Below are 61,922 nucleotides of genomic sequence, written 5' to 3'. Positions count from 1 at the left end.
TGCTGCTGCTGGTGCTCATGGCAACAAGATGGAAATGAGTACAGGATTCAGCCTGAGCAGGATTACATGGATCTGGACTCTCGGATCCTTCAGGTCCCTGATTATTTCACCTGAAACTAGCAGACCTTCTACACGCCTCTGGGTGGATTCTGCATTATGAACATCTCTACAATGAAAGAGCAGTTTCATAGCAGCCTCAGCTTGATTAGAAAACATCACAGAGGTGTGATCATTTCAACATTTTACCCCTCCGACATCAAGTCCAGAACCCAGAAAACATAATGTAAATAAAGCCAGATTAATCTCTCCTCCTCCAGTAATAGAAACACTTTTATCATTTGGCAAAGCTACAATATCTTAAGCAATACCAAAAGAATAGCACAAGACATAACAAGTCCTCAGTCTTATAAAGCTCTGCAGGTGATTTAAAGTGTGTCTGAAGAGCATCACGTAACTAGCTCTGCTTACCAAGCATGCAAAACTCCTCACACCTGGCCACCTGGCCAGACCGTGCTCATAGCAGGGCTGGACCCGTCTGCACGTCCAGCCGTCACACAAACGGGACCATTAGTCTGAAAGTACTGTTAGCTGCATGCACGACTGCAAATAATCGTCCAATTAACTCTGCCCCACAAAGGCAAAGTGCAGTAACTACACACTTGGTCAAAATTGAGTTAAGACTCTAATTGTTCTTTGTGACATTCGTTGTATCATCTGACAAAGTTTCCTGGTTCAACTCGGTTCTGTTTCAGAAAAAAACAGATGTCAAATTTGCAGGAACTACAAAATTCAGACAAAAACCAAACCACAGTAAGTGCTGTTACTGCGCACTGGCTTTGTACGACAGTAAGGCTACAGTGCTGTCATACAAAGCCAGAGCGCAGTGACAGCCACTTACTGCGTTTTGGCTTTGAACAGCAACAAAGTAACGTACTACTGTACAAAGCCAAACTGCAGTAAGTGCGTTAAACGCTCTCTGACTTTGTTTTCTCGGGCTTGTTTGCACATAAAGCGTCCTGCTTTGTTATTGATCAATCAATCAATCAATCAATCAACCTTTATTTGTATAGCGCCAAATCACAACAAACGTTATCTCAAGACGCTTTTACAAACAGAGCAGGTCTAGACCACTCTATGTCAAATTATGAACAGAGACCCAACACCAAGACAGGGTAAGACTCAGTCTGACCCCACCTTAATCCATCATGAGCATTGCACATCGCAGTATTTAGCTAGTTACAGTGGCGAGGACAAACTTCCTTTTAACAGGCAGAAACCTCCAGCAGGACCAGACTCATGTTAGACACACATCATGCCTCAACTGAGTTGGGTCTGGAAAGACAGATAGAGGGGAGTAAGAGAGAGAAGTGATAGTGATGAGACGAGCAGTAGAAGCTGTTGCCGCTGGTGTCCAGAACGTCCTACGGCAGCTCAGAGGAACCTACGAGACAAGGGAGCTCAGGGACTCCAGAAAGGTCTATGGTTAGTAACAGGCAGAGTTAAAGTAAGTGATCAATTAACCTGGTGAGCATGTTTTTGGACTGTGGGAGGAAGCCTGAGTACCCGGAGAGAACCCACGCATGCACGGGGAGAACATGCAAACTCCACACAGAAAGGCACCTGCCCGGCCGGGGATTCAAACTAGGGACCTTCTAGCTGTGAGGCACCAGTGCTACCCACCCGGTACCCAAACCGAGTAGAGCCAAGTCAAGTTGAGTAGGGCTGGAACTGTATAGTGGAAAAGGGCCATTAGAGGGCTCATGTTGAGTGTAAACAGCCAACCAGCTGCTGTCAGTCTGCATTTTAGTCTAGTACACAGTAGTATATATGTCTAGTATATAGGGATGCACAGATGTTTAGTACACAGTAGTATATATGTCTAGTATAAAGGGATGCAACAGATGTTTTGCCAGTTTGTTCTCAGCCGGTCCTCGCCCTTCTCAGTCTCTTTTGTCAGGGTTGAATGTGTCCCTCTGACAACACCCTTGGCCCCAGCCTGGCCCCCCCCCCAGTAAAATTGGTCTAGAACCACCACTGATCAGCAAGTCAATCCTCAAAGAGAACAAACAAGGAGAAAGGGAAAGTTTGGCTTCAAATCTTGAACCGGGTCAATGCGTCTGGTTCTTCTGTAGAAGACCTGAAATATAGAATAAGCAACATGAAAGCGGCTTTGAGCAACAAGCACCGCCCCCAACAGGTGTGGTAATCCTGCCGTTGCGCATTGTTTAGGATCCCTCCCTTATCCTATGCAACACACACGGAGACAACATAACAGCACAGAGATAAGACACAGTTTGTGTGTGTGTGTTGATCCATGGTTACAATAGCAAACTGCTTCTGTCCCCAAAGATTCCAGTCTTAAAGGGCCGGCGAGCGCTTTCACTGTGGCAGAGGTCACCTCAATGTGTCAACACCTCGTAACTGAGGAGGAGGAAGGAGAGGTGGAGGAGGAGGAGAGGCCAGATAAGATGGATGGAGGTGAAAAGAAGTTGTGATAGAAAGAGAGGGGAGGGTGGACAGGTAGTGAAGGTGGAGGAGGTGGAGGACATTAATGAGAAAAAGAGAGGGGTGACGGAGGAGGAGGAGGAGAGGCAGGAACAAAGGAAGGAAGGGTGTAAGAGAGGAAGTGAGAGGAGGAGGAGAACAGAACAGGGAAGGTGATACATTCAGGGACTGCGTGTAAAATTCTGTACCTTCCTCTTGAAGGTTAGCATTTTTTTTTTAAAAAACATCCTCATCAGTATTTATACAATTTTTGTTCTCCTTTTTTATGCCTTCTTTACTTTCATGAGCAGAGCACTTTGCAGCATTTAGCAAGTTACAGTGGCAAGGACAAACTTCCTTTAACAGGCAGAAACCTCCAGCAGGACCAGACTCATGTTAGACACACATCTGCTGAGACCGTGTTGGAGAGAGGGATAGAGGGAGATGAAGAGAGAGAGAGAGATGATAGTGGGGAGACGGAGATCAGAGATCCAGAGAAACCTACGGGACAAGGGAGCTCAGGGACTCCAGAAAGGTCTAAGAAAAGATAGAAGAGAGGGAGACCAGAAGAAAGAAAAAGAGGAGAATACATGGTGAAGGAATGACAGAGGGAAAGAAAAAGTAAGAGAAGGAGACATAAAGGATGAAGAAACATGGAAAGAACAAAGAGGGATAGAAAGAAAAGAAAGAAGGAAAGAAAGGATCCAGAGGAACCTACGGGACAAGGGAGCTTAGGGACTCCAGAAAGGTCTAAGAAAAGAGAAAAGAGAGGGAGACCAGAAGAAAGAAAAAGAGGAGAAGAAATGGTGAAGGAATGACAGAAGGAAAGGACGGGATAAGAGAAGGAGAGAGAGAAAGAAAGAAAGAAAGAAAGAAAGAAAGAAAGAAAACAAAGGATAGAAACAAACAAACAAACAAACAAACAAACAAACAAACAAACAAACAAACAAACAAACAAAGAAAGAAAGAAAGAAAGAAAGAAAGAAAGAAAGAAAGGATGAATAACAGACCCCAAGAAAGGAATCTACAGCAGAGATCCAGAGGAACCTACGAGACAAGGGAGCTCAGGGACTCCAGAAAGGTCTATGGTTAGTAACTTTAATGGGACAGGAAGAGTTAAAGTGAGAGACAGGCAGAGAGAGGAGAGAGAGGGAGAGACAGGATCCCAGTGTGTCAGTCTAAGCCTATAGCAGCAGAACTAAGACCTGGTCCAAGCCTGATCCAGCTCTAACTATAAGCTTCATCAAAAAGGAAAGTTTGAAGCCTACTCTTAAAAGTAGAGAGGGTGTCTGCCTCCCGGACCCTGACTGGTAGATGATTCCAAAGGAGAGGGGGCCTGATAACTGAAGGCTCTACCTCCCATACTACTTTTAGAGACTTTAGGTACGATGAGCAGGCCTGCATGTTGGGAGCGTAGTGTTCTAGATCGCTGCAGACTTCTCTCTGACCTGCAGATGTTCTCACACATTAAGGATCAAATCTGCCTGGATCAATAATTAACGGGGTTCAGGACCAGATCATTAAAAATAAATGTTCAACTTTCCCCCCGCTCATATTTAATTCAAAGATGTGATGAAACTGAATATTGTGCCTCTTGATTGTCTTGTTATGTTGAAGTTTTCTGACTCAGGAATCACTCAGAGTCTTAATCTGTGAGAGAAAGACTTCAGACTGAACACCACAGGTCAGATTTATTAATGAGGCTCCGGGTGGTCACGTGATCAGTTTGTATGTGCGAGCAGGTCTGAAGCGGCTGCCAGCAGCTCCGTGAGGTCTTAAAGGGCCTCATTATGGTATGGCATCACCACAGCAACAGCAGCAGCTGCCTGGTTTGACGTCACAGGGACTCATTAAGAAACACACACACACACGGTCTCAGAGCGTATGGAGACAGCAGTGTACATTGAATTAATGCACATAAGTGTTGATGTGACAGCAGTGTGTGAAATATCTCCACTGGGATGTTTTTGAAGAAGAAAACCCAGAATGTTTTCCACGAGCTCATGCACAGCTGAGGCGGCCATGTTTTCTCACGGTCGGATTAAAAGCATGTGTGTGGTTTGGGAGCTCGGTCTGAGCTCAGCTGGTACGGAGGACTTTAGAGGTCTGCCTTTTCACTGTGAGCACAGGAGCAGAGCCTGTGGAATACTATCCCTTAAAGTACCTGCACCACAAAAACAAAGCTAATGAAGGTCACTGAGATTCATTTGTTGTGGTGGATACATGAAAAAAGAAATTTGGGGGTGGATTTTTTGCCTTTATTTACAAGACAGCTGAAGAGAGACAGGAAATGTGGGAAGTGGAGAGCAAGGGGAGGCATGCAGTGAATGGTCAACCGGCCGGGAGTCGAACCAGTGACCTCTGCGATGAGGACTGTAGCCTCAATACGTGGGGCGCCTAGACAGCTAGGCCACTAGCGCCCCACTTACAGAAATACAGAAAGGGAGAAAATCACTGCAACTGTCCCGAATGTTTTCTTCTTCTTTTTCTATTTAATACAGTTAGCATTCTTCTTCTTCTGTTATTTAATGCAGTTAGCAAACAGCTTTATCGCCACCGTCTGGAGGGAATACTGTATTACAACCAGGCACCGGGGAAAAATGAGGAAAAATTGTACTTTTAAAATGAGAAAATATCCAAAGTAACTCTTAGATTTTTAATAAGTGAACAAATTTTCTAAAATCACTGCCCATCCCATGTAGCGAGTGGCCTGGGTTCAATTCCAGCCTAAAGCCCCTTCCCTGTATGTCATTCTCCTTCTCTATCTCCTGGTTTCCTGCTCTATCCATGTCCTCTCCTTTTATAAATAAAGGTGTAAACGCCCCAAAAATGTTACAAGAATTCCCCAAATCCTAGAATATTAAGAATTCTGGCTTTAATCTCAGAATTAAAGCCAGCACTTTACTTTGCCATCAGACGGCTCACTCTAATGGAAACTAAGTAATCTCAGAATTCTAGAACCCTGTCCCAGACCTGCTCGCACATAAAACAGATCACCTGACCACCCGGAGCCTCATTAAAGGTGACATATCATGCAAAATTTAATTTTTAATGGTTCTCTCCCTGAAATCTGTGTCCCTGTCTACAAACCCCCTGAGAATGAAAAGAATCCATTCTGCCCCTGTTCTGATTTCTCCACCTTTCTGTAAATGTGTGCTGAAACCAGCCGTTTCAGTTTTCAGTGTTTTTCATACGTCACAACGCCATCCGGTCTGTAACAGGAAGTCAGAGCTCGGAGCTTGTTCAGCCCATAGACTGTATAAAATACAACTCAACCCCTCCTCCGTTTTTCCTTCCCTGCACACATGTGTGCTAACAAGGAGCTTAGGAGGGAGGCATGCTAGTTGTAGGCTGTCTTAATAAACACAAAGGTCGCTTTGACTCCCCACAACTGCAGATTTGAAGATCTGGTGGATGATTTTTAGTTTTCATGGATAAGTGCTAGCGCTAGTTAGCATAGCCACATAGCTACATGTTGGTAGCTGTGTACCAAGACACACGTCGACATGCTGACAAATAAAACAACAAGAAACACTAAATCTGTGACCAATGGTTCAGAAAGGTCCTGCTGCAGGCGCCTCTCCGTCAGGATCAGATTCAGAGGGTTGAAGTAGCGCGGGTCTCTGTGCAGCCTCAGTGTTCTGAGGAGGACTGAAGAAGAGGGCTTTTCAGGCAGACCAAAATCTGATTTCAAAGTGTTTTTATGAGCAATAAACTTTAAAGACATGTTTTGGGGACCTCTTAGACCAATATATGTTGATGAAAAAAGCTTGGTATGTCACCTTTTTCAAATCTGACCTGTGGTGTTTTTTAATTAAGACTCTCTGTATGATTCCTGTGTAAGTGTGAAAACTTCAACATAACAAGAGAATAAATAATGAAGAGGCACAACTCTGGAACCAGGAGATTAAATCCAGAATTCTGGCTTTGAGCTCAGAATTCTAGAATTCCAAGAATTTTAGAGGGAATTCTCAAAATTGTAGAATTCTGAGATTAAAATCAGAATCCTGGATTTCATCTCAGAATTCCAGAACTTTGAAATTAAATACAATAATTACTGGCCTAAGCTAAAGATATATTTTTTAGCATCCCTAATTCTCTTCCGCACAGAATTTTGAGATTAAATCCAGAACTCTGGATTTGATCTCAGAATTCTAGAATTCCAAGAATTTTCACGGAATTCTCAAAAATTATAGAATTCTGAGATCAAAGTTGGAATTCTGGATTTGATCTCAGAATTCCAGAACTTTGAAATTACGAGAAGATTTTAGAACTCTGAGATCCGAGACAGAATTCTGGATTGAATCTCAGAATTCTAGAACTCTCAGATTTTTAAAGGGAATTCTCAAAATTCTAGAATTCTGAGATTAAAGTCGGAATTTCTGGATTTAATCTCAGAATTCCGGAACTTTGAAAATTGGATTAAAATTTTAGAATTTTGATATTAAATCCAGAATTCTGACTCAGATCTCGGAATTTCCAGAACTTTGAAATTGAATTTAAAAATGTAGAACTCTGAGATCTGAGCCAGATGTCTGGATTTAATCTCAGAATTCTCAGAATTTTAAAGGGAATTCTCAAAATTCTAGAATTCTGAGATTTAAGTTGGAATTCTGGATTTAATCTCAGAATTCCAGAATTTTGGAAATAGATAAAATTTTTTAGAATTTTGAGATTAAATCCAGAATTCTGACTCAGATCTTGGAATTTCAGGTTTAATCTCAGAATTATAGAAAATGTCTTTATTTTTTTTTTTACTGGCCTAACCTAAAGATATATATTTTTTGAATCCCTCATCCCCTTCTGTAAATTTGAGTCCCAAAACCTTATTCAACAAAGTCAGACACATGGTATATTGGCTTTCTTCTCCCATGTACACTTTGCATTGGTTTGTAAGGGATAATGTATAGTGAGCAGGTGGTTATGCTAAGTATCCTGATAGGGTGAGCCAGACCTGGGTAAGAGATTACCAGCTACTGACTAAAGACTTAAATAAGTTGAAACAACACTGATTACAGGACAGGATGTTGCTCCAAGTCTTATTGATAATCATGTCTGACCTCTCATCAGAACACTGATTGTTTAATCTCTAAGAATCTCATGGTTGTATTTCTGTATTATATCCACGTTGTCCTCATGCAGCAGTATATCATACCTGCTGTCTGTCTGTGCGAGTCAGCCAGAGGGGCGTGTTTGAACTATAAACCAGGGGCGCCCAGCAGGTGAGGCAGCGTGTGTTCTTTTCATCCCCTGCACAAACTGCTGCTAATAAGTAATGAGGCTCCACCCGGCTGAGGGAGCGCGAGGAGGGATAATGAAGCGCTCTCTCTGCAGGTCTGGACTCGAGCCGGTCTCTGAGGAGAGAGGCAGACAGGTTTCCCTTCAGCTGGGTTAGTAATTCAGAGTTTGTATTATCACCTAGAAGCCACAAGTTTTCAGTCTTACGCTTCAGTTTGGACAGAAATAAAAATAAATCCTGAAAATAATGCAAGAAAAACTTAAAGCAAAGACAAAGGATGCTCTCTGGTGTCTCAGACATGAAGTGGTGAAGAGAAAGTCCTGTTGTTGGACTCTTAGCGTCCCTCTGGAGAGCGTTTGTGTTTGTTGTGGTTGCAGCTTCCAGCAGGAGGTCAGAGGCTTTAGTAAAGGTTGAGCAGCTGTTCAATAATTCACCAGAACACGCTCACACTGCAGAGACAAACCTGCTTTACTCACGCTCTCTTCTCCAGCTGAAATTGTATCGTTAGTTCTTTATGTTGGTGATGATTCAGTTAAATGTCTACTGTAAGAGTGATGCAGCAGATTAAGGGGAGGAGACCAAAACTGAGCAAAAAGATGAAATACGAATGGACTCCCATTCTTCCTGAAGAAGCAAACACAGCTCTAGATGACTTCTGATTTTGCTGCAGGATGTGTTAACGTTAAGCCACCAGTGTCTCTCATCTACTCACTCTGGAAGCTATGCTAACACTTAGAGCACTGTTTCATTTAGCAGCAGCCGTAACTTAGAGGAGCTTTGTGGCAGAAGTTAAAATGAGATAGCTTTACGATTCATGATAGAGGCATAGATATCTTTGCCGTGCTCACAAGATACATAACTTGTATGTTTTTAGATCTTCCTATCCAGAGAGCACAGGTGCAAAATTAGCTTTAAAGCTAACTCTGACTCAGTAGTTGTGTTGTGCATGGTCCCTGTCAAATAAACAAATAGTAGTTTTTAATTCAAACCAAATAAAGAAAAGGAAGATTTAAACAAATATTTTCTGTTATTTTTTTTTATTTAATTTGCTTGTCAAAAAAGCCAGAAAATGGTAAATAAATAAATGAAATTAATTGATTAAATAAATAAATAAATTAATAAATAAATATAAATAGATAAATAAATGAAATCAATTGATTAAATAAAAATAAATAAATATAAATAAATAGATAAATAATAAATAAATAAATATAAATAAATACATAGATGAATAGATAAATAAATGTAAATAAACATAAATAAACATAAATAAATAAATACATAAATATATACAAATATAAATAAATAAATAAATAAATAAATAAATAAATTATAGTTCGCTGGTGCTCAAGATGGCGCCCATAAATGTCTTCCCTTGTCCAAATACCAAGAAATTAATCAACCAAAATCAAACATGAAGAGTTTTGAAGTTACAAAGTGTAAGTTGAAAGAAATTAACATGAAGAAAAATGCAAATTGAATAAAGAAATCTCATTTATGTTGGGTTTTTAAAGAAGAAAATTAAACACAAGTGGTTAAAATCATCTTTGGAAGAAGATTTTGTTTCATAGATTTCAGAGAAACAGAAGCTGTAATCAAAGATATATTTTTTCTAACATCAGAGACTAAATTAACTGCGGCTGATAAATCCTGGACAACTATTGGATGAGTCATTACAGTTTTGTTATTCTGACAGTATTGATTCTCTGATTTCCTCGTGTGTTAAATGAAGTGTGTAAGGTGATGAGTGTGTGTCCCGTCTCCGGGGAGCGAGGGGAGGATCAAAGTGTCTCTTGGTTAAACAGACGACAGCCAATCACAGATGAGAGAGCGCTGCCCGGGCATGCTTTTGGGAGTTGACACAATCTGGTACACTACCTACAACATACTATCAACACAGACCTCCTGCACAGTTAGTTACTGACACACACACACACACACACACACACAGCTAATAACGAGTGTGTTTGCTGTTTTTCTGTCAGCGTGGAGAGTTTAACTTCCTCATAATCCGCTTTGTGTGAAGACATTTGTTCTTTAAAAAGTGAAGGGAAAGAAAAGAAAGTGTTGCTTTTCTCTGGAAAGTCTTTAATGGGATATAATCAGCGTGTCATTGCGTGTGTTTGTGTTTGTGAGTCAAACTCCTTCAGGCTCCTTTGAATAGATTACAGCTCATTAAAAAGCAGAAAACCAACACAAGCCGAAGTGCCTCAAAATGTGTGTGTGTGTGTGTGTGTGTGTGTGTGTGTGTAATTAACAATAAGAGCTTCGACTTCTGTGTGTGTGTGTGTGGAGTTTAGTTAAAGCTGCAGAGACACTTCACCTCCTCTCCCACACTCTGTTATTATCTGTCTGTTTGGATCTCCTCCCTCTCTTCCTCTCCTCTCCTCACTGAAGCTGTATTTTCTGCGCTCTAGCAGCTTCTGTTTATTGTCAACATGTTGTCTCCGTGTCGCTGCTGCACATCTCTGCCGCTGTCTTTACGGTTCAGACTTCTAAACAGGAAACTTTTTTTTTTCCCTCTGTTCACAGATTCTGTGTGGAAATGTAGAATCTGCAAGCAGGTCCTGGATTTTAATATGGGAAGTGTTCTAGTTTCTGTATGGAGTCTGGTCCTAGTCTGAGGAACAGTGACTAAAAAAAAGTGTGCAGAAGAAGAGCAGGCAGGGAAGGCTGAGTTAACATCCTGTCTTCTTCCTCTTTCTTCTCTTGAGGGCAGGCATGACAAAGCTTGACCTCTAATTTTTTATTTGCTGATGTAAACCACACTGAAGCCTCAGTGTTACTTACTATTTACAGTGAAACTGAGACTCACCAGAAACAGATGAATAGTTGCTGAATTTTTGCAAGAAAATCTGTTTCTTTTTCAGGTTCTTACTGCTGATGTAAACCAGAATAAAGCCTCAATGTAACTCTATATTTACAATGAAACTGGGACTCACCAGAAACAGATAAATAGATGGTATATTTTCCACAAGAACATCCGTTTTTTGAATAGTTGAATAGTTGAATAGATGAATAGTTGCTGCATTTTTGCAAGAAAATCAGTTTCTTTTTGAGGTCCTTATGGCTAATGTAAGCCATAGTGAAACCTCTGTGTAACTCACTGTTTACAGTGAAACTGAGACTCAGACCATAGACTGTATAAATAATGGACTTCGCATCCGTTACAGGCTTCAAATTTTGAGACAAGAGGTTGCCGCTTGGACACACCAGAAACAGATGAATAGGTGCTTCATTTTTAAAACAAACTCTGATTCTTAACCGGGTTCATACCACTGATGTAAGCCACAGTGAACCCTGTGTGTAGCTGTTAACAGTGAAACTGAGACTCACTAGAAACAGATAAATAGATGCTACTTTTATTTCCACAAGAAAACCTAGTTCTTTGTCAGGTTCTTACCACATGTCAACACAAGTAAAGCATGTTTTTCATTTCTTACTCACAGTGAAACTGAGACTCACGAGAACCAGATAAATAGGTGCAGCATTTCCTAAAGAAAGTCTGTTTCTTTGTCGTGCTCATACCACATTCTTATCACATGTAAGAGAGAACTAAGTCTCTGTTTAATTTACTAATCACAGTGAAACTGAGACTCCCCAGAAACAGATGAATAGGTGCTACATTTTTTAAAAGAAAAGCTGTTTCTTAATCTGGTTTTTACCTCTTACTTGAGTCGTAGTGAAGCCTGTGTGTAACTATTTACAGTGAAACTGAGACTCTGAAGAAAATCTGTTACTTTGTCGAGTTCTTAACGCTGACATAAACTAGAGTAAACCCTATATGTAACTTATATTTAACAATGAAACTGAGACTCACAAGAAACAGATGAATAGGTGTCACATTTTTCATGGTAATCTGATTCTGAACCGGGTTCATACCACTGATGTAAGCCACAGTGAACCCTGTGTGTAGCTGTTAACAGTGAAACTGAGACTCACTAGAAACAGAAAAATAGATGCTACTTTTATTTCCACAAGAAAACCTAGTTCTTTGAAAGGTTCTTACCACATGTCAACACAAGTAAAGCATGTGTTTCATTTTTTACTCACAGTGAAACTGAGACTCACTAGAAACAGATGAGTAGTTGCTTTAATTCTACAAGAAAATCTGCTTCTTTGTCAGGTTCTTCCTACGTGTAAATCTGAGTTAAACCTGGTTGTAACTTACTATTTACAGTGAAACTGAGACTCAACAGAAACAGGTGAATAGATGCTACATTTCCCACAAGAACATCTGTATTTTGTCTGGTCCTTATAGCTAATGTAAGCTATAGTGAAACCCCCGTGTTACTTACCATTTACAGTGAAACTGAGACTCACCAGAAACAGACGAGTAGTTGCTTCAAATGTGCAAGAAAATCTGCTTCTTTGTCAGGTTCTTACATCATGTAAATCTGAGTTAAACCTCTTTATGACTTACTGTTTACAGTGAAACTGTGTTCTCAACAGGAACAAATGATTTAATAAATGCAAATGACTTAATGACATATCTTGAGGAGTGAGTTTCGCTTTGTTTTTAATATGAACACATGGTCACTTCACTGTAAACAAAGCAGCTAGTCTTAGCTCAGTCTCTTATTGCTAAACCAGAAATACAGGGAGGTAGGCCATTGTTCCCTGAGGTTTATATCGACTCAGACAAAAGCTGATGGGTTCTTCTGAGATTGTTAATTCAGAGACCTTTAATAAAGCACAAACTGGGGAAGAATTACGAAGCTGGAATGGCTTCAGATGAATACTGATGTTGGTTTTTCGCTCTTATCTAATTGAAGTGCCGAGCGTGTCTTTCTCACACAGCAATTCAAGCAACATCAGCGTCTTTACAGGTGAGGTCGGAGTCTGAGGTGACACAAGCTCTTAGCATTCAGATACAGCTCTCTTACACACACACACACATATACACACACGCACACACTCACAGAGGGCGGTGGGTGTACACAGTCAGCCTGCCAACGCTTTCAGAATACAGATTAGCGGTGAAATAAGAGCTCTGGTTTCAGCAGCTCGGGTCAAACGAATCAAATACTCCCTTTACTTTGTTCTAGATTCAGATCAAAGTGTGTGTGTGTGTGTTTTTGTGTGTGTGTGTGTGTTTGTGAGTGTGTGCGCTGGCCAAAAGCTGTCAAAGCTGCAGACGATTGAGCTCAACGTTGTTTTAAAGTGTTGAGATTAAAGAGCGTCTTGTTTCTGTGTTCATGTTTCTCTGCAGATCGAAACATGTTCCCACCCAGCCTTTACAAAGTGTGTGTGTGTGGGTGTGTGTGTGTGTGTGTGTGTGTGTGTGTGAGGGAGTAATTGCACAGTGTGTGTGAAACTTCAGGGAGGTTGGTGTTCCTCCGTGTCCTCTGAGCTGCTCACTCGACAGTCGTGTTTTCTCAGCTGTCAGATAACCGAGCTGTTCGTCTCCGTCGGTGAATATCTGAGCGGGGTTTGAGCTCCTCTGAGGCCGATAAATCTGCCGCCGTGTCTTTGAAGGTTCAACGAATCACGAGGGAGATAACAAGAAAAGCAGTATGCTACTGTGTGCAAGTTCAACAGTGTGCAAGATACGGTTACAACAGGTGTGAAAAAGTTGAGTTTATGTGTTATTAGTGAGCGGGCGGCTATGGGAGAGAGAGTCTGTTCAAAGTCAAAGAACCACCTGCTCAGTGTGCATCATTCCTTATGTATTTGTCTTACAATGCAGCACAGAGAAACCCAAAATACCCCTGTTTCTGAATCGGGTTCGTACCACTGATGTAAGCAATAGTGACGCCTGTGTGTAGCTGTTAACAGTGAAACTGAGACTCACCAGAAACAGATAAATAGACTTTGTCCAGAAGAAAGTTGATTCTCTGTCAGGTTGTTACTGCTGTAAGAACCAGAGTGAAGCCAGTGTAGACAGGGACACATATTTCAGGTAGAGAACCATTAAAAAGTCCATTTTGCATGATATGTCACCTTTAAACAAACTCAAGTAAGGTGATAACTAAAGCCTGAAGCCTTAATCTACGGTGTGTATAATAACAGTGACATTGAGTGTTTAAATGATCAACTACAACATATGTAAATAGTCAGAAGCACATATCTTGGTCATCATATTTCTCCAAAGGATGTTATCTCTCATGGATACCGCGTTGTCGATGTATTATAGCTTGGAGAACCCTCTGTGTCTCCTCATCCTCCAAATTGTCCCACCTTTGGCAGCTGGTATACTCTACAGAGGACTTTACATCTACAAGGAGCTAAGTGTAAGAGTTAGGTTGGAACGTTAGTAGAGTGTAAACTCATCCTAAATGAGAAATTACGTTCAAACTAGTCTACGTTTGAACTTACGCCCAGTTGGTCCAACAGGCTGCAGGTGACGCAACCAACCTGGTATTGAGTTTTCTGATTGCAAAGCCTCTCTTAATCCCTAGTTTGTTAAAAAATGTGTTAAAGCTAGGGTTGGCAGTCTCGGAAAACTAGCATGAATTTGAATGTAGCATTTCCTTATGACTCCGTCTAACCCCTCCCCTCCTCCAAAACGACGCCCCCCCCGCTCACATGCACGAGCGCCGCTGACTTGCGACCATATGATGGTGACTGATTCAAAACCGGTCCTCACCAAAACATTCTCATAGTGAAAGTTAAAAACCCAAACAAACATGGCTGCTGTTAGCACTCACAACTGTCATTCTAGCATTATCCAGTTGTACTGGTGACAAGATATCAGGAGAAAAGTTATAACACATATATAACACTGTAACAGCTCTACTGTTTGTTAAACCTGTTCAGTGTAGATGCTCTTAATTCCTACAGTGTTGACGGTCAGTGAAGGCATCAGGAGAGGTGTAGAGTGTGTGAGCTGGAGAGAGGAGAGACAAGAGGAGTAGTTCTTCATTCATTCAAACTTTGATTGTTGTTTTGTTGGTTGGCGTGGTAACGGCCGACAGTGACCAGTTATTAAAGATCAACGTGTTCACGAATCGGCTCGTCATCCCTACAGCGTCCGGACAGACGCTACAGTACATCTACATTTCTGTAGGACTTACTGAATGTCATTCATTCTTCTGCTTGTCAGAGCCTCCGTGGTGAGAGCTTTTTAGACTCTGATCTGGACTACAGTCCTGAGGAAAGCACCTCATGGGGTCAGAGGGGACAGGCCTGAGGTGGAGTGAGAGGGGCAGTAAGTAGAGTCAGAGGAAGCAGAGGCAGGGGACGGGGACTCAAGGCTGATTTATACTTCTGTGTTGAATCAACGGCGTACCCTACGCCGGGGGTCCGCGTAGCTCCTGTACCTACGCCGTGGCCTACGCATGTAGCTGACGTGCACCTCCTCCAAAATGTAACTCCCCGTAGAGCCGACGCGGACCGCAAGCTCTGTGATTGGTCCGCTCGGCGGCTTTGTCTTTCCCGCATTTACAACACTTCCGGGATCCCGGACATCGGCCGCACATCGGCCGTGTATTTCATCTCCTCCTCTCTATTCTTCATGTAATCATGTCTGTATGATAAACAGCAACATGTATCAGCTGTAGATTAACATAACACGCTCTGAAACTCTGTGGAAAAGTAAACAGAGATCGTAGCGGGGCAGGAAGCAGGCGGCCGGCTATCAGAGAGACCACACTGCCCTCAGGCGTTTCGGCGGAGAATTGCTGCGCGACACGGACACACCGACGCACAAGTATGTGGTGCTCATGTCCGCGTCAGCCCCTGCTGCGTAGGGGAGACGCAGAAGTATAAATCAGCCTTCAGAGTGCACGCCGGGGAAATGTACGCGCAGGAGGCGGGCAGAACGGCAGGAAGGGATTTGAATGGTTTAAAATTTTGGGTCCCAAAAACTGGTGATTGGTTGGTGTTTTCCCAGGTTTACTCCGGCTGTAGATAGCAGCTTTTCTTCACTCTTTTTTAAGAACACATTATGTATTGATTACCATCAGGACATAAAGATCATTTTAACCAGTATAACAAAAAGTGGATCTAAATCTGATTACCAACCCCAGCTTTAAGTATGCATAAAATGAAAAGAAAACACCCACAAGTGTCTGTCTTTGGTTCTGCGTTCCTGCAGCATTTTCACTGAGTTGAGGTCGCAGCAGCTGACAGGACGGCAGCTGTCTCTTTGCTGATGACTGACAGTTATCACTGCCCATTATAAGCCCAGTGCTCCCAGCAGGACAGCAGATACACCAGTAACAGTCCAAAGAGACGTGGACTTAATGTGCATATTTAAAAGGTCTACCTCCCGTGTGAGACTGGGGCATGAAGGCTCTAAAGTCAAACATCATGACTCTGAAATGAAGAGTTTGAAGTTTTATGTGAACAGGGATCAGTCCAGGAAAAGAGCAGCGACACTGAACGTCTCAAACATGACAGCAGCAAACGGATACCTCACACGTAATCAGAGAGGGGAGATATTCTGGGGGTTGCTATTCAGAGAATCTTAAGACTCTACTGTAAACCCCCCCCCCTCCTACTATACACACACACACACACACACACACACACACACACACACACACACACACACACACACACACCAGCAGAAGGCATCCTAAGCCTGCACTGCCTGCCTCCCTGGGTCCGTGTGTGTGGTATTCCAGGACCGTACGACCCGGTCAACCTGAGAGGAGCTGCCAGGAATTCTGTTTACTTCTCTGAAAACCTCCTCCAACCTCACACACACACACACACACACACACACACACACACACACACACACACACACACACACACACACACACACACACACACACACACCTCACACACATTGTGACCCACTTAAAGGGGAATACCAACAAGTGTTGGAATATTTTGAAAGCTAATAGTCGGAGGAGTGACCCTTTAATGTGCGATAATAATCCTCTCAGATCTCTTAGAAGAGCTGAAATCGAAACTTTATTTTCTTCTGAGCTCGATCAAAAGGCTTCAATCACTTCAGAACTTTCTCTGTGGTCTCATGAAAAAGTCATCTTTATTGAAAATGAAGAAATGGATACTGCCCCTATAATTAGATCTCTTTTTTATGTAAGAATAATTCAGAGGAGGGAATGTCCTGCAGAGGTTCCTGCAAGTGATATGCACTGATGTCATGATGCTTTCTTTACCTCAGCATTACACATTAAATCACAGGAATTCTTTGGAGACTTTGAAGAAACCAAAGTCTAAAAAATGCAGACTCAAAACCACTTCTGTGTGTCATTCCTATTGGCCAAGGTTTAATAGATGTAATTGACTCTAGCCCTAACCCTGGACTTAATCCTAACCCTAACCCTAATCATAAGCCCTAACCCTAACCTCAAACCTAACCCCTAACCCTAACCCTAATCCTAACTCTAACCCTAACCCTAACCCTAACTCTAACCCTAATCCTAACCCTAACCCTAACCCCTAACCCTAATCATAACCCATAACCCTAACCTCAACCCTAACCCCTAACCCCTAACTCTAACCCTAATCCTAACCCTAACCCTAACCCCTAACCCTCACCCTAACCCTAATCCTAACCCTAATCCTAACTCTAACCCTAACCCTAATCCTAACCCTAACCCTAACTCTAACCCTAACCCTAGTCCTAACCCTTACCCTAACCCTAAACCTAACCCTAACCATAGTCCTAACCCTAACCCTAACCCTAATCCAAACCCTACCCTAATCCAACCCTAACCCTAACCCTAATCCTAACCCTAACCCTAATCCTAACCCTAACCCTAACCCTAACCCTAATCCTAACCCTAACCCTAACCCTAACCCTAATCCTAACCCTAACCCTAACCCTAATCCAAACCCTAACCCTAACCCTAACCCTAATCCAAACCCTAACCCTAATCCTAACCCTAACCCTAACCCTAATCCTAACCCTAACCCTACCCTAACCCTAATCCTAACCCTAACCCTAACCCTATCCAACCCTAACCCTAACCGAATCCCTAACCCTAACCCTAACCCTAATCCTAACCCCTAACCCTAACCCTAACCCCCTAACCCTAACCCTAACCCTAACTCTAACCCTAGTCCTAACCCTAATCCTAACCCTAACCCTAACCCTAACCCTAATCCTAACCCTAACCCTAACCCTAATCCTAACCCTAATCCTAACCCTAACCCTAACCCTAACCCTAACCGTAATCCAAACCCTAACCCTAACCCTAACCCTAACCCTAACCCCAACCCTAATCCTAACCCTAACCCTAACCCTAACTCTAACCCTAACCCTAGTCCTAACCCTAACCCCTAACTCTAACCCTAACCCTAGTCCTAACCCTAACCCTAACCCTAGTCCTAACCCTAACCCTAACCCTAACTCTAACCCTAACCCTAATCATAACCCTAACCGTGATCCAAACCCTAATCCTAACCCTAACCCTAATCCTAATCATAACCCTAACCCTAACCCTAACTCTAACCCTAACCCTAGTCCTAACCCTAACCCCTAACTCTAACCCTAACCCTAATCCAAACCCTAACCCTAACCCTAATCCTAACCCTAACCCTAATCCTAACCCTAACCCTAACCCTAACCCTAATCCTAACCCTAACCCTAACCCTAACCCTAATCCTAACCCTAACCCTAACCCTAATCCAAACCCTAACCCTAACCCTAACCCTAATCCAAACCCTAACCCTAATCCTAACCCTAACCCTAATCATAACCCTAACCGTAATCCAAACCCTAACCCTAACCCTAATCCTAACCCTAACCCTAATCCTAACCCTAACCCTAACCCTAATCCTAACCCTAACCCTAATCATAACCCTAACCGTAATCCAAACCCTAACCCTAACCCCAACCCTAATCCTAACCCTAACCCTAACCCTAACCCTAACCCTAACCCTAATCCTAACCCTAACCCTCACCCTAATCCAAACCCTAAGCCTAACCCTAATCCTAACCCTAACCGTAATCCAAACCCTAACCCTAACCCCAACCCTAATCCTAACCCTAATCCTAACCCTAACCCTAACCCTAACCCTAATCCTAACCCTTATCAATGGGTCCCCATTATTTTAGGGTCATACCCTTTTCTTTAATATAACAGATTCTGATTGTGATAAAGACACCAAAACAAACTGTTGGTACTTGTTTCTCGTCCGTAGTTGACCTGAGGTTTCAATCTGCATCCGTCCTCTTCCACTCAGTCCGTCCGTCACGTACCCAGCGGAGCTCTGCGTGACCTCACCGTGGCGTCTGTAGCTCAGTGTTTCGTGCCCGTGCATTAAAGAGATTGACAGCAGCGGTGCAGCGACACTTCTGCAGCTTGTTGACATGAGAGATGTGTAGAAGTGGTAAAGTGACCTTGGCTATAAGCAGAGAGAGAGAGAGAGAGATGCTGACTGATGCAACCAGCAGGCAACCCTCTGCAGCTGCTTTCCAACATCCACCATTATCTGATTGGTTACTTCCCTCTGCGGTTCAGCCAATCAGTGTGCAGGAGATTGTAAAATTGAAGGTTTTTGTGAATGTTTCTTTCTTCTTCGTGGGTTTTGTGCTGCTTTTCACTCGGTTACCTTGATTTGCATACTTAGTCTTACAAACTGTCGGCTGGTTGGTTTGTTGAGCACAGAGCAGATTGTCAGCAGGCAGAACTTGGTCGTGTTACAACACCATTTGAGATGCAGGTTCTCCACACACTTTAAACTGTACCCCATCAAAGGATGCTCCCAAACCTGAAGAGTACATTTATTTGCATCATGTGTTTTGGCTCTTTGCAGCACCTTTCCTTCATTTGCAGATGTTTGGTGTTTTTTTAGGACTTCTGCAGGAGTTGTATTTTTGAATTTGCATCGCTTCAGCTCGTTTCTCCTCATGAAGATCGTCTGCCCTTGTCGGCCACCGTAGATTAGTCTGTGCATATACTTCTGTTTCAGACAGAAAACAAGGAATCAGTATTACATCACATTTGCATCTTTGTCTTTATTGCTCTACCTCACTTTACTCCTTGAGGCTGCTGATTCACCAGTTTTGTTTTCATGGTCAAACATTAAAGTACATTTCTGCAGCGTGGGAGGATCACACCACCTCTGAGACAGATCAGGGACGTGCAGTCTGTGAGACGTGTTCCAGTGACGTCTCAAAACTGCGAGCAACAATTTGAATACATTTGAAAAACAGACACAAAGAATAATAACAAGGAAGTAATGCAACACACAGGATTTTCACAATAAGAGCATCTTTACAGACAAAACTTGATGCATAGCCTTTAATGTTTGACAAAGTGATACATTTAGTTCAGGGGTAGATAATCTCCCCTCTAAAAAGGCCCTGCTAGAGGGGTAGTACTTTTCAAAGGTCCCGGGACTTTCAGGGGGCGGGGCCTGCAATCCTGAACGTGTCTGATTGGTAGATTAACCTCAGTGTTTTTATTCCCTCCATCCACAATAACATCACACACATCTGTGATTCACTTGATTTAGCAGCTTGTAACAGTAGTCTTCTCTCAGCCCACCGTGAATGCGTCTCTCCTCCCGGTGTTCCGGTTTTAAAAGTGACCCTGTAAAGTGGAGACCTTCAGCTGAAAGTGTCAGTGTCTGTACGATTGTAATACCCCAGAACTCTTAGTCGAAATGCACCTTTATACACTTGATTAAAGGCACTGTAGGGAGTTTTCATGTTGTGTTGATTCTTGCGCCCCCTCTGGATGAACTCAGGACTGCATTTCCCATGAGCACCATCACCCTCTGTGGTAAAGATGAATCCAGACCCTGTTTTTTAACCGACTTTTCTTTGTTCAGAAACTCTTATCAGGATGCAGAGTGATGAGGTCATGCACTGAGACAGTAAAAAACTCCGTACTGCGCCTTTAATGATCGATATAAACAGGATAATGCAAAATGAATATCTTCAAGGCGTTAGTGTTTCTGTTGAATGGATAAGAAAAGCAGGATTACTCAAACATCTGTCCCTTTAAGAGCCCAGAGAGTCTGCTCTCACTTGATTTAGCAGCTTGTAACAGTAGTCTTCTCTCAGCCCACCGTGAATGCGTCTCTCCTCCCGGTGTTACGGTTTTAAAAGTGACCCTGTAAACTGGAGACCTTCAGCTGAACGTGTCAGTGTTTGTGGAGTTTACACAGCTGTTGAAACACAGAGGGAGTTCCTGGGAATGCAAACTAGTTTAGTTTTTATTAAGATTTCAAAATATCCTCATCAGATATTTAATGATGGTCTAAAGACGTTTATGAGGGATGCATCCGGCTGAGAGTCTCCAGTTAACAGGGTCGCTGTTTAAACCAAAACACCGGGCGATCTCTGCGATCACGGCTTTTTGAGTTCAAAAGGATTTTAAAGCCGTGTTGAAACGTCTTTGCTACTCGCGCTTATCTCCTCTCACGTGTTGATTCAGTGAATCCATCTGTGATGAAATATAGCACCATCTAAAACAGACCAGCTGAGTCTCTTCATGCGAACAGGCTAACTGTTGTGATGCTCATAATGATACCTGCCTGTCCATCTGCTTCTATGGTGTCATCTGTGATGAATGGCACTCCTCTTTGTTTTACTGCCCTCTACTGGTCTGGTGGTGTAGTGCATTTACTTTTACTGATTTACACAATCTACCCGGGACTTCAGCCCACGGTTGAAACGCAGACAACAATAGGGGCACAGGAACCTTTTAGTTCAGGGGTAAAGTAGTTCTGGGGGCTAAAAGACCCCTGGACTCTTGGTCCAAGTGCACCTTGAGTCCATCAGTTGCAACTACATTGATTCCTCAACAGCCTCAGAGGAATCAGCCCTGCAGCTTCTTCCAACTCAGACAACGGCTTCGTACACAGTTTGACCTTTTGCTCACTGAAAGAAGGAGTTCAATTCACTCCCTCTCTTCTTCCTCTATGTCTTCATTATTATGATTTCATCCTTCCATCTTCCGACTCCTTCTTCTCTCCTCTTCCTCATGCTCCACTTCTCAGAAATAGCTAACCTCCTTGTAGCAACAACAGAAGAAATATAGCCTCGTACTACAGGACGCTGATTTACAGCCTGTCCTGCTGGGTCATAGTGTGTGTGCGTGTGTGAGTGTGTGCGTGTGTGTGTGTGTCTTCAGCTGCTCCGGCTCCTCAGCCCAGTTCCACCAGTGCAGCAGCAGCAGCAGCTCCTGTGGGGATGTGACGGCTGAGTTCACATCCCAGTCGGACGGAGTGAGGCGGGCTTGGATTCCAGGCTCAGATTCCAGGTCACCGCGGCTCGCTGTAACGCCACGCTGAGGCTCGAACGCCGAGCGCTGTTATGGCTTCCAGATCTGTGAGATCCACAGACAGTGAGGGTATCCTGCTGGAAGAATGGGTCAAGGAACTCTGTGTGGGGTTTTAGATTAAGGTTACATTCAGCCTCTGTCTGCTCGGTCGTGTTTGTGGATCTTCTTCCTTCAGTGGTTTAAACTTTGACCCAGTGATGCAGGGATTCAATGTGTCAGTAGTTGCATGCTGAGAAATGTTGCTACTGGATGAATCTGACACATTTTACAGGTTACAGGCCCAAAGCTGGCCCGGGTGACTGAGCTCAAAGTGATTCACCTGATGGTCACTGAGGACATGAGTGTGGGTTAAAAGTCTTTGCAGGAGAATCTAAAGCTTTCAGTCGAGCGTAGAGGAACCCTGGGAACAATAAGTCCTTCTTCTCTGGGACTCGGTTCCTGTTCGTGCACGGTGTCCCGGTCTTCAGGACTTCCTCTGAGCTCCGAGCGAGGCGTGTTTGTGTGTCTCACATGCAGATGAGCGGCTGTGCAGCCTGGAGGCCGTTCAGTCTGCAGCTGCAGCTGGATCAGAGAGGACCGGCTGCAGGTCAGACAGAGACGCTGCTCTGTCCCTGTGAATTGGGTCAGCGGGGGTCTCAATGCCAGTCATTACACACACACACACACTCACACACACACAGCATGAGAAGTCCAAAGTCGGGTCAATCAGCTGGATTGACCAGGAACTAATTGACTGACCGTGACCCTGCAGGAACTGGACTCGCCTGCTGATGAAACAACAACCCTATTTTACTGTGAGCTCACATCCTGCTCGTCGTGATGCAGAGAGGGAGATCTCCATCCTCTCCTCCTCCTGCGCCGCTCTGGGATAAGACGAGTAGACGAGTGCAGCTTCTTATCGGTCACAGGCGTGTCGAGGCGGCTCTGTGGCAGGCCGCGGGAGGGAAACGATCATCACATTACACTTTCCTCAGCAGATCACGCTCCCTTTGTTCTGCTTGGAGTGGATTCACAGACGCACACGCTGACAAGTCGTCTTTAAGTGCAGCTCTATGATCTGACAGCTTTAGAGACGTCTTCATGTCACAGAGGAACTTCTGAATGAATCCAAAAGTTTTATCAGTCGTGCTGCTCTGTGTCCAGCGCTTATTTTAAACCACTTCACTCGTGTTTCATTGAGGGGGATCAAAAAGAAGTCATGCTTTTATTTAGCGCTTGTTGGCTGCATTTAAGAGTGCAGAATTTGAAGTTTTTATGCAATGATTGAAAGCAAAAACTAAGCTTTTTAAAAGCAGCTTAAAATATTTACATCAACGTCTATTTCTGCTGGAGTAAATGTGAGTTGAAACACTTGACATCAGTCAAAGAAAAGGGATCCTGCAGACACATTTATTCTCTTAATTTTGAGGAAACAAGATTGTGAAAACAGAACTTGGGGCGAAATTTAAAGTCATGCATGTCTGGAAATGATCTCTTCCTTGGGACGTACAGAAGTCCGATGAGAGAGCATATTTTTAACATCCTGAGTCTATTTTGTGTCTTGAAGTCGCAGGGAAACGTTTCACTCATAGATGCATCCAAAATCAAGCTTCTTTGGATCCTGCTCCCGCAAGGTCTTTGAGGTCTACTGGTCAGCAGCTTCTTGTGGTCCCTAAGACCAGGCTGAAAACCAGGGGTGGCTGTGCCTTCTTGGCAGTGGCTCCTTTTGCTTTTTTTTTGTGTTTTATTATGATTCTTTTATTTTATTTTATTCTATTTTACTCTGTGACAGCGTTTTATGTTCTGTGTGTCTTTAATTATATCTTTTCATGGGACAACACTGAAGAAATGACACTTTGATACAATGTAAAGTAGTCAGTGTACAGCTTGTTTAACAGTGTACATTTACTGTCCCCTCAAAATAACTCAACACAGCCATTAATGTCTAAAAGTGAGTACACCCCTCAGTGAAAATGTCCAAATTGGGCCCATTATTTTCCAGCACTGCCTTAACCCTCTTGGGCATGGAGTTCACCAGAGCTTCACAGGTTCCCACTGGAGTCCTCTTCCACTCCTCCATGACGACATCACGGAGCTGGTGGATGTTAGAGACCTTGCGCTCTTCCTCCACCTTCCGTTTGAGGAGGCCCCACAGATGCTCAATAAGGGTTTAGGTCTGGAGACATGCTTGGCCACTCCATCACCTTCACCCTCAGCTTCTTTAGCAAGGCAGTGGCCGTCTTGGAGGTGTGTTTGGGGTCGTTATCATGTTGGAGTACTGCCCTGCGGCCTAGTTTCTGAAGGGAGGGGATCATACTCTGCTTCAGTATGTCACAGTACATGTTGGCATTCATGGTTCCCTCTATGAACTGTAGCTCCCCAGTGCCGGCAGGACTCATGCAGCCCCAGACCATGACACTCCCACCACCATGCTTGACTGTAGGCAACACACACTTGTCTTTGTACTCCTCACCTGGGCGCCCCCACACACACTTGACACCATCTGAACCAAATAAGTTTATCTTGGTCTCATCAGACCACAAGACATGGTTCCAGTAATCCATGCCCTTAGTCTGCTCTTGTGTATCAGCTTTAGAAGAAATGTGAGGGGTGTACTCACTTTTGTGAGATACTGCATTTTACCTCAGTGGGCAGCACTTTGCTAAACCTGATTGTTTTATTTTAAATGTGCTATATAAAGAAAGTGGATTGGATTGGATCTCTGATTTCAAACCTTTAACATAATTCTGCAGAAAAACCTTCAAGACGTTCGTACAGATGTTTGTTTTCAGAGATTAGGCGTAAAGTTATTGATCTGCTGAGTAAGGGACGCACCTCTGCAGCTGCTGGATCAAATGTAAGATGCAACACTTCATACCAGCGTCAGTGACCTCTAGAGAATAAGAAGGATCCTGCGGAGGTTTTTATTCTCTCTGTTACAGCTGTGGTGACAGTGTGGGGTGGAGAGGCCGGGGGAAACCGGCTTTATGGAAAAACTGGGGCCAAAATGATAAAACATGCATGTCTGGAGGAATCGTTTCCTACTGAGGAGTCACGATGAAGACGCATGGTGTAGAAACAGAGCCAGGGAGCAGCTCTGGAGCATTTAGACTCCAAGAAACATTCGAAATCAAGCTTCTTTTGGAAGTCTGCTTCAAACTCGTGTCATGTTTCTGCAGAACAATCTTCCATTAAAGGAGAAGAGCTGATACATTCACAGTATATTTATCGCGCTGATACAGAAGAATAACAGCTTGGTGCTCCGAGGTGGAGGGGAAGAGGTGAGAAGAGGAGGTAACACCTCGTCTGGAGGTGAGAAGAGGTGAGGAAGAGGAGGAGGAGCGGCAGTGTTACACACGGTGGAAGGAGAGAAGAGGATGAAGTGTGAAGAGGGAGGAGAGAGAGAGAGAGAGAGAGAGAGAGAGAGAGAGAGAGAGAGGGTGTGAAGGAGGAGCAGAGGGAAGAGAAGTTAAAGTGTTAAAGGTGACATATTCCGCTTTTTTCATCAACATATATTGGTCTAAGAGGTCCCCAAAACATGTCTTTAAAGTTTATTGCTCATAAAAACACTTTGAAATCAGATTCTGGTCTGCCTGTAAACCCCTCTTTTTCAGCCCTGCTCAGAACAGGCTGTTTTCTGTGTCTGTGCCTTTAAATGAGAATGAGCTCTCTGACCACGCCCCCTCAGGAAGTGGATGTGCCCTCGGCTCTCCAGCACGTTGATCTAATGTTTACATGTTGGCTGAATATACACGGCTGCTCACAGACCCGCGTTACTTCAACCCTCTGAATCTGATCCAGAATCTGATCCTGACGGAGAGGCGCCTGTAGCAGGACCTTTCTGAACCATTGGTCACAGATTTAGTGTTTCTTGTTGTTTTATTTGTCAGCATGTCGACGTGTGTCTTGGTACACAGCTACCAACATGTAGCTATGTGGCTATGCTAACTAGCGCTAGCACTTTTCCATGATAAACTAAAAATCATCCACTAGATCTTCAAATCTGCAGACGTGGGGAGTCAAACCGACCTTTGTGTTTATTAAGACAGCCTACAACTAGCATGCCTCCCTCCTAAGCTCCTTGTTAGCACACATGTGTGCAGGGAATGAAAAACAGAGGAGGGGTTGAGTTGTATTTTATACATTCTATGGGCTGAACAAGCTCCGAGCTCTGACTTCCTGTTACAGACCGGATGGCGTTGTGACGTATGAAAAACACTGCAAACTGAAACGGCTGGTTTCAGCACACATTTACAGAAAGGTGGAGAAATCAGAACAGGGGCAGAATGGATTCTTGTACTTTTCAGGGGGTTTGTAGACAGGGACACATATTTCAGGTAGAGAACCATTAAAAAGTCCATTATGCATGATATGTCACCTTTAAAGGACGGGTTCATGACGGATGACGAGTGTCAGGATCACAGCGTTTATTTTTAATATATATTTTTATATCTTTCAGAAGAGAAACTTTACTTTACATTGATTTGAAATGATCGTGTCCTCAAAGTGAAGTCAGTTTCCTCGTCCTGCAAACTTTAAACTTTCCGTTCTCTCGATGCTGCAAAACATGTAAAATCTCAGCAGCTGGATCTGACTCCTTCATCAAGTTGTCTCAGAATAATCCATCACAGTCACACGCGTGTTATTATCATATTAAATCACTTTTAAATTACAGTCATAAAGAGAGAGAGAGGGAGACGGTCTGCAGAGGCCGGAGAGACCAGAGGAGAGAGAGAAGGAGGGATGGGGTGAGGAGAGGAGGAGATGAGAGGAGCAGAGGAGAGACTGAGGTGTCAGTGGTGCATTGCAGTACCCCACCCTACACACACACACACACACACACACACTAACACACTAAGACATGCATGTATACCGGGCCTTTGACTTACACACTCCCCGAACACGACGACGACGAGGAGCCGTCGGAGGAGTGTGAAGAAAGTTTGGGTTCAAAGTTCATCCCTTCATCGTGGCGATCAACAAACACGCGGCGGGTGTGTCGGAGGTGTTGTTGGACCTCCAGGCTGACAGGCTGAGGTCTGCTGAACTCTCCCCCAGGAGGGAGTGCTCTGTGTGGGGGAAGAGAGAGAGGACGACCATCTGGCCCCTCTCGGGTGCCTGTGGAGCTTCTGCTGCAGCGACTCTGAAGCGGGCTCGTCTCCACCCTGCTGTAGTGTCCTTGAGCAAGGGACACATTCAGAGTCTGTGACAGTTATGGAGCTCGACCTCTGACCTCTGACCTCTGACTTTAATGCTGTAAACTCTGGTTTTGGTGGAAAGTTCTAGCCTTCAGCATGCCGGGTGTTTGAGCTGAGGACACGCTGTGAGTCTCTGCAGAGGTGGAATAGTTTCCTTTAAAGGTTTAACACCTTTCTACATATTCTTCTGTTGGAAGAATTTCCTCGCTAACAGCTGCTTCTGCATGACTGTTGTGCATAATATTCTGCATAAAACATGAGACAGAGAGGTGGACTTGGCCACGCCCCAAGTTATGTAAATGTAGCATCACTTTTAGTCTCAATATCAACAAAAATAATGAGTCATAAACAACTTCACCCCCTGTGGAGTGTGTATGCATAAGTAAGTGAGCAATTAAGACCAGAACTGTTTCTGTACCCGGCTGTAAACATGTTTAATTCTGCTGTAAAGATGGACGATTTAACATGAGTGTTAATGGGGATGCCTTGATTTTGGGGCCAGCCTCTAGTGGACACTTAAGGAACTGCAGTTTTTAAAAAACTTCGGCGTGGCTTCAACTACTACTATCCGTCTCCCCACTATCATCTCTCTCTCTCTCTTCATCTCCCTCTATCCCTCTCTCCAACACGGTCTCAGCAGATGTGTGTCTAACATGAGTCTGGTCCTGCTGGAGGTTTCTGCCTGTTAAAGGAAGTTTGACCTTACCGCTGCAGACACCCTCTCTACTTTTAAGAGTAGGCTTCAAACTTTCCTTTTTGATAAAGCTTATAGTTAGAGCTGGATCACGCTTAGAACAGCTCTTAGTTATGCTGCTAGAGGCTTAGACTGACACACTGGGATCCTCCTTGTCCCATTAGTTACTAACCATAGACCTTTCTGGAGTCCCTGAGCTCCCTTGTCCCGTAGGTTCCTCTGGATCTCTGCCGTAGATTCCTTTTTTGGGGTCTGTTATTCATCCTTTCTTTCTTTCTTTCTTTATTTCTTTCCTTTGTTTTTTTTCTTTCCTTCTTTCTTTCTTTTGCTCTTTCATTCTTTCCCTTTTCCTTTCATTCCATTCTTCTTTTTTCTTTCCATGTTTCTTCATCCTTTATGTCTCCTTTTCTCATCCCGTCCTTTCCTTCTGTCATTCTTTCACCATTTCTTCTCCTCTTTTTCTTTCTTCTGGTCTCCCTCTCTTCTCTCTTTTCTTAGACCTTCCTGGAGTCCCTGAGCTCCCTTGTCTCGTAGGTTCCTCTGGATCTCTGCTGCTGTGGACGTGCCCCAGACTCCAGCTGCTACAACTACTACTATCCGTCTCCCCACTATCATCTCTCTCTCTCTCTCTCTCTCTCTCTCTCTCTCTCTTCATCTCCCTCTATCCCTCTCTCCAACACGGTCTCAGCAGATGTGTGTCTAACATGAGTCTGGTCCTGCTGGAGGTTTCTGCCTGTTAAAGGAAGTTTGTCCTTGCCACTGTAACTTGCTAAATGCTGCAAAGTGCTCTGCTCATGGTGGATTAAGATGAGATCAGACTGAGTCCTGTCTGTAAGATAGGACTGGATCTGATCCGGTCTTGATGTTGAGTCTTTGTTGATAGTAGAACATAGAGTACGGTCTAGACCTGCTCTGTTTGGACAGAGTGTGAGGAGAACGTTTGTTGTGATTTGGCGCTTTATAAATAAAGATTGATATCTCTTTAAATGGTGAAGACACTCTTCTTCTGCACGTTTAATGAAGGCTGATGACGCCCGAGCATGCACAAAGTTACAAAACATTTGCTTGAAGGTCTTGAGTAAATTTACAGAGACTGTTCATGTGTTTACTTTTGTTCTTTCAGGGATTTCTCTCCTTCATTTTGCATTTTTTAATCTAACCTGCTGTGTTTGTTTTGATGGTGTGGTTACTTCTTTATCTGCAGAACTTGCACTACATGTGCAACAAAAGAGATGCATTTATAACTGCAGCTGCAGCTTTGAGATTGAAGTGATTCTCCTAGAGGTGATCTGAAGTGTCATGCATTCAGTTTGTGACCTTCAGACAGGAGACTGTGAAACTGTATTTGCAAAATGAAACGTGTGTCTGATATGAGCGACCTGTTTTGATCTTGATTAGGTTGTTTCAAAGCTTCTACGTTCTGCTGATTGTTGTTTTTTCTCTTTCGTTTTTCCCTCCTCTAAGTGAAAGGATATTCGTGCATTTCAAACCGAACAACAGGACCTGAAATGAGCTTTTATTTGTGCTGCTTCGTCCATATTTGTTCAGTTCTTCGTGTCTCAGTTTAACCATTTCACTGACAGATTGTCCTCTCTCTCTTTCTCTCTCTCTTTCTCTCTCTGTTTTCAGGAGGCACCAGAGACATCGGCTCAGCCCTCACCAGGATGTGCATGAGGCACCGCAGCATCGAGGCCAAGCTCCGCCAGTTCTCCATGTGAGTGGATCTGTGTGTGTGTGTGTGTCGAACAGGTGTAGCATCTCCTCCCCGCTCTCCATGGAAACCTGCTCCGCCTCCTCCTCCTCCTCCTCCTCCTCCTCCTCTTCCTCCTGCTTCAGCTCTCCATCCTCCATCACTCTTTAATCTGATTAACCACATCGTTACGGCTAAAAATAATCTGAGTCCATTTCATTTTTCATCAGATTAATTTCACTGAATCGTTCTCCGCTGATTGTTTTTTAAATCTCAGGATTTTAACCTGAACGTCCTCCTTTGTGCTCTCCGTCCTGCATCCTTTCATCCTCCTCGTCTGCCTTTTCAAAGAGCCTGAAAGCACCCCAATCCTTCTTCTTCTTCTTCTTCCTCCTCCTCCTCCTCTTCATCTTCATCTTCTCTCTCTCCTCCCTGCATGAGTCCATTAACTCTCCCAGTGAGGAGGGAGAGAGTCACTCGGGCTGAAACGAGGCGATGAGGCCTCCAGCTGAGTCAGTAAACAGAGATGCAGAGGAAATATGGGCGATGCAAAGAAGGCACACGCCGGAGTAACCTTGGCTATATGATGCATCAACACACACACACACACACACACACACACACACATCAGTTTCTTAAACACACAGAGAAACCTTCTGCACGGACATTTTCTTCTTCTGAGGTCTCAGGCTGAACAGAATGCATCATCCCTCCATTTTGGCGTTCCCTTCATCCTGATGCACGACGTCAATCTGTCGCTACATTAACGTCGCCTTTTATTTTGTTTACGTCCGTTTTAAAGCTTCCAGTTTGGCATCTAAGTCTTCAAGATTTTGTTTTTGGAGCCAGGAAGAATCAGAATCAGAATCAGAATCAGCTTTATTCGCCAAGTATGCTTGAACACACAAGGAATTTGACTTTAGTAAACTGTGCTCTCTTTGTACAAGGCAGAATAGGAATAAGAATAAGACCTACAATAAAAAATAAAATAAAAATATAATAACAATAACCTTAGCTATAAATACAAAGAAACAACAAATAGGCTTGACTAATATGTACAGGCTAAAATAATATGATAAAGTGCAGTGGTGAGTTGCAGAGGTAGTTTTTACATTATAAAAATATTTTTATTTTTTTATTTTTTATTTAACCAGATAAGTCCCATTGAGGTCAAGACCTCATTTTCAAGGGCGACCTGGCCAAGAGGTCAGCAGCACACGTCAGAATAAATGGCACAACTCAACAACATGGAACATATATGCAGACAGTATGTAGAAGCAAACAATAATAATTTAAAAAGTGCAACTTATTTTCAAGTAAAGTGCAGATTGTGAATGTAAAACAGCATTTTAAAAACACAGGCACTGTTCTGGGGTCTGTCTTTCATTTAAGATAGACTTAAGGCTGATTTATACTTCTGCGTCGAATCGACGGCGTAACCTACGCCGTAGGTCCGCGTAGCTCCCATACCTACGCAGAGGCCTACGCACGTAGCTGACGTGCACCTCCTCCAAATTGTAACTACGCGTAGAGCCGACGCGGACCGCAAGCTCTGTGATTGGTCCGCTCGACGGCTTTGTCTTTCCCGCATTCACAGCACTTCCGGGGTCCCGGACATCGGCCACACATCGGCCGTGTATTTCATCTCCTCCTCTCTATTCTTCATGTAATCATGTCTGTATGATAAACAGCAACATGTATCAGCTGTAGATTAACTTAACACGCTCTGAATCTCTGTGGAAAAGTAAACAGGGATCGTAGCGGGGCCGGAAGCAGGCGACCGGCTATCAGAGAGACGGCACTGCCCTCAGGCGTTTCGGCGGAGAATTGCTGCGCGACACGGACACACCGACGCACAAGTATGAGGGGCTCATGTCCGCGTCAGCCCCTGCTGCGTAGGGGAGACGCAGAAGTATAAATCAGCCTTTAAAGGTGTCCAGAGAGATGAGATCCGACAGATTCAAGTCCTTCTGGAGTTTATTCCAAGCAGTAGGAGCAGCAAAACTGAACGCTCTCTTACCGAACTCTGTCCGAACACGGGGAACACACATCCGCAAGGTGTCGCAGGAGCGCAAGGCATAGTGACTTCCTGATATCTGAAGATAAACACATAAATACATTGGGACCAAGCCAAGTAGACATTTGTAAATTAGATGAAGCCAATGTGTTTGCCTGCGCACACTCAGGGATGGCCAGTCGGATCTGACATAAAGCTCACAGTGGTGAGTGAGGCGTTTGCAACCCGTGACAAACCTCAGCGCGCAGTGATACACACTATTTAAAGACAACAAACATTTAGCCGAGGCTCCCAAGTACAAGACATCACCATAAACAATAAGAGGCAAGAATGTTGCAGACACTAAAAGTTTCCTCGCTCTGAGGGAGAAACAGGATTTATTCCTGTACAGGAAACCTAGTTTCATAGAAGTTAAATAATACAAAAAATAGAAATATGGAATTCTGCTTTTGGAGAATTGTTGCATTGTGTATTTACAGAGAGTATTTATCTGACAGGTATGACACTGTTATGGTTTAGTGTTCATCAGAGTGACAGCCTGGGGGAAGAAGCTGTTCTTATGGCGGGTTGTTTTGGCGCTCAGTGATCTGTAGCGCCTGCCGGAGGGGAGGAGTTTGAAGAATTTGTGTCCAGGGTGTGAGGGGTCAGCGGTGATGCTACCTGCGCGTTTCCTGGCCCGGGACCTGTACAAGTCCTGGATGGGGGGCAGGTCGACATGGACCATGGGTGCATCTCAAAGCTCTAAACTGCAGTCTCCTCGCTCCTCGCTCGAACCGGAAGTAGTTACTGACGCGCCATTTTAACTTGCGTCCCAAAGCTCTAAACGCTGCTGGAGGAGAGAGGAGAGAGGAGACTGATCCGAGGAGGGATAATCGAGGAAACACGAGAGCAGACTTTGCGGAAGTCTTTTCTCTGACAGACACGCCCCCTTATCGAATATCACTCACCGATTGGACGCTGCAGCGGCTCGGACTTAACCGAAACTTAACATCAGCTGAGTTTAATAACAGAGAAAAGAAGGACCTTAAAACAGTCATTAAGGGTGCCCTGAAACAGACCTTAAAACAGTCATTAAGGGTGCCCTGAAACAGACCTTAAAACAGTCATTAAGGGTGCCCTGAAACAGATCATAAACACATGTTGGTTTCTAAACAGTCTGTGTGTGATGAGCTGAGATTGAAAAGTGTTTGATATGAATTTTAAAAACAAAATACTGATCGCAAAATCATAAATTCAATATAACAGAGGATGGATTATGTTATATCTGATTGTTGTTGTCAGATTCACTGTCTAATGAAATAGAGTAATAGAGTCTAACATCATAGATAGAATATATATCAATGATCAGTTATTCCTCCTGTTAGTTTCCCTGTTTGTTCTGGTTTTCTTCATGAAGAGAAGTCTGACAGTAAAGTTTGTCTGTTAGTAAAAACACTTCTTATATTTCCTGTCAGGTTAATAAAGTTTCATATGAGGCTGATCATTAATGAACACAGGGTTTGAAAAGAGTTTCATGGTTTCTATTTTCCCTTAAAGTAATAAATAATTTAATAATGAGGCATTTTACTGATGAATGGATCCGTGATGCTTTAGGACAGAATAAACAGAGAGCTGATTCTCTTCATGTGCAGGTGTGTGTTAAACATGTAAACACAGAGACAGAGCTCTGTTACTGTTTATATTGATCAGAGTTATCACAGTGAACATGTGTGCAGACACAAACAGCTGTTAAAGCCGTCATCACAAACCGACGTCGCTTCACGTGACGCTCCGGAGGAGAGGACGTCTCATTTCTCTAAATACAAATCTCCTCTCTCCTCTGGTTTCATTTCCTCGCATCTCTGGTGGGCGGGACTAAGACGCGAGGAAGAGACGTGAGGAAGAGACGCGAGGATGGACGTTTAGAGCTTTGAGACGCACCCCATATTTGGACGACAAAAAAAAACTTTTTATCCTGAACAAGCTGGCTTATTCGCAACCTCTGCCCCCCTGCTGGTCATCAGGGAGAATGCAGGTTCTCATAATGGCTTCACAGATTATATGAAGAGTTCCACCCACTTATAATTTTTTAAAAAATGTTTCAAAAAACAAATTTTTTCTATTACTAGCTTTAGGTATTATCAATCAATTGAAGTTGGTGGCTTTTACTAAGTTAAAATGGCATTACTAATTAGCGGCATCTTAAAAATGTAACTTTATTAAAAATGTATATTAAAAGGAAATATGTTTTTTGAAAATGTATAAAAACTGAGGTCTGTTTCTGCAAATGAACTCTTCGTATCTTTTCAAAAATACCCAAAAAATCAGCGAGTCAGTGGATGAGATTAGGCTGTGACATAAATTTAAATATCTCAAATGTTCGACTCATACTTGTATGTTAGCATCAACATATGTATTTTGCTAACGTGTCTTAGCTTGGAATTTACGGAGTGTATTCGAAGTCATTATGGATCAGACTTTGTTTGTAAATCACTTTTAATTCCACGATATTGTAACACAAAGTGCTGTGCATAGAAATAAGAATTGTAGTAATAAAGTAGAATAAATTAAAAATACAAAAAAACACTGAAGGTAAAAAAAAAGTTGGAAATTATCCTCACCAAATTGAAATAAGTTAATAAGATATAGAATAATAAAAGATGAAATACAGCAAAGTAAAGAAATCTATATGAGGAGTTAATTTGCAAAAACACATATCTCCGTTTTTATACATTTTAAATTTTTTTTTAAGATTTTTAATAAAGTTACATTTTTAAGATACCTCTGATTAGGAATGTCATTTTGACTTAGTCAAAGCCACCAACTTCAATTGATTGATAATACCTAAAGCTAGTAATAGAAAAAAAAATCAATTTTAATTATTTTTAAAAGTTGTTTTTGCAAATTAACTCTTCATATATTCAAATCTTGAGAGGTAATTTATAAAAACAAAAAAATAGAAGTAGAATAAATTAAACATACAATAAAACACCGGAGGTAAAATGAATCAGAATTTAAGAAAGAAGAAGAAACGTACTTTATTAATCCCCAGGGGGGAAATTCAATTTTTTCACCCATGCTATTTTGGTCATGCTACACATACAGGTTTTTTTTTGGTATATACATACAATCATGCACACACATGCAGTGAACATGCTTAGGGAGAGATGTCAGAGTGAGGATGCTGCCATCAACCAGCGCACCCAGAGCAGTTGGGGGTTCGGTGCCTTGCTCAAGGGCACCTCGGCAAGTGAACCAGCACCTTTCCAGCCACAAGTCCACTTGCCAAACTTCGTCCATACTGGGACTCGAACCGGGGACCCTTCGGTTCCCAAGCCAAGTCCCTATGGACTGAGCTACTGCCACCCCAAAACTCACTAAATTTAAATAAATGAACAAGATAATAGATAACAAAAAAATGAAAGATTAAATAGAGTAAAATATTACAATCCTGAGAGGTAATTCATAAAAATAACTGGAATTAAATAAAATCAAATTAATAAAAAAAAAAAAATTAATTCACAATAAATTGATAAATAAAAATGAGGTGAATAAATGAAATATAAATGTGTATCTAAAATAATTAAAATGAGAGTGTTTTATTTTGAAAGAGAGTAAAATTGGTTAAGATAGAATCAGACTAAAGGAAGGCTAAAAAGGCAGCTCTTCAGTTTGATTTTAAAAATGTTAAAACTCAATATAAACCACGTTCATCTGACAGGGCAGGTATGAGTCTTATGTGGAGGTTTTAAAGGAAGAAAATGGAGCTTTGAATGCAAATGCAAGACACAAAATTCTTCTGAAGCATTTTTGAAAAATATTTTATGTCTTATTTCAGGATAATTATGGAGACTAATTTCTGTTTGGCAGATATTTTTACTCATTCCAATCAGAGACGTCATAATATGATTTTAATATTTTGGTAAAAGATCTTCTTGTATCTTGAATTATTTTGTTCCATTCAAAGAGCAGCTTTATTTCTCGCCTTGTTTCGGGGTCTTTCTTTTCGATTCAGTGGTCGCACAGCTTTAACCGTGTGTGTGTGTGTGTGTGTGTGTGTGTGTGTGTGTGTGTGTGTGTGTGTGTGTGTGTGTGTTTGCAGGGTGTTTCTGGACTGTCTGATCAACCCTCTCCAGGAGCAGATGGAGGAGTGGAAGAGAGTCGCCAACACTCTTGACAAAGACCACGCCAAAGGTTCACAAACACATGAAACACTCACTGACACACACACACACACACACAGAGAGAGAGAGAGAGAGAGAGAGAGAGAGAGAGCATGAATACAGAGAGAGAGAGAGAGAGAGAGAGAGAGAGAGAGAGAGAGCATGAATACAGAGAGAGCTGACGACACGGCATGAATCTGTTTCTGTGGATCTCACCTGAGTGTGTCTTTCCCTGCAGAGTACAAGAAGGCCCGTCAGGAGATCAAGAAGAGATCCTCTGACACTCTGAAGCTGCAGAAGAAAGCAAAGAAAGGTTTGAAACTTAACGCCTACAGTACGAACCATCGCTTGATTACATAACATCATCATAAAGAAGTCCTTCAGAGAGGCTTCAGCATGTGTAATTACTCTCTCTGAATGTTTGAGTCAGTTCTAATTGAAGGGTTTGTGGTTTTCATGGGATGATGGTGAAGTGATCTAACGTGATGAAGACTGTGTGAGAGTTTCAAAGTTAACATCATGTCTTTCCTTTCCCAATAATCTGCTCCTCCTCTCCCTGCGATGTCCCATCATGCTCCACTCCGTCCAGCTGATGTATTTGGTAAGTTATGAAAAACTCTCAGCTCTTATTATCTGATTATCAGAGTCAATGTGTTAACTTCCACTGGATCCGCTCCATTGTGTTCCGGCTGCGTCTCTGATCCGGCAAGACTTTCTTCTTCTTGCCGGATGCCGGAGCACGACGCATCAATCTCAACAGAGCAGATGGAGCGGGACAGGAAGTCAGGTTTCACCAAAACAAAATGAAAACATCCGGTTAATTTTCAGAATAAAACACTCTGTGTTATCACCAGATCGTATTTCACTTAACTACAACAACAAACCAAAGTCATGATGAGCGGAGCCAGGCCTGGAGTCAACAGGTCAGAGGTTTTCAGAGGACCAGAAAGACAACATGGATGAGGAGAGGAGGAGGAGGAGAATCCTTGATTCAGTGATTACAGAAGGGGAAAACCTCGGTCACATGACTCCAGCTGTCCGGCGGTCCTGCTCCGTGCTGAAGTCTGAAAACACAACTGGTGGGTGTTGACGGACCGGACATGGATCTGGTTGAAGTCCAATGTCAGGGATACAACATCAAAGTGCCCCAGGAATAATGACCTATTCTGCAGCCCGTCAGCAGGGGGAGCTGTAAATCTCTTGGCTTCACCTTGATCCAAAACCACAACATCCATTATACCAAACAGTCTTTGATCCAAACTTAGACTTTTAAAGGTGTCCAATTCTGGTTTACCTCTACATGTACTACACAATGTGTCCACAGGGGGCGCCAAACCTACACAACGTGGAAGATCCTCACAGCTGCTTTAAATCAAGTGTTATTGGGCGGTTGTTAGATTGTACTTTTGTTCCTTAAAGGTGACATATCATGCAAAATCAACTTTTTAATGGTTCTCTACCTGAAATCTGTGTCCCTGTCTACAAACCCCCTGAAAAGTAAAAGAATCCATTCTGCCCCTGTTCTGATTTCTCCACCTTTCTGTAAATGTGTGCTGAAACCAGCCGTTTCAGTTTTCAGTGTTTTTCTTACGTCACAACGCCATCCGGTCTGTAACAGGAAGTCAGAGCTCGGAGCTTGTTCAGCCAATTAGACTGTATAAAATACAACTCAACCCCTCCTCTGTTTTTCATTCCCTGCACACACGTGTGCTAACAAGGAGCTTAGGAGGGAGGCATGCTAGTTGTAGGCTGTCTTAATAAACACAAAGGTCGGTTTGACTCCCCACGTCTGCAGATTTGAAGATCTAGTGGATGATTTTTAGTTTTCATGGAAAAGTGCTAGCGCTAGTTAGCATAGCCACATAGCTACATGTTGGTAGCTGTGTCCCAAGACACACGTCGACATGCTGACAAATAAAACAACAAGAAACACTAAATCTGTGACCAATGGTTCAGAAAGGTCCTGCTGCAGGCGCCTCTCCGTCAGAATCAGATCCTGGATCAGATTCAGAGGGTTGAAGTAACGCGGGTCTGTGAGCAGCCGTGTATATTCAGCCAACATGTAAACATTAGATCAACGTGCCGGAGAGCCGAGGCCACACCCACTTCCTGAGGGGGCGTGGTCAGAGAGAAAACAGACTGTTCTGAGCAGGGCTGAAGAAGAGTGTTTTTCAGGCAGACCAAAATCTGATTTCAAAGTGTTTTTTGAGCATAAACTTTAAAGACATGTTTTGGGGACCTCTTAGACCAATATATGTTGATGAAAAAAACATGATATGTCACCTTTAATCCAGACGTTGATCCTGATTTTTTGGACCAAAGTTACCTGATTCTACTCAAAAGTTTAGAACATAAACCAGAGATGTAATCCAGATAGTAAACAAGATTGAATAACCTGATCTAATCCGACTTAAGAGGTCCATTTTTCTTCGTTTGATGCTCCAGATTTGATCCAATCCAGCATCTTTAATCTCATCAGGTTGCTTTTGAATAACCATGCCTTGGTGGTCACCATTCATCTTCTCTAGAGAGCCTAAATGTTTGTCTGATTTGGTTTTAATATCAATAATTGGATTGAAAAAGTTAGTAAGAGTGTCATCTGGACACATCTTTTTTTCTCTCCTCTAATAAAGACCTTCAACTTTTTATTTCCATGGACACCTCCAGCTCTTCCACACACATCTGCCTTCTCCAAATCACATCCAGACCTCTCGTGCCGGCTCAAATATGTTCCCACGTTGCTCAAATGTTCGTGTGACTCACATTACTGAAGCCCCAACACAACAAAGACCAGAGAGACACTAAACAAGGGCTTTAAAAGAGGAGCTTTCCACGAGCTTGTTACGTAAAACATCCTCAAGAAACAATGCGGCACGATTTAACCACAACTAAAAACAGCAGAAGGGAGTGACGCATCACACAAGTATTTACAATAACACAGCCCGATATAGACAGACCAATAAATAACACAGCCAGAATTATCTTTACTGCTTCATATATGAGTGTTACAGAAGTCGGCCTGCGAAGAACAAGAAATGTTGGGGTAGGAATGCCACAGATGTTCGCTGGAGAGCTCTCGTTACAGTTCTTCCAACCAGAGAGTATTTACAAGTTTATTTTTAACACTTCAAGATATTAAATCCATCCTGATTTAAATCTGAGGAACAAGAAGAAACTCATCTGAGCGGCTCAACGAGGATGTGGCTGATTTTAGGAGTGACAGAGTCGGTTTGGTTGGTCCAGTAATATCCTCCAGACTGAAATAACTCAACGAAATTTGGTTCAACCATTCATGGGCCCCAGAGGGATTATCAGTCCCAGTTTGGTGTTTCCCATTGCTTTCATGTAGCGCCACCATGAGTTTGAAATGTGTGTATTTTTAAGGGAAATTGCATGAAAATCATTGGATGGACTGCCATGAAATTTGGTACAACCATTCATGGTCCCCAGAGGGATAATCACTCCAAGTTTGGTGTTCCCCACTGCTTTCCTGTAGCGCCACCATGAGGTTGAAATGTGTGTTTTTTTAAGTGAAATTGCATGAAATTCACCGGATGGATTCCCATGAAATTTGGTACAACCATTCGTGGTTCCAAGAGGGATTATCATCTCCAGTTTTGGGTTTCCCATTGCTTTCCTGTAGCGCCACCATGAGGTTGAAATGTGTATTTTTTTTAAGTGAAATTGCATGAAAATCATTGGATGGACTGCCATGAAGTTTGGTACAACCATTAATGGTCCCCAGAGGGATAATCACTCCAAGTTTGGTGTTCCCCACTGCTTTCCTGTAGCGCCACCATGAGTTTGAAATGTTTGTTTTTTTAAGGGAAATTGCATGAAAATCAATGGATGGACTGCCATGAAATTTGGTACAACCATTCATGGTCCCCAGAGGGATAATCACTCCAAGTTTGGTGTTTCCCATTGCTTTCCTGTAGCGCCACCATGAGGTTGAAATGTGTTTTTTTAAGTGAAATTGCATGAAATTCACCGGATGGATTCCCATGAAATTTGGTACAACCATTCGTGGTTCCAAGAGGGATTATCATCTCCAGTTTTGGGTTTCCCATTGCTTTCCTGTAGCGCCACCATGAGGCTGAAATGTGTATTTTTTTAAGTGAAATTGCATGAAAATCATTGGATGGATTCCCATGAAGTTTGGTACAACCATTCATGGTCCCCAGAGGGATAATCACTCCAAGTTTGGTGTTCCCCACTGCTTTCCTGTAGCGCCACCATGAGGTTATTTTTAAGTGAAATGGCACAACAATCACTGGATGGACTGCCATGAAATTTGGTCGAACTGTGATGATCTCAGTTATCAAAATTTGTAATCAAACGATATCTGACGTGTTCTGATTTCTGTTTGTAGTCCCATTTGTGTTTCAGCTGGCATTGGCTGTACGCAAAGAACTACAAAAGGAAAGTAAGGCAACCCTGGGACCCGTTGACCTTTACTGTACGACAATCTAGCTAGAATTCAAGCATATAAAGAGACAGCTGCGTACAAAGACTGCAAATACTCAGCTCTTGGATGACGTTCGGCGACACCTGTCTTCTCAAACTGCTTCTCAGATGCTAAACAATGGCAGCACATTGAAGCAGAAGGCTACAGCTACACCAGAAGACCAAGAAAAAGACTGGCTGAATTAGCGTGCTTAGCTATTGGACGTCTGGACCTTGAAGTTATTCCAATAAAGAGAGACTTCATTGTTTGGAAAATATGAGAAATGTGCAATCTTTGGCGATTAGACTCACTCTTGTTGTCTTCATGTACTTGAAGAAGAAGTGAGGCCAAGATAAGGATGGGATACCCCCCACAGTGGAGTCTAGACTCTGGTGGTGGTGGTGGATGCAGGATGAGCCGAGGATCTGGACATCAGAGTAGGCTTGCAACGCTCGAACTGAAAGGAGATTTAGAGGGCGCCTGAAGTCGTGTTGTTATCGCCTGGAATTGGCTAACAATGCTAACAACAAAACAAGCTAACGGTTAAACTACTGCCTGAGTTGTTTCAAACAGGAACTAGTTTGACTCTGATCTGACGTCAATCCGTGCTCCAGCGTCAAAGGTCAATGGAACTCACTATGGGTTCAGGAAAGCCGGGGAGAGCAGGGTGCAAGGGTGGCTCTTAAAGAGACAGTAACTGGAGTTAAGACATCCCACTTAAGAGGTTATTAGGACACACTTTAACGGAAATTCCTTTGCTTTTGGAGCCATCCCCAAGTGGACGCTCAAGGAACTTCAGGTTTTTGTACTACATGTTTTAGTACCAAAAGCTGTGGCTTGGACGATACAGAAGCTGCTTAAGTCAGTGGTTGAGGTGGCTTTAAGCCAAAGGGGGACCCTGGAAAATAATGCAACAGGTCTCAAACTGAAAGGTCAATTCAGGACAGGTTGGTGCTGCACTCACTGTCTCCAGTTTGAGCTAAAAGAAGCTAAGGTGCTGTTATGAAACAGACGAAATGCAATGGTTCTTTCAGGGAGGAAGGATGTCCTAACAACGTGACCTCAGTGTGATGTTAGGACAGCAGAGCATAATGAGCCTGAGATGACTCACATTTGGAGTATTGTACCACTTAAAAAGAGGATGAGGCGAAAGGATGAGTCAGAGTCATTGTTTGGCTCCGCCCCCCTGAACCACACAGAACCGCAAGAAAACACCAAAACAAGCCGTCTGCTTTTAGAACCAGTCGTTCCAGTCTGGTTCATGGTTCTAAAACCAGTCTTATTATGAGTGGAAACAAGAGCTCGTTGTTCCCGCCGACAAAAGACTTGACGGGTTCCAGCTTTGAATCGAGGCTTTAGGACTAAACAAACAGGACCCGGGATCGAACCCAGAGGAACCTCAGATGTGGTCGAGATGCTTTCGAGGCTGTTATTACCAAACCAGAGAGAGAGAGAGAGAGAGAGAGAGAGAGAGAGAGAGAGAGAGAGAGAGAGAGGAAACTCCCTCTGCAGCTATCATGAGGGAAAGAGAGGGAGGAAGAGGGGAAACATCTGCTGAGCTGGAATGGATTTACAGGAGAGAGAGAGAGATGGAGGGAAGACGAAGGACAAGATTTCTAGATGAGAGAGACACGAAAGAATCTACTATTTTCTCTCTCCTGATTTCTGCTGATATCTGACATTTAAAACATGAAGCCCTGCACCTTTAAATGTAGATGTGTATCAGGGTAATCTGGCATCCCTCAAACAAATATTCTCTGGCTTAAAGCTCCTGCAAATCAAGATTAGAGATAAGAGCATGTAAAGAACAAAATCAAGAAAGATGGGAGTTTAGATTTTGTCCACAGGGGGCGCTAAAGACAACACAATCCTAGAGTTCGACAAAGGACGCTCTCTCCTACAACCCCAAACAGGATAACGTCCAAATTCCACCAGATCCTTATCAAGTCTGTCTCTGATCCGTCACAGCACAAGGTCTGATAGGTTTCTATTCTAGTCAATGTGTTAACTTCCACTGGATCCGGCAGGTCGGAGTCCTCCGGATCAGATACGCAAGACTTCTATTCTTGCAGGATGCCGGAGCACGACGCATCAATCTCAACAGAGCAGATGGAGCGGGACAGGAAGTCAGGTTGTCACCAAAACAAAATGAAAACATCCGGTTAATTTTCAGAATAAAACACTCTGTGTTATCACCAGATCGTATTTCACTTAACTACAACAACAAACCAAAGTCATGATGAGCGGAGCCAGGCCTGGAGTCAACAGGTCAGAGGTTTTCAGAGGACCAGAAAGACAACATGGATGAGGAGTAGGGTTGCAAAGTTCAAGGAATTCTCAAAGTTGGAAACTTTCCATGGGAATAAACCAGGAATTTAGTAAATTGAAGGTTGGCTCTTAATAGGGAACTTAAATATAGTTGGGGAAAATATATTTGAGCATAATCCTGACTAAAACAACCAGATTTCATGCAAGTACAGTTGAATATCTCTGCTATTCCTCAATCACATGCACATAGCATATAGCTGACTGCAGGGCTATTCAGACCACGCCCCCTACATGCACTGTGCATTCCTCCATCACATGATGCACAGATGATATCTATTTTGGATGGATGTCTGCTTATAACAGCAAATATTTATGCTTGGGTATGATAACTTTCCATTAAATTACTCTCAATTCCCATGGAAAGATTCCAATTTGGAATACTTCCAAAATTCCCCAACCTTAACTTCCCATTGAAATCTGGAAATTTTCCATCCCTTTGCAACCCTTACGAGGAGAGGAGGAGAATCCTTGATTCAGTGATTACAGCGGGGAAACCTCGGTCACATGACTCCAGCTGTCCAGAGGTCCTGCTCTGTGCTCAGTTCTGAAAATGCAACCAGTGGATGTTGGCGGACACGGATCTGGTGGAAGTCTGATGTCAGTGTTATAGATCAAACATTAAGTCACATGAATTGAAAATGTAAATAAACTTGTATTGAAGCCCTGAAGCTGTTGGGCAACCAGAATTAAGGCCTACATTTGTGTCCTAGTTCGATTAAAAAAAGACTTCCTGGATCAGGGTTCACACTGTAATGGTAAAATCGGTTCCTTTGTGGTCAACTGCCCGAGACGCCCCATCTCTTGACCCCTCATCAAGACACTAGGTCCCATTGTGTTTTAAATTGTGCCCTGATGTAGATACCTGCAACAGACAAAGGGTGTGAAACACACCTTGGGGGGCGGTTCTCAGGTATAAATGTTCAAGCTTTCCCCATGTTCGAGGTCTTTCTTCATTCCAACCGCTCGGGTGTTGACTGACCTTTTCTTTGCAAAGAAAATAAAACCTTGTCGGCCGGCAGAAGTCTCTATTGCAAAAACTTCCACAACACCACGCGTCCTGGAAAAACTGGAAAACACCAGTACTGGAAAACACCTGGAAAATGGGAGAAAAAGTAAAATGTCCTGGAATTTTTTTCCAACATGACTGCGTGCGACCTGACAATGTTAAAAAAACACATCCTCATTCAACAGTTGTGGCCATTTTTGTCATTCAGATCTATTTAGGTCAATTTATGCTCTGATTATTATTATAATTTATTTATTTCAGTAAGGCAGATTCCAGATTCCCTTGCAGGCTCTTTTGTTTTTTACTTAGCTAATTTTCAAATTTTTGAGAAAAGAGAAAGCCGAGATGAGAGTTGCCCATCATTGTTACTTGGTTGCACGAATGAAGTGCTGTACATCTGCGGTTGCATTATTCTATAATTAATTTGCCATCATTTTTAAGCATGTAAGAGATGATTTCATGGATAGCCATAGACTGCACGTCGTTCAATGTAGACTTCTACTGAGAGGAACATATTAGACTATTTAGGAACTAAATTAGGAACTCAATTTAGACTGTCATACCAGCTTGATCTTCACTGAAAATGTCCTTGAAAATGATCTCTGGAAAAGAGTGGGAACCCTGCTGGATGAAAGAGACAATTTGTTTGATTTTCTCTGCATCATAAAAGCACTAAAATCAATCTGTTATTGCTCCATGTTGGAACCAGTCCATTAATCCAGACATCTTGGGAATAATTGTCCTATTTTATGTAATTCTTTTGAGCTAGCAGAACCTAAAAAGCACAGAAACAGCTGATCTCAGCTTTAAATGCGTCCACATTGGAACAGCTCAGGGATGCAGTGTCGGTCCCTTGCATGTAAAGCGCTCTGATTTCCTGAGAGCCTGTAAAAATACCGACCGAGTGCAGGACAGAAGAGGAGGAAATGAAAGAGAAGAGCACGGAGAAACAAAGTTGGAGAAACAGACACAGAGAGAGAAAGAGATGGAGAGATAAAGGAAGAGAGGAGAAACACAAACAGGGAACGTGAGATGGATTTTCTCCTCTTGGCATCGTGCTCGTTGGATTCTTTGGAAAACCTGAAATGACGTTCCCGCCTCTTTAAGAACCACTCAGCCTTCTCCTCCTCCTGCTGCTGCTGCTTCTACTGCCAGGAAAAGTTCATTTGAATTGTGACAGAACTCCGATCTCTCCCCCCGTCTATCAAAACCAAACCACAGAACCTGACCCTGGATCTGAGCGAGGGGAAACTTTAATTACATGTTGAGGAGCCGCTATAGAGACGATTAGATTTCCATATGATCGTCTTAAAGAGGAGGAGAAACCCTCGAGAACAATGAAGGAGTGATTGCAAATCAAATGTATGGAAGGCCAAAGAGGAAAACGTACAACAGAGATTTAAAGTCGTTGATTTACAAGAATAAAGTCGTAAATTTAGTCCACAGCTTTTATTTTGAAGGGGAAGATCAGAAGAGCAGCCAGTCCTCAGCTCTGAAACGAAGAACGTGTTTTGTTTTGTATCTGTCATGTAGCACATTAGCACCACTTTGTCATTAGTATCAGGATCTGAAATGGTTCCACAAGAACCTGAGTCTGTTATAATGAAGCTTCTGTGGCTGCTGAGATCCCCCCATACGTTATTTTACAAACAGATTCATCAGAGTCTTTAATTACAACTTCCTCCTCATACATTTAGATTTTTTTAAAGTTGTGTCTTTGGGCATTTTGTTTGATCAGACAGCTGAAGAGAGAAAGGAAGTGTGGGGAGTAGAGAGTGAGGGAAGACCTGCAGCACAGGGTCGTAGTGGACTATAGCCTCCATAAACAGGGGGCGCGCTGAATCCGCCAGGCCACACAGCGCCCCAAATACAGATGTTATTCTGGAAAATTGGCGACTGTTATCTCATAAATGTATAAAATATGAGTCTATTCCAAACCTCAACCTCCGGTCATAAAATATGAAGCCAATACGGAAGAATTAAAAACTGCAGTTCCATGAGTGTCCACTAGAGGCTGGCTGCAGAAGAACCCAAACCACACACACACCCATTCAAAGAAGACGATCTTTACAGGAGAGATAAACATGTTTACAGCCTGGTTCAAAAAACAGTTTTGGTCTGAAGAGCTCATTTCTCCATCAGCACACACTGTATGGGGGGAATATTTTTATAACTGGCCATTAAATTTACGAGTTTTGCCCAAATAAGGGCGTGGCTGACTTGGTTGACAGGCGGGAACACTGTATCAATCAATCTCAATCAATCAATCTTTATTTGTATAGCGCCAAATCACAACAAACATTATCTCAAGATGCTTTTACAAACAGAGCAGGTCTAGACCACTCTATGTCAATATATATCTAATCTATTAGAATATACATCTAAAAAAGAAATGTTCATCAGAGACGACAGCTTGGCCATAATTCTCCTGTCAGCCACCACCTCCACAGGGTCCAGGACTGAGCTGGCCTTCTTCACCAGTTAGTTCAGTCTTGCTCTCCTGTATCCTGTCCGCCCACAGCAGGTGAAATCCTTCCAATGTGGCGTTCATGTCCGGTGTTAGCTCTGTTAGCATGATGCTACTCTGGTGCTGTGTTAGCTCGTCCACCTTATCGTAGATACATCTTACATTCCCCATAACGGTGGGTGGAAGGACAGGTCCATGTCGCCTTTTCTTAGCTTGCACCTCAATACCAGCACGTCGTCCTTGCCTCCTTCTCCTCAGCTCGCAGGGAACATCGGGCCTAGTGTCGTTTAGCATCGACATGCTACGGGCAGCTAACAGCTGATCTCGTATGTAAACAATGTTACCATGGATACATGCAGGACCTCCGGACACAGACAGGAACAAAAATAGCAAAAACACCACTGCAAACGTAGACAGTTTGGTGTCTATGGCCAACAAATGAGTCATTAAAAGACATGACTGTAGCTGTTAGCAAGGAGGCTAAAGGCCCGCCTCTTTATGTTACACTAACTTGACAGCAGCTAGGTTGAGTTCAGGATTTCCAATATGGCACCCGACGACGATCGGCTTCAAACAGATGGATGATGTCACGGATACTACGTTAATATATTATACAGTCTGTGGTTTATTCTCTTCAGATTCTGACCTTTTCTCTTAAAATTTAAAAGTTTATTCCAAAAGTTGTCTGACTGTTTTCTCTACGAGTAAATTATTGTTACATTACTACTTTAACCCTCCTGTTATGTTCGTTCCTTAGGGACAGCAATAATGTTCCTGGGTCAACTTGACCCGGAGCATATTGAATGATCCAAAAGTCTTAAATCTCATTATTAACTCCATTACTAACCATTTAAATCAATATTTAGTGCAATTGTGTTCTTTAATTGAAAGGAATGTATTTGATTGGGATTAACCCCTTGAGATGGTCCATCTCGTTTTAGAGGGGGTCTCCAAATTTAATTCTCAAAGATGTGCAATGCAAATGTGTGAAATGAACCAGTTTCATTGTATATGTGGTTTACGCTTATTAAGACAAGCAGAAGAAGTTTCATAGTGTAATAATACTTTAAATTGTTTTTATGTTTTTAACTTTAAAGGTGACATATCATGCAAAATGGACTTTTTAATGGTTCTCTACCTGAAATATGTGTCCCTGTCTACAAACCCCCCGAGAATGAAAAGAATCCATTCTGCCCCTGTTCTGATTTCTCCACCTTTCTGTAAATGTGTGCTGAAACCAGCCGTTTCAGACTTCCGTGTTTTTGTTACGTCACAACAATATCCGGTCTTTAACAGGAAGTCAGAGCTCGGAGCTTGTTCAGCCCATAGACTGTATAAAATACAACTCAACCCCTCCTCCGTTTTTCATTCCCTGCACACATGTGTGCTAACAAGGAGCTTAGGAGGGAGGCATGCTAGTTGTAGGCTGTCTTAATAAACACAAAGGTCGGTTTTACTCCCCACGTCTGCAGATTTGAAGATCTAGTGGATGATTTTTATTTATCATGGATAAGTGCTAGCGCTAGTTAGCATAGCCACATAGCTACATGTTCGTAGCTGTGTACCAAGACACACGTCGACATACTGATAAATAAAACAACAAGAAACACTAAATCTGTGACCAATGGTTCAGAAAGGTCCTGCTGCAGGCGCCTCTCCGTCAGGATCAGATTCTGGATCAGATTCAGAGGGTTGAAGTAACGTGGGTCTGTGAGCAGCCGTGTATATTCAGCCAACATGTAAACATTAGATCAACGTGCTGGAGAGCCGAGGGCACATCCACTTCCTGAGGGGGCGTGGTCAGAGAGAAAACAGAGTGTTCTGAGGAGGGCTGAAGAAGAGGGTTTTCAGGCAGACCAAAATCTGATTTCAAAGTGTTTTTTTGAGCATAAACTTTAAAGACATGTTTTGGGGACCTCTTAGACCAATATATGTTGATGAAAAAGAGCGTGATATGTCACCTTTAAAAAGGGTCAATTTGACCCGCAACATAACATAACATGAAGTTTTTACACATTTTCATTGCACTCAAAAAGTCTCTGAGGAAATTTCTACAACCATTCTTTTAACATTTAACTTGTTTTGTCACCATTTTCACATTTTAAAAGTCAGAAACTTAGAATGTACGATGTTCCCTCTCAGGGCCTCTACATAGATGTAATCTGATGTGATCTTTGGCTCCACAGTTGTTGTTTTTTTTCACACTTTTAAAACAATGCACATCAAAAACTCAAAATCTGCTTCAACCCTGCGCTCAGTTTAAATCCAGCTTTCACGAGGAGTACATTTAAAACATTAGATGAAACATAATCCTCTTATGACCCGTCTTCTTTAATTTCACTGAGTATTTAGTAATCAAACCTCTTCGCATGATTAAAAACCACATTAATGACGATGTGGTGCGCGTTGGCTGGATGCTCGTGGTCGGCTCCTCGCCTCAGAGAGGAAAAACTGGTCGCTCTTTAAAGTGTCGTAATGGTTTGTGGGAGGTTGAAGCTGTTGTTTTGGAGTGATTAAGTGTTTTTCGGGGCTCTGAACAGACTGTTCTCTTGCTCTGTGACTGAAGTCTTGTTTGGTAAAGATACAATTTCACAGCTAATAAGCACTCTGTGGTCTGACGCCTCTTTTCCTCTCTCTCTGTTTCTCACCGTCCACCTTCAGACATCTGGATCAGGATGCACAAACTAAAGCAGATACTATTCCTGTATAATTAAGAGTCCCTGCTCACCTGGAGATCAAGTCTTTGTCAGTGACAAGATGTTAAAATCTTAAAGACAGTTCTCCACTCTTGTGCAAGTTTTTGGCCTCTTTAGAGATCATTTTTGGATACTTTTTTGTCTCTTAGCGGTTCTTACAAAACTTTTAAACATCATATTGAAGCTTAACTCATAATTTTTAATCTCTTTTATGCTCTTTTACCAAACACACTTTAAAAAACAGGCTTAAAATGAGTTTATTGTCACTTAAAAGAAGATAAATGAGGCAGATAAGACTCATTTCTTGAAGATACATTCATTTCAGTTTCCTCCTTCTGTGACAGCTTTCCAAGTATCCAGTGTGTTTGTCCATTTTCTTGTTGTAAGTAAACGTGTGTGTGTGTTTCTGTGTGTTTGCACAGGCCGTGGGGACCTGCAGCCTCAGCTGGACAGCGCCATGCAGGACGTGAGTGATAAATACCTGCTGCTGGAGGAGACGGAGAAACAGGCGGTGAGGAAGGCGCTGGTGGAGGAGAGGAGCCGTTTCTGCTGCTTCGTCTCCATGCTGAGGCCGGTCGTGGTCAGTGTCACACAGCACTGCATTAAAATAATAGACATGACTCTGTAGTGGAAGTCACTGCATTAATAAACAGACATGACTCTGTAGTGGAAGTCACTGCATTAATAAACAGACATGACTCTGTAGTGGAAGTCACTGCATTAAAAACAGACATGACTCTGTAGTGGAAGTCACTGCATTAAAATAACAGACATGACTCTGTAGTGGAAGTCACTGCATTCAAATAACAGACATGACTCTGTAGTGGAAGTCACTGCATTAAACACAGACATGACTCTGTAGTGGAAGCCACTGCATTAAAAAAACAGACATGACTCTGTAGTGGAAGTCACTGCATTAAACACAGACATGACTCTGTAGTGGAAGCCACTACATTAAAAAACAGACATGACTCTGTAGTGGAAGTCACTGCATTAAAAACAGACATGACTCTGTAGTGGAAGTCACTGCATTAAAAACAGACATGACTCTGTAGTGGAAGTCACTGCATTAAAACAGACATGACTCTGTAGTGGAAGTCACTGCATTAAAAACAGACATGACTCTGTAGTGGAAGTCACTGCATTAAAAACAGAAATGACTCTGTAGTGGAAGTCACTGCATTAAAAACAGACATGACTCTGTAGTGGAAGTCACTGCATCAAAAACAGACATGACTCTGTAGTGGAAGTCACTGCATTAAAAACAGACATGACTCTGTAGTGGAAGTCACTGCATTAGAAACAGACATGACTCTGTAGTGGAAGTCACTGCATTAAACACAGACATGACTCTGTAGTGGAAGTCACTGCATTAAAATAACAGACATGACTCTGCAGTGGAAGTCACTGCATTAAAAACAGACATGACTCTGTAGTGGAAGTCACTGCATTGAAAACAGACATGACTCTGTAGTGGAAGTCACTGCATTGAAAACAGACATGACTCTGTAGTGGAAGTCACTGCATTAAAAACAGACATGACCCTGTAGTGGAAGTCACTGCATTAAAAACAGACATGACTCTGTAGTGGAAGTCACTGCATTAAAAACAGACATGACTCTGTAGTGGAAGTCACTGCAATCAAACAGACATGACTCTGTAGTGGAAGTCACTGCATTAAAAACAGACATGACTCTGTAGTGGAAGTCACTGCATTAAAACAGACATGACTCTGTAGTGGAAGTCACTGCATTAAACACAGACATGACTCTGTAGTGGAAGTCACTGCATTAAAACACACATTCACAACGTTTTTTAATCAGGGATTTATTTGAGGAGTTGTTTTGTTGATGTATTTGTTGTGTGTATGTTTGTGTGTGTGTGTGTGTGTGTGTGTGTGTGTGCGTGTGTGTATGTGTGTGTGTGTCTGTGTTTCAGGAGGAGGAGATGTCGATGCTGGGAGAGATCACTCACCTTCAGACTCTCACAGACGACTTAAAGACTCTAACTATGGACCCTCACAAGCTGCCTGCCTCCAGTGAGCAGGTACGACCCCCCCCCTTTATTCTCTCTTAGAACCCTTCATGCAGCATCAATGTCTTCATCCTCTTTCCGTCTCTTCGCAGGTGATCGTGGACCTGAAGGGCTCCGACTGCACCTGGTCCTACCAGACTCCACCCTCGTCTCCGAGCACCACCGTATCCAGGAAGTCAAGCATGTGCAGGTTAGTTACTAAGGCTTCAAATTCTGCCCTTCATCACAACAAACCTCCAAAACAAGCGGATCATTTTATCCTGTCTGGACTCTGCTGCCCTCTTGTGGCCAAGAGCGGGAACTACAGATAAAAAAACTCAGCTCAGCACTTTTCCTTTTCTGTCTTGAGATCGTTGTTGCAACCCGATCAGGAGTGTTCTAAATGTTTTTTTCAAGGCAGCAGAGAGTTTTAGCTTTGAGGGATCACAGAAGGACAGTTTGTTGGTCTCGCTCCCAAAAACTAGTCCTGTGAAGCTCCCTGTGGTCAGGCAGGACTCAACAAGCTTCTGCTCCAGTTACAGGAGAGACAAAGAGCCTGTTTTGAAATCTCTCAGGTTTCCCTTTGAGTGATATTAATTTAAATCACGTTGTTCCAGAGGCAGAGAGGAGCTCTGTTTATAGCTCTAATGATCACTGAGGGGGAGAGGTGGGGCGGAAGTAGAGGTCATGTGTTGTATGCTTTTTTGAACAACAAGGTCTTGAGTTGTTTTTTGAATGATTGAAGTGAGTCAGAGTTGTGGATGTTTGGAGGGAGAGAGTTCTAGAGAGCCGGGGCAGCAATGGCAAAGGCTCTGTCCCCCAAGGTGTGGTGTTCGGACTTGGTGATAGGGGGACAGGAGATTGGCATCTGAAGATCTGAGGCGGCGAGACGGGGAGTGGCGTTTGAGGAGGTCGGTCAGGTATGAGGGGGCGAGGTTATTGAGGGCTTTGTAGGTGATGAGCAGGATCTTGAGGTGGATTCGGTGCTGTATGGGGAGCCAGTGGAGGTGCTGAAGGATGGGTGTGATGTGTGCACTGGAGTTCTGGAACGTATTGGAGTTTTTTGAGGTCAGTGGAGGGGAGGCCTTAAAGGATGCTGTTGCAGGAGTTGCATTAAAAGTATTCTCCCAGTAGAAATCTAAAGCCGAGCAAGACCAGAACATATGACCATGGCTGGCCGGTGCCTGATGACACCTGTTGCAAAATGGGTCAATATCTTTGAAGATTCTTGATAGTTTAACCTTTGTGAAGTGGGAGCGGTGAATAATCTTGCACTGAATCAGTCTGTGTCAGATCCACCTCCCAAAGTGCTTTGATGGGGTTTAAGGAGACTAGCTGTAAATAATGTATCTGGTTATAGATATGTGACATTAATCCTTTCAAAACAAGAACAGGTTTCAGGAATGAGTCCAATTTTGAGTCAATGGGCTGATCAGGAAATTGAGGGAATCTATTTTTGACAAAACTGTGGATTTGTAAATATCTGAAGAAGAGCTGCTTGGGTAGAGTTTTCAGATAACTGTTGAAAAGATGCAAATGTGTACAAGTCTTTGAAGGTCTGGGACTGTCACCTTCAGGTCCACTTTGCAGCAGCTGTAAGTCACCGGATCTTTAAACAGTCTCTCTCCTCTCTCGTCCTGCAGCAGCCTGAACAGCGTGAACAGCAGCGACTCCCGCTCCAGCGGCTCACACTGCCACTCCCCCACCTCACATTTCCGATACCGCGCCTCCTCGTCCTCCTCCTCCACCGTGCTCCCGCAGCAGACGCCGGCCCGCCTCTCCTCCGTCTCCTCCCACGACTCTGGCTTCATCTCGCAGGACGCCTTCCAGTCCAAATCGCCGTCGCCCATGCCTCCGGAAACCTCGCAGGTAAGAAACACGTGCACCAATCAGGAGAAGGGGAAAAACAGCAGGTTGAATATTCTTGGCGTTGACAGCCGACAGAGACGAGACAAACACTCTGAAAGAGTCAAATAAGGCCATCAGTATGCACACACACTTTCATTATATTCGGATCCACGCTTCTTCCACAAGTGAGGTCAGAAATCCCTGCAGGTTGCTAGGATACTGCGTGCTCATTAGCTGAAGCTGCTGTGTGAGAGTGTGTGTGTGTGTGTGTGTGTGCTGAGTCACCCTCAGGGCCCACAGGGTCTCATGCAGCTAGACATCAAGCTGGATTATTCCCCACAGGGTTTCCTGAGCTCTCGTTCGAGGGTGTTAGAGTGGTCAACACAAACTAAGACAAACATCACTGAGTCATTTCTGTCGTGTGTTTTTATTTTGTCCAACTCAAAAACAAAGATTTTAGAATTTGAAAGCAAAGAAGAAGAGCAGATATTTAGTTTTGGGGATCAGTAGTAGTGAAAGTGAGGCAGCTGTGATCCAAATCGATATAAGGTGACCTCGAGTTTCAAAGTGTCGGTGAAGTTAAGATGTGCTTTGATTTAGGCGCACGATAACCTGCATTAGTTCAGTTTTTAAGGTGCCACGTGGAGCTTTTGAGCGTCAGTGTTTCATCTAGAAAAGTTGCTTTTTCCACCAAAAGTACCCAGAACTTCTTTCAGGAACTATAGGTGCATTTGGACCAAGAGTTCCTGGGTCTTTTAGCTCCCTTTTAGTTTTAACTACTTCCCCCTGAACTAAAAGGTTCCTGGTCCCCCATTGTTGTCTGAGTTTCGACAACAGGCTGAAGTCCCGGGTATATTGTGTAAATCAGGCCAGTGACGTATGGAGGAAAAAAAAGTAAATGCACTACACCACCAGACCAGTAGAGGGCAGTAACACAAAGAGGAATGCCATTCATCACAGATGACACCATAGAAGCAGACGGACAGGCAGGTATCATTATGAGCAACACAACAGTTAGCCTGTTAGCATGAAGAGACTCAGCTGGTCTGTTTTAGATGGTGCTATATTTCATCACAGATGGATTCACTGAATCAACACATGAGAGGAGATAAGCGCGAGTAGCAAAGACGTTTCAACACGGCTTTAAAATCCTTTTGAACTCAAAAAGCCGTGATCGCAGAGATCGGCCGGTGTTTTGGTTTAAACAGCGACCCTGTTAACTGGAGACTCTTAGCCGTATGCATCCCTCATAAACGTCTTTAGAAGATCATTACATATCTGATGAGGATATTTTGAAATCTTAATAAAAACTAAACTAGTTTGCATTCCCAGGAACTCCCTCTGTGTTTCAACAGCTGTGTAAACTCCACAAACACTGACACGTTCAGCTGAAGGTCTCCAGTTTACAGGGTCACTTTTAAAAGCGGTACACCGGGAGGAGAGACGCATTCACGGTGGGCTGAGAGAAGACTACTGTTACAAGCTGCTAAATCAAGAGAATCACAGCTTCTTCTTTTGAAAAGTACACACACACACAAAAAAGATAGAACAAATAAAAACTAATGAAAGAAAGAGAAATCAAGAGAATCACAGATGAAAAAAACAATGACTGTTAATGGTTTTTGGAAAAAATTAAAAAAAAAAAAAAAAAAAAGAAAAGAAAAATTGAAAAAACGAATTTTGAATAAAAAAAAATTGAAAATTTTTGAAAAAAAATTTAAATTTTTTTTTTTTTTTTTAAATTTTAAAAAGATTCTTGAAAAAAAAAAAATTGAAAAAAAAATTGAAAAAAAAAATAAAATTTGAAAAAAAAATTGACAAAAAAAATTTGACAAAAAAATTGACCCTGTCAAAAAAATAGATTTTCCTCAAACTTGAAATCGTGCTCCAAAAGCAGAAAAACATGAAAAAAAGTGAAAATGTGGTGCCTGCGGTGAAAAACATGGAAGAGTAAGTAGTTAGTAGTCAATGGTAAAAATGTAAATTGCATAGCTAAAAGCTGCATTGCACGTTAGATTATGAATATTGTATGGTTAAAAGGTATATTGCATGGTGGACAATGAGAATTGCGTCATAGGTAATGTCAGAAACCTTGGAGTGACCTTTGATAGCAGCTTATCCTTTGACAGACATATTAATAAAACCATCCAGTCTTGCTTTTATCACCTTAGAAATATTGCCCGTATCAGATCCATGCTCTCTTTTAATGACACCCAGACCGTTATTCATGCTTTTATTTCTTCTAGACTAGATTATTGTAACGGGCTTTTAACAGGTTTAACACAAAAATCTCTCAATAGATTACAACTGGTACAAAATTCAGCAGCAAGACTTTTAACTAGAACCAAGAAGAGAGAGCACATTACTCCTGTTTTAATGACCCTACACTGGCTGCCCATTGCTTTTAGAATAGATTTTAAGGTTTTACTTATCGCTTTGAAGCACTTCACGGCCTGGCCCCCGAATATATATGTGATCTGCTGTCACCCTACCAGCCCGGACGCAGCCTCAGATCCTCAGGCAGGAACCTCCTTAAAGTTCCCACTACAAAGCTGAAGTCTAAGGGTGAGCGAGCGTTTACTGTGCAGGCTCCTCGACTGTGGAACGACCTGCCTGAGGATCTCAGGCGAGCTGCATCAGTATCTTCTTTTAAATCACAGCTGAAAACACATTTTTATCGAAAGGCCTTCCTGTAATATTGTTTTATCCAAGATGCTACATTTATTTTGTATCTATTTTTTATTCACTCATCGTTTTATTGTTTTACTGATTTTAATTGTTTTATTGTTTTAACTGCTTTTAGTAGTTTCTCTTTTGGTTTTTCTGCTTAAATTGTCTTGCCAGCCCATATACCCCCCCCCCCCCCCCCCCTTTGCTTTGCTCTCTTTATTGTGGTTTTTTATGATGTTAAGCACTTTGTAACGTCTGTTTTGGTAAGTGCTTTATAAATAAACTTTATTATTATTATATTATAATGTATATTGCAAAAAAATAATGTTATTCACACTGGTTAGAAAACTAAAATGCACCATCATGAGGAAAGGAAAGGAGCAGGGATGATGTTTCCTGGGTGGTGGGATGTGTGTGAGGTCAGTGCATATTCAAGTTTAGTGTGGTCACACCTCTGGGGCTGAGACCCGTGTCACCACTAGAGGGCGACATTGTAAAAGTAATGTTAAAATAGAACGTCTAAAATTAAAAACAATATTTAAAGACTGTGTGTTGAATTTGATACGTATCAGGGATTAATTGGGTGTCACAGCTCAGGGATGTTTGAAGTGTTTCGTACCCCTCGTGTGATCTGAACTTTAACTCGTCCTTAAAATAGAGCTCAGGTCGTCGCTCGTGACCCTCCAAATACACCAGGACTGAAATACACTTCATGAAGCAGGATGTTTTATCCGTCTCATCCCTCCTGCTGACTCTGTTTCTGTTATTCTGTTATTGCTTCTTCTTCTGTTACGCTGCTACTTCTGCTACTCACATGCTTCTCGCTGACTGTTTGTCTGATTCTCACTGAGACTCTGTTTTTATTACTAACCTGTTCATGCTTCTTCTTCTTCTGCTTTTTTCTGTCTGTGTTTTTGTTCCTCTGCTCTTCTTCGCTTCGTGCAATCTTTGTGTGTGCGCTCTGCATGGCTCTGCTGCAGTCGTGTGTGTCTCCTTTACCTTCTGAGTGTGTCAGTGAGGACTCTTCCTCCTCCACTTCTTCTTCCTCCTCACCCTCACACAACGAGCCCCGCACTGGGCTTGAACAGGTGAACATATACATGTGGGAACACACTCCTGCACACACACACACACACACACACAGCACACACACACACACACACACACACATAAATCTGAAAGGTGTTTTAGTGAAGCCAACGTTACACTCCGGTCTGTTGTTTTGTGTTTTGAAGGTGCCACGTGGAGCTTTTGAGCGTCAGTGTTTCATCTAGAAAAGTTGCTTTTTCCACCAAAAGTACCCAGAACTTCTTTCAGGAACTATAGGTGCATTTGAACCAAGAGTTCCTGGGTCTTTTAGCCCCCTGAACTACTTCCCCCTGAACTAAAAGGTTCCTGTGCCCCCATTGTTGTCTGAGGTTCGACAACAGGCTGAAGTCCCGGGTATATTGTGTAAATCAGGCCAGTGACGTATGGAGGAAAAAAAAGTAAATGCACTACACCACCAGACCAGTAGAGGGCAGTAACACAAAGAGGAATGCCATTCATCACAGATGACACCATAGAAGCAGACAGACAGGCAGGTATCATTATGAGCAACACAACAGTTAGCCTGTTAGCATGAAGAGACTCAGCTGGTCTGTTTTAGATGGTGCTATATTTCATCACAGATGGATTCACTGAATCAACACGTGAGAGGAGATAAGCGCGAGTAGCAAAGACGTTTCAACACGGCTTTAAAATCCTTTTGAACTCAAAAAGCCGTGGCAGAGATCGGCCGGTGTTTTGGGTTAAACAGCGACCCTGTTAACTGGAGACTCTCAGCCGGATGCATCCCTCATAAACGTCTTTAGACCATCATTAAATATCTGATGAGGATATTTTGAAATCTTAATAAAAACTAAACTAGTTTGTATTCCCAGGAACTCCCTCTGTGTTTCAACAGCTGTGTAAACTCCACAAACACTGACACGTTCAGCTGAAGGTCTCCAGTTTACAGGGTCACTTTTAAAACCGGAACACCGGGAGGAGAGACGCATTCACGGTGGGCTGAGAGAAGACTACCGTTACAAGCTGCTAAATCAAGAGAATCACAGCTTCTTCTTTTGAAAAGTACACACACATACAAAAAAGATAGAACAAATAAAAACTAATGAAAGAAAGAGAAATCAAGTGAATCACAGATGAAAAAAACAACGACTGTGAATGCTTTTTGGAAAAAATTGAAAAAAAAAAAAAAAAAAAAAATTGTAAAAAAAAAATTGTAAAAATAAAATTTTAAAAAAAAAATTGTAAAAAAAAAAAAAAAAGATTTTGTTTTTTTTTACAAAATAAAACTTTGACAAAAAAAATTTGAAAAAAAAAATAAAAATTTGACAAAAGAAAATTGACCCTGTCAAAAAAATTAATTTTCCTCAAACTTTAAATTGTGCTCCAAAAGCAGAAAAACATGAAAAAAAGTGAAAATGTGCCTGCGGTGAAAAACATGGAAAAAGCAATGAATGAATCAACACAAACACTGACACTTTCAGCCGAAGGTCCCCACTTTACAGGGTCACTTTTAAAACCGGAACACCTGGAGGAGAGACGCATTCACGGTGGGCTGAGAGAAGACTACTGTTACAAGCTGCTAAATCAAGAGAATCACAGCTTCTTCTTTTGAAAAGTACACACACATACAAACAAGATCGAACAAATAAAAACTAATGACAGAAAGAGAAATCAAGAGAATCACAGATGTGTGTGATGTTATTGTGGACGGAGGGCGGAATAAAAACACTGAGGTTAATCTACCAATCAGACACATTCAGCAATGCAGGCCCCGCCCCCTGAAAGCCCGGGACCTTTGAAAAGTACTACCCCAATAGCAGGGGCTTTTCAGGGGGGAGATCATCTACCCCTGAACTAAATTTAGACCCTGGGTCCACCGGATGAAACGCACTTAGTTCCTGGGTAAAGTTCCCCTGGTTGAAATGCACCTTAAGAAGTCTGTGAATTTAAATGCGATCCATCATGGTCTAACCCATGAGCTCTGACCGGCTCCATGTGGCACCTCCACCTCCCCTCCTGTCCCGTTTTCATGTCACGACCGCCATCTTTGATTTTTGTTGTTCTCCATCCTCCACTCACCCTCAGTTATCGAATGGTTTCGACCATCACGCTGCCCTCTGTCTGCACGGAGTGGTACTGCAGGCCCCGGACAACCACCTCCACCTCCACCCTTCATACTTCACCTACTCCTCCACCTCCTCCACCACCTCTCCCATCTCCTCGCCCTCCTATTCGTCCGTGTCTCCCACCTGGCCGTGGGGTCGTCGGGAAGACCTCCCGCCTCTCAGTCCCTCGGGGTCGGGAACGATCCCGTCATCAAAAGTCCCTTCCTGGAAGGTTTGATCCCACATCTCCCTTGATGTCCTCCTCCTTTAACCCTCCTTTCATTTTGCCTTGTTTGTGTCCTGTCATCCCTTTCTTTCTTTTCTTACTTTGAAAGCAAACACTAGCTTACTTAGCTCACTGCAGATATTGTGTGCAGCTGAATTTGAACTTAAATTAAGCGTGCAAACATGACTAAATGTAGGCCGTAATGATTAAACATCAAGTCAAACCATGAACACTTGCAGGGTCTGAGGTTGCATCACTCTTAAGCTTGTCCGTCTCTGTAGGACTGGGCCAAACCGGGCCCATACGAACAGGGAATGGTCAACACCCTGAAGAGAAGCAAGGACAGGAGAGACACTACGGATCCCAGCAGCCACCAGGGCGCTGATGTCACCACACCTGGAGAGGAACCGCAAGGGGTCAAAGGAGGCCACTCTGTCACATCGGCAAGGGTAACATCCGCTCACATGGCTTAGTTTAAAGTTAAACTAACTGGTGTAGTTTTAATAAACAGTGGAGTCACTTTTGTCCCGGCTCTGGCAGGAGGACAGGGAGGCCCACGAGGAGCTGGCAAGGGTGTTGGCTAAAGGCCTCCGGCTGGACATCCACGGCTCCAGCAGAGACTCGCTGCAGGGCTCGAGCGGCTACAGCAGCCAGACCCACACGCCCTGCTGCTCAGAGGACACCATCCCCTCACAAGGTGGGTGCACACAGATGAGCTTTGCAATCCCACAGAGAAATGGAAGACCAGTAACTGTCATGTTTTGCAAGGTAAAATGACTGGTTTTGCTGATGCAATCTTTGCCTTCCAGTTGCAAAACAGCGTCTTTCAGTGAGCGTATGTAGTGGATTTATGACGCATCACTGTGTAGACATCTCGCTGCTGCCAGCTGAAGCAATTCCATTTTTGCATCCAATCAACTAGTCCCTAAAATATGTCCACATCAGGCCAATCTTGGACTCTGATCAGCTTTCACACCATGTCTTCAAAAAGAGATGTAGCGTAAGCAACAGAAGCGTGTGGACAGATGTGTCGTTGTGTGCTAAAATGTCTTTCTGCTCCCCTCAGTGTCCGACTGCGACTACTACTCTGTGGGAGTGGATCCGGATGGCGAGCAGCACCAGTCATCAGACTTTGATAAATCCTCCACGATCCCGAGAAACAGTGACATCAGCCAGTCCTACCGCCGCATGTTCCAGTCCAAGCGCCCTGCGTCCACCGCCGGGCTGCCCTCGCATCCATCTGCCGTCATCACCCCTGGAGTCGCCACCATCCGACGGACACCGTCCTCCAAACCCAACCTGCGGCGGCCCTCTGGGGGCCTCAGCTTGGGCCCCATCCCGATCAAGCCCCCCATGATCCCAGTGAAGACCCCAACTGTGCCTGATCACCCCGGTTTCCCCAGCAGGTCGTCATCAGAGGACGGATACGCGCCTCGAACTCCGCTCAGCCCTCCAACCACCCCTTTGACGCCAGGCAGCAGCAGCGTGTCACAAAAGCCCGGCATATGGCAGACCCAGCACACGTGCGAGGGGTCGGATCCCCCGACGCCGCCTCCGCAACCGAGCGGTCGGGTAGAGTGGGACCGCGGGTATCTCCCAGAGCTCCTGGAGGAGACGGAGTACAGCGAGGTGGAGGACTATCTGGTGGCTATTCGACGAGGCGTCAGGCTCAAGAAGGCGAAGACCAATGACCGATCGGCGCCAATTATTCACTGAGAGTGGAGAGGTTGACTTGAGCCGGTGTGCGTCCCTGTCTTTAAAAAGGGACACACAACGGTTTGCATCAAGTGAACAGAAACAGGAGCTATGACATGAAAATGGACGGCAAGGAAAGGTGGAGGTGGAGGTGGAGGTTGCCTACAGACCCTGATCAAGGATCATTTAGAGAATTTCCCAATAACACTATGAAGGAGTATTGGATGCAGGTAGATGGTGCGATGAGCTTATTACATTATTGCCAAATTTGAGAAAAGGTCAAAAGTTTCTGCACCTTCACTTTTGGGCCAAAGAGAAATTGGCAACATTTCTTTGTAGTTTGAAGAAGACAAACCGAGCTGGATGTGGAGAAAAGCGCCAAGTATTCAGTTTCAGATCTCTAAAGGGAATGCATCTGACAAATGTGCATCAAAGTCAGAGGTATCTTGGTTTAAAAGCATCCAGAAGCAGAATCTTGCAAGGTTTGCGCCAGTCCAACAACATGCTGAAGTGAAGCTTCTTGAAATCGCCAAGAATATCCCCGACAGTGCCAAATCTCCCGGCTTTGCGAGGCAACTGAAGCACTTCAACTTGCAAGAAGCTGCAGGTTTCTTCTCAAACCCCTGGTACCGCACTTCCAGTCAAGTTCCCTCCGAGGTCACTGATCCAAAATCTTTCATCCAGGGAAACATCAAAAGAGAAGGTGTTGAAGGACACCATGGAGAGTTGTACGAGCTCACTCTTGCAGCGGGGACACTTAAATTGAAGATTAGGTAAATGTTAATGTGTGCAGTATTGGGGAAAATGAGACGCTACACAATGTAGGGGAGAAGTTCTTGAAGAGATAAAAAAACGAGCTGGAAGGAGTGATGAGTATTTTCAAAAGATCAAATCTTAATTTGTATGTACATATTTATATTTCCACGTGTTTGTATGTTCTGTTTGTCATACGTTCCTTTCACGTCCCTCCACGGTCTCCCATTTCCATTTAAGGTGCCAAAAGCCTGCGTGCTGAATTTAACCTCTCTGATATAGTCGAATGATTTTCCTGTAAAAACGTAGATAGAGGGTTCACAAACTGAGAGAGTATTTATATCTGTAGAGTAGCGTGTTACAGAATGGTGAAACCATTCAGGATCGTTTGGTTGTTGCAGATATTAAAACATACAGTAGATTGACCTGCGCCCCGATGTAAACTCACAACACAGCTTTTAAATGAGATTGGATATTTAAAGCTGAGATCACCAAGCAGTGGTTAGTGTCAGCAGTGGCCATCAAGAACAGAAGACGGCAACAACTTTACAGGAAGAGGTCTGAAAACGTATTAATGTCTTTGAATTCTCTGGACTAAATATACATTTGAGTTTGGATTGGCGGGTAGTAACTCTTTCAGTGATGTGGATTTTGTTATTGCATTTAAAAGAGGGTTAGCCACTGAGAGAAAAAAACAATGGAGGCGATGGGGTCATTAAAAAAATATTTGGAGGCCAGGTATTTTTCAGTAAAATCAAGTTAGATCAAAGGCAGAATTATGAGATTCTGGCTTTGATCTCAGAATTCTGAAATTCTGAGATTACAGTCAGAATTCTGAGAAGAAAAGTCAGAATTCTGGGTTTGATCTCAGAATTCCTAAACTCTGAGATCAAGGACAGAATTTGAGAATTCTGGCTTTGAACTCAGTATTCCAGAATTCTGAGATCAAAAGCAAAATTCTAACATTCTGTCCTTTGATTTAAAAATTCTGGAATCCTGAGATTGAAAGCAAAATTCTG

At 43.1% G+C, this 61,922-nt stretch overlaps 1 protein-coding gene across 1 annotated transcript; it reads left to right on the top strand.

Annotated features, from left to right (window-relative positions):
- The first annotated feature begins 26,723 nt into the window (after positions 1 to 26,723).
- On the top strand, positions 26,724 to 61,667 carry LOC117828348 (protein MTSS 1-like). The gene is made up of 13 exons (XM_034705387.1): positions 26,724 to 26,799; positions 29,380 to 29,464; positions 35,539 to 35,630; positions 35,838 to 35,912; positions 36,189 to 36,200; positions 48,966 to 49,123; positions 50,482 to 50,589; positions 50,670 to 50,767; positions 52,200 to 52,425; positions 58,210 to 58,461; positions 58,737 to 58,904; positions 58,996 to 59,152; positions 59,522 to 61,667. The coding sequence occupies exons 1-13, from the start codon at positions 26,724 to 26,726 to the stop codon at positions 60,169 to 60,171; spliced, it is 2,157 nt and encodes a 718-aa protein (XP_034561278.1). The 3' UTR covers positions 60,172 to 61,667.
- The last annotated feature ends 255 nt before the right edge of the window (positions 61,668 to 61,922 follow it).

This window comes from Notolabrus celidotus, chromosome 16 (genome assembly GCF_009762535.1).
Source record: "Notolabrus celidotus isolate fNotCel1 chromosome 16, fNotCel1.pri, whole genome shotgun sequence".
Lineage (NCBI taxonomy): Eukaryota > Metazoa > Chordata > Actinopteri > Labriformes > Labridae > Notolabrus > Notolabrus celidotus.
This window is presented reverse-complemented; position numbering and strand designations above follow the sequence as displayed.

What these genes read in the sequence shown, in the direction of transcription:
- LOC117828348 (XM_034705387.1), top strand. Translation starts at nt 26,724, where the DNA reads ATGTATACCGGGCCTTTGACTTACACACTCCCCGAACACGACGACGAC. An exon ending in AAGCTCCGCCAGTTCTCCAT is followed by an intron (nt 29,465 to 35,538) that starts GTGAGTGGATCT and finishes GTGTGTTTGCAG; the next exon opens with GGTGTTTCTGGACTGTCTGA. An exon ending in CAAAAGTCCCTTCCTGGAAG is followed by an intron (nt 58,462 to 58,736) that starts GTTTGATCCCAC and finishes CCGTCTCTGTAG; the next exon opens with GACTGGGCCAAACCGGGCCC.